At 40.9% G+C, this 60,948-nt stretch overlaps 1 protein-coding gene across 1 annotated transcript; it reads left to right on the top strand.

Annotated features, from left to right (window-relative positions):
- Positions 1 to 25,456: 25,456 nt before the first annotated feature.
- On the top strand, positions 25,457 to 56,771 carry nat8l.L (N-acetyltransferase 8 like L homeolog). The gene is made up of 3 exons (XM_018228056.2): positions 25,457 to 26,007; positions 32,541 to 32,705; positions 53,501 to 56,771. Exons 1-3 carry the CDS (start codon positions 25,527 to 25,529, stop codon positions 53,866 to 53,868), a joined length of 1,014 nt encoding a protein of 337 aa, XP_018083545.1. The 5' UTR covers positions 25,457 to 25,526; the 3' UTR covers positions 53,869 to 56,771.
- Positions 56,772 to 60,948: the final 4,177 nt, after the last annotated feature.

Here is a 60,948-nt window from a genome sequence, read left to right on the forward strand (position 1 = left end):
AAGGGTAAATTTATAAAGAAATAGAAGTGGCCCTGTAACTGGGACAGGTGATGTGAGTATCAGTTTTGTGACATGAACTCAGCAATGACATTAGACAGTTGGCATGGATGGTGGAAGTTTATTTATACTCTCAGCAGTCTATTCATTATAAAGAGACAATTAACATGCGGGTCACGCATCGCTCTCCATGCTCACAAATAAGCAGAGGGGGGTTGTTTGGATTCGAGCCAGTGAAATATAAGGTGGCAGCACAGCCACTCATTTTTTAAAACCCTACACTAATTATAAGTGAAACCATGAACCGTTCTGTGTTAGGATGTATTACTTAATCTAGTATCAGATGTGAAGTTTTCACTTATTTGTCATACAATGATGGACTGATAACTTAATGTAGACAGTTATTATTATTATTATTATTAACATGTATTTATAGAGCGCCAACATATTGCGCAGTTAGCACTCTCAGTTTTATACCCCTGTCTTCTCTTAAACTGACTAAATGCTCATTCTCCAGAGCATTCTCCAGATGCTACAGGACAACTTAAAGGGATACGGTCATGGGAAAACGTGTTTTTTTCAAAACGCCTCAGTTAAAGGTGTGCTCCAGCAGAATTCTGCACTGAAATCCATTTCTCAAAAGAGCAAACAGATTTTTTTATATTCAATTTTGAAATCTGACATGGGACTAGGCATATTGTCAGTTTCCCGGCTGCCTCCAGTCATGTGACTAGTGCTCTGATAAACTTCAATCACTCTTTACTGCTATACTGCAAGTTGGAGTGATATCACCCCTTCCCTTTCCCCCCCTCCAACAGAACAATGGGAAGGTAATGAGATAGCAGCTCCCTAACACAAGATAACGGCTGCCTGGTAGATCTAAGAACAGCACTCAATAGTAAAAGCCAAGTCCGACTGAGACTGATTCAGTTACATTAAGTGTAAGGCCAGACGAGGAGATTCGGGGAGATTTTGTCGCCTGGCGACTTATCGCCACGTCTTTTGCGCGACTATCTCCCCGAACTGCCTCAGCGTTTTTTCCCCATAGGCTAGAATGAAAAGTCGCCTGCGCTAATGCACACGCGGCGATGCGTTTTCAATAGTCCCCCAAAGTTGCCTCAGTGAGGCAATTTCAGGCAACTATTGAAAACGCATCGCCGTGTGTGCATTAGCGCAGGCGACTTTTCATTGTAGCCTATGGGGAAAAACGCTGAGGCAGTTCAGGGAGATAGTTGCTCAAAAGACGAGGCAATTAGTAGCCAGGCGACAAAATCTCCCTGAATCTCCTCGTGTGGCCTTACCCTAAGTAGGAGAAACAACAGCCTGCCAGAAAGTAATTCCATCCTAAAGTGCAGGCACAAGTCAGATGACTGAGGCAGTTGGGAAACTGACAAAATGTCTAGCCCCATGTCAGTTTTCAAAATTGAATATAAAAAAATCAGTTTGCTCTTTTGAGAAATGGATTTCAGTGCATAATTCTGTTGGAGCAGCACTATTAACTGATGTGTTTTGGAAAAAAACATGTTTTTCCATGACAGTATCCCTTTAAATAATGGGGATCTATATTAGTTGCTGATTAGCCCTGTATCATAACTTGTAACTTGTATACGGTAATAAATATACACTGTCTACTTTCAGCCGCCAAAACTCAGGTAAGTGGCAACTGCCAGAAGCATGTGCTGGGAATTAGTAGAAAAGAATACAAGGAGCTAATAGGGGTTTTTATAGGCGCAGATCTTTCCTGCTTGGCCTGGAACAGTATTTTTGTATTGTAGACCTGTAATTAATATAAAGATACAGTATATTTTGCTTTTCATATCTATGCCAGTTTGACTTTGAGTATAGGCCTGACAATATGACAGTTGTGTTGTGCTCCAGCATATCTCAGGTGCTGCATACATACTATTTATATCTATATATGTATATAATGGTTGTGCGCTTATTGTTTGGCATTAGAAATAGACAATGCGGTCATGTGGCTACTGACAATATATACACCATGACTTCACTGCATGTTGGCAGCTCCCTGGCATTCCGTTTCATGTCTGAAAATATTCCAATTATATTAACAGCGCTCACATCATTTGGCTGCTTGGAGAAAAGTGCAGCGGATGGAAGGGAATGAGAGGAAAAAAATCACAGCTCTTCTTATTGGTAGGAATTCTGAGAAACAAAATGCCCCTCCCCTGTTTCAGACACTAAATTGTCCTATGAGACCGGGGTTCGATTCTTGGCATCTGCTCTTTGTGGCGCTTACTCTCCCTGCTCCTTATTCAGGTTGTATTCACTACAATATTATATTGTAAATATATGTAAATATACACCTTGTATTTGTGTATATACACATTATTACTGTAAAGCTGACATGAGCCAGAGATGCCCCGGAATAAACTGGTTGGGACCAAACTGTGTACAATGTACAACTTGGCAAAGAAACACTTCTGTGTATAAAACACAAACAAACAGCTAACTGTGTCACAGGGGAAATAGCTCAGGGATACAATGTTGCCAGGAATCACAATTGTGGAGATTATAGGAAATCTTCAACATTACCTCTGTACTCAGGTCACACTTTCCCTTTTGTATACACAATAACATAGTAGCCTAGGCAATGTAGTGTCAATGACAGTGAAACTTCTGAGACTATTATCCCACTGTTACTATAGGCACCATCTCTCCCTACTATACCTGCTATCCCACAGTCACACTCCCTTCCCAGAGACTATTATCCACTGTTACTATAGGTACCATCTCTCCCTACTATAACCTGCTATCCCACAGTCACACTCCCTTCCCAGAGACTATTATCCACTGTTACTATAGGCACCATCTCTCCCTACTATACCTGCTATCCCACAGTCACACTCCCTTCCCAGAGACTATTATCCACTGTTACTATAGACACCATCTCTCCCTACTATACCTGCTATCCCACAGTCACACTCCCTTCCCAGAGACTATTATCCACTGTTACTATAGGCACCATCTCTCCCTACTATACCTGCTATCCCACAGTCACACTCCCTTCCCAGAGACTATTATCCCACTGTTACTATAGGCACCATCTCTCCCTACTATACCTGCTATCCCACAGTCACACTCCCTTCCCAGAGACTATTATCCACTGTTACTATAGGCACCATCTCTCCCTACTATATCTGCTATCCACAGTCACACTCCCTTCCCAGAGACTATTATCCACTGTTACTATAGGCACCATCTCTCCCTACTATACCTGCTATCCCACAGTCAGACTCCCTTCCCAGAGACTATTATCCCACTGTTTACTATAGGCACCATCTCTCCCTACTATACCTGCTATCCCACAGTCACACTCCCTTCCCAGAGACTATTATCCCACTGTTACTATAGGCACCATCTCTCCCTACTATACCTGCTATCCCACAGTCACACTCCCTTCCCAGAGACTATTATCCCACTGTTACTATAGGCACCATCTCTCCCTACTATACCTGCTATCCCACAGCCACAGTCCCTTCCTAGAGACAATTATCCCACTGTTACTATAGGCACCATCTCTACCTACTATACCTGCTATCCCACAGTCACACTCCCTTCCCAGAGACTATTATCCCACTGTTACTATAGGCACCATCTCTCCCTACTATACCTGCTATCCCACAGTCACACTCCCTTCCCAGAGACTATTATCCACTGTTACTATAGGCACCATCTCTCTCTACTATACCTGCTATCCCACAGTCACACCCCCTTCCCAGAAACTATTATCCACTGTTACTATAGACACCATCTCTCCCTACTATACCTGCTATCCCACAGTCACACTCCCTTCCCAGAGACTATTATCCACTGTTACTATAGGCACCATCTCTCCCTACTATACCTGCTATCCTACAGTCACACTCCCTTCCCAGAGACTATTATCCACTGTTACTATAAGCACCATCTCTCCCTACTATACCTGCTATCCCACAGTCACACTCCCTTCCCAGAGACTATTATCCACTGTTACTATAGACACCATCTCTCCCTACTATACCTGCTATCCCACAGTCACACTCCCTTCCCAGAGACTATTATCCACTGTTACTATAGACACCATCTCTCCCTACTATACCTGCTATCCCACAGTCACACTCCCTTCCCAGAGACTATTATCCACTGTTACTATAGGCACCATCTCTCTCTACTATACCTGCTATCCCACAGTCACACTCCCTTCCCAGAGACTATTATCCACTGTTACTATAGACACCATCTCTCCCTACTATACCTGCTATCCCACAGTCACACTCCCTTCCCAGAGACTATTATCCACTGTTACTATAGGCACCATCTCTCTCTACTATACCTGCTATCCCACAGTCACACTCCCTTCCCAGAGACTATTATCCACTGTTACTATAGACACCATCTCTCCCTACTATACCTGCTATCCCACAGTCACACTCCCTTCCCAGAGATTATTATCCACTGTTACTATAGGCACCATCTCTCCCTACTATATCTGCTATCCCACAGTCACACTCCCTTCCCAGAGACTATTATCCACTGTTACTATAGGCACCATCTCTCCCTACTATGCCTGCTATCCCACAGTCACACTCCCTTCCCAGAGACTATTATCCACTGTTACTATAGACACCATCTCTCCCTACTATACCTGCTATCCCACAGTCACACTCCCTTCCCAGAGACTATTATCCACTGTTACTATAGGCACCATCTCTCCCTACTATACCTGCTATCCCACAGTCACACTCCCTTCCCAGAGACTATTATCTATTGTTACTATAGGCACCATCTCTCCCTACTATACCTGCTATCCTACAGTCACACTCCCTTCCCAGAGACTATTATCCACTGTTACTATAGGCACCATCTCTCCCTACTATACCTGCTATCCCACAGTCACACTCCCTTCCCAGAGACTATTATCCACTGTTACTATAGACACCATCTCTCCCTACTATACCTGCTATCCCACAGTCACACTCCCTTCCCAGAGACTATTATCCACTGTTACTATAGACACCATCTCTCCCTACTATACCTGCTATCTCACAGCCACACTCCCTTCCCAGAGACTATTATCCACTGTTACTATAGGCACCATCTCTCCCTACTATACCTGCTATCCCACAGTCACACTCCCTTCCCAGAGACTAATATCCTACTGTTACTATAGGCACCATCTCTCCCTACTATACCTGCTATCCCACAGTCACACTCCCTTCCCAGAGACTATTATCCACTGTTACTATAGACACCATCTCTCCCTACTATACCTGCTATCCCACAGTCACACTCCCTTCCCAGAGACTATTATCCACTGTTACTATAGACACCATCTCTCCCTACCATACCTGCTATCCCACAGTCACACTCCCTTCCCAGAGACTATTATCCACTGTTACTATAGACACCATCTCTCCCTACTATACCTGCTATCCCACAGTCACACTCCCTTCCCAGAGACTATTATCCACTGTTACTATAGACACCATCTCTCCCTACTATACCTGCTATCCCACAGCCACAGAACAGACAAACAAAGGTGCATTTATTTGGTTACAAGGCATGAGGGTAATACCAAATGCCACACTTCCACCTTTCTTTATTTCATATTAACGATTTATTGTTATCAATAACAGCAACTTGTGTATGGCTCACTTGCATAAAAGATAGACAGCACACTGGACCAATAACGAAGCAGGAAAAAAATGTCAGACATTTTTACATTTTACATGAAATGAAGGCTAAATATTTATTCCTGTTTTGTTTTGATCCAGTGCGCAAATCAAGCTTGGGAATACAGGTATGGGACCTGTTATCCAGAATTATTATTATTATTAACATGTATTTTTAGAGCTCCAACATATTGCACAGCGCTGTGCTTGGGACCTGGATTTTTTTAGATATCAGTTCATTCCATAATTTGGATCTTCATACCTTCAGTCTTGTAGAAAATCATGTAAACATTAAATAAACCCAATAGTCTGGTTTTGCTTCCAATAAGGATTAATTATATCTTAGTTGGGATCAAGTACAAGCTACTGTTTTATTATTACAGAGAAAAAGGAAATTATTTGTAAAAATTTGGATTTTTTTGGATAAAATGGGAGACAGCCTTTTATAATTCACAGCTTTCTGGATAAAGGTTTCCAGATAATAGATCCCATGCCTGTACCTTAAATTATAATCTTCAAATATTACTGCACTGTCTTTTGAGCTGAGCACCTTTTTATTGTGTAACCTATGTTTGGCTGCCTCTGCCCATAAAGTGACCCTATATTTTAAATTGGCCCCTATGACCAGAGACCCATAGGCTAAGCAGAAGCTCCCTAGATCTTGCCTTTATTTAAAACATAGTTGAGTAACAACTTTTGGAACTTTTGGGCAGGGACCCCTTTACCACTTGTATAATTTATCAGTTGTGTATGTAAGATGTATGTCTTTTGCTTACTTTACAGTGCTGTGGCATACGTTGGCACTTAATATATATCTGCTAATGATCATATAATCACTTGTACATGAGATACACCTTGTATCAGTCCATTTGTTTTGCCAATAACACCGCCTATGTAATGTAAGTTAAAGTCGTTCATAATACGGAAGCCCTGAGGGCTCTGTATCATTGTGGTTTAACAGGTTTGCTGGGATGGATTAACTCCCTGTCTTTTACTATGATGTTATACCCACAACACACACACACACACACACACACATATATATATATATCTATATATATATATATATATATACACACTGACAAGTGAAGAAATTTGAGTCACGAGTAGTGTATTTCCTAATTCTCTGTTGTGCTTTAGTACATGCCCCAAATTTCATCAGGAGTGAAACATATTACAGGTATGGAATCTGTTATCCGGAAACCTGTTATCCAGCAAACTACGGGAAGGCCACCTCCCATAAATACATTTTTAAAAATCTCTGTAATGATAAAACAGTAGCTTGTACTTGATCCCAACTAAGATATAATTAATCCTTATTGGAGGCCAGACAATCATGTTGTGTTTATTTTATACATAAATAATTTTTTAGTTAAGTATAGGGATCTAAATTACAGAAATAACAGGTGCCATACTTGTATATAAGTCTCTGCCCCATTGGAGCTTACAATCTAAGGTCTCTATCCCATTCACACACACTATGGGCAATTTTATCAGGAACCAATTAAACCTGCCTGTATGTTTGTGGAATGTGGGGGAAAAAACTGTAAAAATCCACATTTAAACTTAATAAAATATAGTGCCCTTTAACCTTTATCCCCGTGTTCCATATGTTTTAAAATCATTGGTATTTCTGAATTTTATCCCATTAAAATGTAATTTTTTTGCCTTTAGGAAAATGTTAAAACTTTGCAGCGGTGTCGGCCATCTTTCTAAGCTCAGAGCATGCTGGGGGACTTAAAGGGAGAGATTTTTTCTAATCAGCACGCCACGCTCAATGTCATGCAGGGAGCAATTAAATAAGAAACATTACTGAGCATTTTGGCATGTTATATAAATAAAGATCGTGGGGGGGAAATGACAAGTGCACATACATTTGTAAAATATATATATATATACTGTATATATATATATATATATATTTTTTTTTTTTTTTTAAATAACCGTTAATTTTAGCAGCTCTAATCATATCTGTCATATTCTTTCAATTACCGAGAATGAAGGATTCCATCTGTCACAGACCTGCCACATTCTTAACAATGATGTTAATCAACGTTTATCTCTGGCTTTTCTCTTGTTTGAAATATATTTGCAGAGAAAATGAGAAATGTGTCCAACCAGCCCCCAGATATGGTTAAACAATAACTTCCTAGTAGCCTTCTGGCAGTTGCAGCGCAAATACAGCAGGTTAGATTGTGATCACCACTTCCCCTTGAAATAATAGAAGCCACAGAAATACCCTGTGTATATGAATTTATTAAATAAAGGGATGGCTGGCACCATGCAGCAGGCACATGATGGGTTATAATAATACCAGAGGATGAATATAACAGAAGCCAGCTTGCAAGAACCCCGGCCTGGATCCGACAGACGGAAAATGCTTCCAGAATCTGCTGGGCTGGAACCACTGACTTTATAGGAGACAAGGCAGTAAGTTCCTGGGCTTTTGGCCTCCTGAATCAAAGGATCCCCATTAGGAGACAGATAAAAATACAAAGGATATATTATACGTATGTGTAATAATTACTGGATATATTATTATCCTTTAATTACAGTATATAGCACTGATATATTTGTCAGTAGTGATGAGCGAAATTTTTTGCAGCAAAAATGACTCCCATAGACTCCAATGAGTGAAAGAAATGGTCAAGAGTCAAAAAAAAAATCAAAATTTGATGCGACGTATTGCGTTCAAAGCGAATTTTCGGCATTTCACAAATATTTGGAAAGGAGAATTGGGTCAGATTCACCCACCACTATTCTGCAGCACTTTAGAGAGATTATAAATGATAAATTGTCCACCCATTAACATCATAGCCCCACCCCTACTTCATTGTCCCACCTATTAATTTTATAGCCCCACCCACTACATCATTGTCCTACCTTTTAACATGATAGCCCCACTCCTCTGTTATTGTCCAACCTATTAACATCATAGCCCCACCCACTACATCAGTGCCCCACCCATTAAAATTATAGCCCCACCCCTCCATTATTGTCCCACCTATTAACATCATAGCCCCACCCACTACTTCATTGTCCTACCTTTTAACATGATAGCCCCACTCCTCCATTATTGTCCAACCTATTAACATCATAGCCCCACTCACTACATCAGTGTTCCACCCATTAAAATCATAGCCCCACCCCTCCATTATTATCCCACCTATTAACATCATAGCTCCACCCTCTTAGTCATTGTCCCCCACTCCTATATCAGCAGTACGCACATCCAGCTCTCCCTGACCAGTAAGTTAATTATTAAACGGACTCTATCAAGGGGGTAACTACAGAGGAAGCAAACCATGAGGCTGCAGAGGGGGCCCTTGAGGTATAAGGGGCCCCATGAAGCCCAAATAAAGAGCAATTTTGAAATATATTGGTAAAACAGGACAAGCTCTGGATATGGTGGTAGGGTTGCCACCTTTCGAACTGGTGGAGACCGGGCTTCAAAATACCAGGCTGTCTGGGTCAAAACCGGCAACCCTGTGTGTTTGGGACCCTAAAATGAATTTGATGTGGGCCCAGTAACATCTCATTACTCCACTGGACCCAATCACAGTCGCACACTATGGTCAATGTTATCAGTAGCGAGTTACCTGATTGGGTAATCTTTCCATCCCAACCACCAACCCTGTCCAGCGAGGCAGCTTTGATCCTGAATGGACCCATCACATACACTCATGAGGGTCAGCTACAGTAGGTCTCACTCTGTTGTAGGCAGGTCTCCACTAGCCCTTTAACAAGTGTGGGACTATTATAGAGGCAGTTTCTATCTATATTAGCATATCCCTATACAGGCAAGACTGAGAACTGTGTCTGTAACCATTATTGTATCCCTTTAAGCTTACCTTTGTTTTGTTATAGAATGGCGGATTCTTAGCAACTTTTCAACGGGTCTTCATTTATTACTTCTTAAAGTTTTTGAATTATTTGCCTGCTTCTTCTGACTCTTTCCAGCTTTCAAAATGGGGTCACTGACCCCAGCAGCCAAAAACGATTGCTCTTTAGCCCACCGTTTTATTGTTATTGTTACTTTTCATTCTAATCAGCCCCTCTCCTATTCATGTTTCAGTTTCTAATTCGAACCACTGCCTGGTTGCTAAGGCAATTTGGACCCTAGCAACCAGATGGATGACATTTCAAACTGGAGAGCTGCTGAATAAAAAGCTAAATAACTCAAAAGCCACAAATAATAAAAAAATGAAAACCAATTGCAAGTTGTCTCGGGATACCATTCTCTACATCATAGTAGAAGTTAATATTAAGGTGAACAACTGTAGATATTATACAACTACACACACTTGGCTGTCGCCTCCAGCTGCATTTCAGAGAGTAGTGGAAAATTTTGAATTCTCCAGGCTGTCAGGCTGGTACGTATCACTATCTGACTGTTTAACCAGCATTTGCCCCGGGGCTAGCCTTGTGCATGAATGGGAAATAACTAATCATTGAATAATCCACAGCCTATTTGAAGGGCACGGCTCCAGCATTTGACCGAAGTATCCGTTGCTTTGCCTTCAACCTTTTACTGTTGTGGTTTTTTCGTCTTTTCTATGTTTCGCTAAATTACAATTTACTATAACAGAGAAAAAGGCAATTAAAATGAGGCACGTGCTAGTGTAGCCGTTAGATAATCTGCAGTTTTATTCTATAATGGTTTTAAGTAACTATTACAAGAACTGAAACTTCTGTCTGGATGATGCCCTGCCTGACCCAAGTCTGAATATAAGAGTGAACGATGGAGTCTTGGAAGGAAGAAAGGCAGAATAGACCAATTGCAAGGTTGCTTAGATTGCCTGCAGCTGCACCATAAAACTTTAAAGGGGTGAATCACCTTTAAGTTAAGTTTTAGTATGTTATAGAATGGCCAATTCTAAGCAAAGTTTCAATTGGTCTTTATTTTTTTATAGGTTTTGAATTATTTGCCTTCTTTTTCTGTCTTTTTCCAGTGTTGAAATGGGGGTCACGGACCCCATCTAAAAACAAATACTCTGTAAGGCCTCAAATTAATTGTTATTGCTACTTTTTATTACTCATCTTTCTATTCAGGCTTCTCCTACTCATATACCAGTCTCTTATTCAAATCAATCCATGGTTACTAGGGGAATTTGGACCCTAGCAACCAGAGTGCTGAAACGGCAAACTGGATTGCTGTTGAATAAAAATCTAAATAACTCAAAAGCCACAAATAATAAAAAATTAAAACCAATTGCAAATTGTCATAGAATATCCCTCAATACATCATACTAAAAGCTAATTTAAAGGTGAACAACCTCTTTAAAGGTCAACTTCCCCTTTAGGACACAGATTTGATTTAACATACAGATGTCCTGATGCTGCTGCTAAAGTGACATTTTTAGCCTCCTTTTTTTGCCACTGTCAGGTGCAAATCTTAAAGGGGTGGTTTCCCTTTTCAGTTAACTTTTTGTATGTTATAGAATGACGAATTCTCAGTTCAAATTATTAGGGATGCACCGAATCCACTATTTTGGATTCGGCCGAACCCCCGAATCCATTGCGAAAGATTCGGCTGAATACCGAACTGAATCCGAATTTGCATATGCAAATTAGTGGTGGGAAGGGGAAAACATTTTTTACTTCCTTGTTTTGTGACAAAATGCGATTTCCCTCCCCGCCCCTAATTTGCCTATGCAATTTAGGTGCAATTCGGTTCGGCCGGGTAGAAGGATTCGGCCGAATCCGAATCCTGCTGAAAAAGCCCGAATCCCGATCCGAATCCTGGATTCGGTGGATCCCTACAAATGATCTTTATTGAATTTTGAACAATCCAGCATACAAAGAAATTAATTTAACATTAACTGGTATTAACTACTGGTAAGTGACCACAGTTCTACTTCATCTTTTTGCATTTTTTGAAACTCAAAAACAAAAATTTCAGAATGGCTAAGTCTAAGCAACTTTTCAATTGGCCTTCATTATAGTTTTATAATTATTTGCCTTTTACCTGACGCTTTCCAGCTTTCAAATGGGGGGGTCACTGACCCCATCTAATAACAAAACTTCTGTAAGGCTACAAAGTTATTGTTATACTTTTTATTATTCCTTTTCTATTTGCGCCCTCTCCTATTCATATTCCAGTCTCTTATTCAAATCAGTGCATGGTTGCTAGGGGAATTTGGACTCTAGCAACCAGATTGCTGAAAATTCATATTGGAGAGCTGCTGAATAAAAAGCTAAATAGCTCAAAAATTGCAAATAATAAAAAATGAAACCCAATTGCAAATTGTCTCAGAATATCACTCTCTTCATCATACTAAAAGTTAATTGAAATTTGAACAGCCCCTTTTATGCCTCTGGTATTGGCGTATGTACCTTGCACCCACCATCAAAAGGGCAATACTTGCGCAGCCCATGGCTTCCACATACATGGCCATTACTTTTATAACATTATTGATAGGCAAGAATGAACATGTGGGGGCACACAGTGCATTTGGGAGTGTTATACTAACAGCCTGTCAAGGAAGCTCTTAAAGGAGAACTAAAGCTTAACTAAAGAAGTAGCTAGAAATGTTGTACATTATGTTTTGTGCTTCTGTACCAACCCAAGGCAACCACAGCCCTTTAGCAGTAAAGATCTGTGTCTCCAAAGATGCCCCAGTAGCTCCCCATCTTCTTTTCTGCTGATTCACTGCACATGCTCTGTGCTGCTGTCACTTACTGAGCTTAGGGACCCACTCACAATATACAGTACACATAGAATAGAAATGTCACAATATAAGGCTGATTAGTAATTAATACAGATAATTACTACATGGCAGCACAGAAACCAGTGCAATTAGCATCAGAATTTAATAATCAGCAAACCCGTAGCATCAGCTTATATTACAGGGGAAGCTCATTTTCTGCTGGATAATTAGTGACGAGCCCTAAGCTTAGCTTCTCAACAGCCAATCAGAGCCCACTGAGCATGTGAGTGTCACAGACACTTTCCAAGATGGTGACCCCCTGTGACAAGTTTGAAGTCCTGGATCATTTCTGCTATTGACAAGCTGAAACTTTAGGTTGGTAAAAAAGTTCCCTATATAAAATATGGTGTTTTAGCCATATTCATTTGTAGGGTTTAGTTTTCCTTTAAATAAAGGTCTCCTGTGCTTCATGTGCTGCCAAATATTCCAATAAAGACCCATTAAACGTACATGTACAGGGCAACCACACATATTTAAACTCCCCCTGTAAATCTGCACTATATATATATATATATATATATATAAAGCCTGGGTGCCAGGTCAGCGTGATACACAGGAGGGTCACATCCAAAGAATTTCCAGACAGGGCCTAGTGAGTGGGGCGGTGGCAGAGGGAATGACGTATAGAGACAAGAAGAGTATAAGCCACAGGTTTGATCCTTTTTGCTATAAACATAACAATGGGGCTATTAACCCGTGCAAGGCACAAAGTGACCAGCTTTAGAATCCTTACAGTGTGAATGGGGCTTGTGAATGTGGTTTTGTCATTGTGTTGTGTAATGTAACCCTACACTAGGGGAAGGTGCCCCCCAAAACACCACAAGCTCATAGGATAAGAGTGAAAGCCCCCAGTACATGTGCCATGGCCTTTCCTCGGATCAGTAGGAAACCCACAGTGAGATTTTGTATAAAGAGGGCTCGACCTGGGGCCTGTAACCTGTGATTTACTGGGAGATCTTTCACCATTCCAGGAATAATTCTTGTAGGTGGAAGTCTTGGGACCCTCTACAACCAAATGATCCCAAGATCTATAGCCTAACTGTCAGCTGGTGGAATGACAGAATGATTCCTATTTGGGAACTTTTACTAAAGGAAAAAGCACCATAAGCAAGATTTTTTAGGTTGGTTTAATCTTGGCCGAATCCGTGCCATCATTTAATGATATGCCATATAATAGGTCACCTTCTCTAAATTTTAACCTGTGTACTGTTTATTGTCCATTGTCCCTAGAAGGATTCTCAAATGTGTTTATTGTATGAGCTTCTCTGTAAATCTGGGGGTGGTGTTGTTGCCTTCAAATCTTGTTGCCCAGTTTCCTGGTCTCCTGATGTCCCCTGGAGTCCCAAGCCATACCATTTAAGGTTGACACTTGTCCATTTTTTCATCTGACTGCCTGGTTTATTAGATCCCCACCTCCAGACTCGCACAAAACAAATCGCCTGCCTGACACAGGTGCGTTCAGCCCAACTGCACCCCCAGTTGTGATTTACAACCAACCATAAATACTTTACCTGCTATGCCACAGCCTCCCTTCCCAGAGACTATTATCCCACTGTTACTATAGGCACCATCTCTCCCTACTATACCTGCTATCCCACAGTCACACTCCCTTCCCAGAGACGATTATCCACTGTTACTATAGGCACCATCTCTCCCTACTATACCTGCTATCCCACAGTCACACTCCCTTCCCAGAGACTATTATCCACTGTTACTATAGGCACCATCTCTCCCTACTATACCTGCTATCCCACAGTCACACTCCCTTCCCAGAGACTATTACCCACTGTTACTATAGACACCATCTCTCCCTACTATACCTGCTATCCCACAGTCACACTCCCTTCCCAGAGACTATTATCCACTGTTACTATAGGCACCATCTCTCCCTACTATACCTGCTATCCCACAGTCACACTCCCTTCCCAGAGACTATTATCCCCACTGTTACTATAGGCACCATCTCTCCCTACTATACCTGCTATCCCACAGTCACACTCCCTTCCCAGAGACTATTATCCACTGTTACTATAGGCACCATCTCTCCCTACTATACCTGCTATCCCACAGTCACACTCCCTTCTCAGAGACTATTATCCCACTGTTACTATAGGCACCATCTCTCCCTACTATACCTGCTATCCCGCAGTCACACTCCCTTCCCAGAGACTATTATCCCACTGTTACTATAGGCACCATCTCTCCCTACTATACCTGCTATCCCACAGTCACACTCCCTTCCCAGAGACTAATATCCCACTGTTACTATAGGCACCATCTCTCCCTACTATACCTGTTATACCACAGTCACACTCCCTTTCCAGAGACTATTATCCCACTGTTACTATAGGCACCATCTCTCCCTACTATACCTGCTATCCCACAGTCACACTCCCTTCCCAGAGACTATTATCCCACTGTTACTATAGGCACCATCTCTCCCTACTATACCTGCTATCCCGCAGTCACACTCCCTTCCCAGAGACTATTATCCCACTGTTACTATAGGCACCATCTCTCCCTACTATACCTGCTATCCCGCAGTCACACTCCCTTCCCAGAGACTATTATCCCACTGTTACTATAGGCACCATCTCTCCCTATTATACCTGCTATCCCAAAGTCACACTCCCTTCCCAGAGACTATTATCCCACTGTTACTATAGGCACCATCTCTCCCTACTATACCTGCTATCCCACAGTCACACTCCCTTCCCAGAGACTATTATCCCCACTGTTACTATAGGCACCATCTCTCCCTACTATACCTGCTATCCCACAGTCACACTCCCTTCCCAGAGACTATTATCCACTGTTACTATAGGCACCATCTCTCCCTACTATACCTGTTATCCCACAGTCACACTCCCTTCCAGAGACTATTATCCCACTGTTACTATAGGGCAGCCATCTCTCCCTACTTTACCTGCCTCTATGCCCACAGCCCACTCCCTTCCCAGGACTATTATCCCACTGTTACTATAGGCACCATCTCTCCCTACTATACCTGCTATCCACACAGTCACCACGTCCCTTATCCCAGCAGGACATATTATCCCCACTGTTACTATTAGGCCACCATCTCTTCCTACTATACCTGCTAATCCCACAGTCACACTTCCCTTACCCAGAGACTATTATCCCACTGTACTATAGACCAGTATCTCTCCCTACTATACCTGCTATCCCACAGTCACACTCCCTTCCCAGAGACTATTATCCACTGTTTACTATAGGCAACATCTCTCCTACTATACCTGCTATCCAACAGTCACACTCCCTTCCCAGAGACTATTATCCACTGTTACTATAGGCACCCATCTCTCCCTACTATACCTGCTATCCCACAGTCACACTCCCTTCCCAGAGACTATTATCCACTGTTACTATAGGCACCATCTCTCCTACTATACCTGCTATCCCACAGTCACACTCCCTTCCCAGAGACTATTATCCACTGTTACTATAGACACCATCTCTCCCTACTATACCTGCTATCCCACAGTCACACTCCCTTCCAAGAGATGATTGTTCATTGTATTAAGTGCTACCATGCCTTTGTAACACTGATGATGTGAAACTGGAATAAAGTACTACATTTTTCTAAACCCTTCTTGCAATTGTTCCTCTGGGGAGCTATAAACTATGTGGAGCCAAGGACTATCACCCCTGCTAATGATGACTTTGCTTCCACAGAGACTACAATTGGTACAATAATCTCCACACTTGTATGAGAGGTGTTACTGTTTTCACATGTTGGAAATAACTGCAGCACTGGAGGGTGTGAGTTGTCAAATGCCTACATAGTTTTCTCAATGAGCTGGCTCCATACTTGGCTCTGGGCAAGTCCAAGTCCACAGCACAGAGTCCAACCATTCACCTGCTCCATGAGCAATGCTTTGTGTCAGGCTGCCTGGAAGGAGGACAATGTTCCCCATTCATCTGCTGTCAGGAATAAGGCTGAGAAGGGGGAGCTCTGGGGAATCCTCAGGCAGGGATCAGTGTGGGCCCAGAGCTTCCACATTAGAAAACAAATTGCTGCATTTTTCTAGAAAAAAGCTCTTGGGAGATGTGATGACTGAGAGGAAAAAAGAAGAAATCAATAGGTGCTTGGTACACTGAGTGAGGAAGCAAGATCTGGGAGCAAAGCATAAATATATCTAAGGATCACACATCCCATCTATTCTTTATCCTTACTGACGGCTGAGGAGTCAGCAGAATAGAAATCTGCACTGCTTTGGCGACAAAACCAGAGAAAACGGCATCTCCTGGCTCCAAGTCTCAGGAGCTTTCCCTATGGGAATTAATGTAAACTCAAAGCACTGTAATGGGTTTGTTAGTTCAAAGAGTTTCTTCTTGGACTGGCAGCAGAAAATAGGATCAGCGACGAATAATGTGGAGCAGGTCATTCTTGTAGAGAAAAGGTGAAGACGTTTGTTGTCAAAAATGGAAGTTATATAGTGAAACTGGTCCCAGCTTTACATTGAGAGCCAATAGTCCAAGCACAAGACATGTAGAAATTCTTTAGTTAGTTTCACAGAGAACCAAAATAAAGGAAGAGATAAAGCCTTTTGCATAGCTCCCCAAACTGTATGGCCAGGGATGCTTCACCAATGAGGCGAGTTGAGGCTATCGCCTCAGGCGGCAGCGCCCCACTGTGTACCAGGGGCAGCAAAAATGCTGCTCCTGGTACTTTAAGAGCAAATTTCTGGGGGAGGGGGGGCAGCAACAACTGCTGCTGCATCAGGCGGCGGAGGAGCCAGGATAGCCCCTGTGTATGGCCGGTCCCTGCTGAAGAGCCCAGCCATTCTATACTATTTACTAAGTGAGGTTGAACCCAAGAAGTCTGCAAACTAATGGCCTATAATGATTGTATTAAGAAACCACTGACTTAGCACTACTAGATATTGTATCCTACCAGTTAATCTAGACTAGAGGAAGGTAATCCAAAACCCTGGGAAGGTAAACTAAAGACACCGAATGCCATGTAGTCAATGCAAAATTACAGAGGAAAATATTCATATTGACTCGAATATATCAATCTGGTTGCATTATACTTGGATCAACTGCTACTAATGGATCAAGTGCTACTGACTGATTCAGCAGATCCACAGAAGAATTGACTAAGAAGAGATTAGACAACAGTACTTTCAGGGTCTCAGACAATTCAGAAGCAGAGACTCCAACAAATGGTCTACTACTGTTCTCAGAAGGATCTCAGTGGCTCATTTTGGGCTTGACTGATACCTACATATCAAAAGCTGAATCCCTACTTGCTATGGAGTCTTGGCTGAAGGTAAAACTTTTTCTAGAAACCTCCCCTTACAATTAATGAATCACAATGAAACACATTGTATTCCCATGAGGCAATATGCCAGTTGCAGTGGAATTGGGGAGGAACAAGACATTGGAAGTCCTTGTACAAGACAACATTTTGAGTTGTTCATCCAGCCAGTAGGCCAACTAAAGCTTTTCAGCTCCAATGTCACTGCCTTAATAAAATATATGGTATGTATATGGTTCTCGTATACATTTGCTGCCTTGTTTTGGATTGTGTGGGTTGGTATACATTACTTGATTGGGTGTACTGTATCAATGGGGAGCCAAAGAGGAGTCAGGAAGGATTTTTTTCCCGTCTAAGGGCAGAGACAATTTACATCCTAGCCGGCGGGAGGCAGTCGCCCGAAGAAGAGGAGATTTGTCGATGGGCGACTAATCTTTCCAAATCTGAGCATGTGTCTTTGCCCTAAAGCAAGTTAATGATTATCGGCTAGAAATGCTGTGCTTACTGTACTAGGCAAGAGGTTCAGCGGAACTATAACAGTAATGACCCATCACTTCAAAGTTGTCTCCAGCAGCTCCTCATCTTCTGATTTTGTGTGTCGCATGTGAACTCTGGACTGTAGCTGAAAAGATGAGCTTTGGGCTCATTGTAATTGATAAAACGATGAGCAGAACTTAGGGGTTACGTCTGTTATAGTAGCTGATGCCACAGGGTTGATTACTACAATGAATTAAATCAGACTTAGATTAGGAATTCTATAATGTAGAAGACTGAGAGCAGCCCAGATCATGTGAAGCCCTGCAGCTGACAACATCCACCCAAATTATAGGTAGTAGCAACATTGGGATTAAAGGGGAACTATCGTGAAAATAAGCATTTAATATAAGCTTTAGCACACTAAAATGAGAAGTTTTCTAAATACAATCAATTAAAAATTCTGCACCGTTTCTGAAATAATCAAGTTTATCTTCACTATTCCTTTCTCATCATCTGTTTCTCTTCATTCTGGAGTTGGGTGTCAGATAGTCATTGACAGTTAGATCCAATATATCTTATAGGGGGCTTCCTTTCCTAGCAGATGAATTAGAGCTCACTCAAATAACTGATTCCAGTACAAACAAAATCTAACAAAATAACTGCCTTTTGCACAAATCCTGCATGTAGAGAGACATGATGTCTGGTGAGTTTAATAGAGTGAGCTCTAATACATCTTCTAGGCAAAAGGAGCCCCCTATAAGATATATTGGATCTAACTGTCAATGACTATCTGACACCCAACTGCTGCATGAAGACAGAATGAAGAGAAACAGATGCTGAGAGAGGGATGGTGAAGATAAACTTGATTGTTTTAGAAACAATGCAGAATATTTATTTTATTGTATTTAGAAAGTTTCTTTTTTTCAGTATGCATACATTTTCGTGATAATTCCCCTCTAAGAACAAATACTGTGCTCAGGAACCAAACAGGAAGCAGTATCAGAACTTTATATCCATGGGCTCAAGGGCCAACTACCTGTCATTCTGTACCATATCTCAGCCAACTCACCACCACTCGAGTGCCTCAATATGAAATATGAAAACAAACATCAGTGCAAGAAGCAGCTACAGTGAGGCACAAACAGTAGACATGATTGCTTAGAAGAGAAATCACTAAAATGTGCAATGTTGACCTTTTCTGAATCATAAAAGGCAGGAAACATACAGGGGGTTATTTATTAAACCTCCATTTCTTTCTGGTTAGGCTTTTCCGGGCAAAACACATTTTTTGAGGTTTATTATATCCTGATGCTGCAAAAAGCCCAAATCTGAAAATTCACCATCTCAGACCTGTGGAGGAGAGAGGATTTTATCTCAATTTGAAGTTATTGTGGTCTTTGGTGGATTTTGCCCATAAATCTGACTTTTTTTAGGGTTTTTGGGGGTGAAAACTCAAAAAAATGGAGTGATTCAGGAAAAAAGGTCAATTTAATTTTTTCCTTGATCCGATTTAATCAGGTTTTTCTATTAATAAATAAGCTAAAATCGAGCATTGTAGTTTGGTCTAGCTTTTTTTTTTTATGAGATAAATTCAGATTTTAATAAATAACCCCCACAATGAGGGCAGACATAGAACATACAGAACCTCTGTAACTTAGTTGAAACTGTAAATAGCAAAAATAGAGATAGAAGGCGCACACCCAACAAAACAGAATGAGGTGCAATAATTACGGGGCTCCCCAGGAGAGTCAATGATATGTTCAGTTGTAGGCTGGCTCAAAACCGGACTTCGGTCCAGAAACTTGATGCAATAAAAGATTGTTTTAATTAACAAAAAGGAAACATCTCAAGCAGTAGCCTTATGTGTTTCGTGCCTTGTGGGCTTTCCTTTTGATTATTTTCTATGATTTTCCCCTGATGAAGACCTTAATGGGCGAAACGCGCAGGGCCTATGCTTTGGGCCACTTTTGTAATTATTTTTCTTTTGATGGAATAAAATTAATTTGTTTTCATTTTGAGTGTCCAGACTTCGCTGTGTGTTTGAAACTGTATATAGATCCACATGGCTCACAGTGTAAAGTCAAGAGAAGACTTTTTGGCAGCCATATTGGCCTGAATCAGCAGCTCATTGGTCCTTCTGTGTCTAAGGGCAGCAGAAAGCCACAGTTTATATATTTACTCCATTTCACCTCTTAAGTTGTGGTACCACTCTAGTTTCATCGAGTGGGACCTTTCTAACTCCAAGTGCCAGTAACTGGAATTTTACAAGTCTCTATGCAGTGGCGTAAGTAAATATTCTGGCCCCAAAGTAAATTAGTTTTCAGGCCACAAATTGTCCAGAGGTTGACTTGTTTTACCAATATTTATTGAAATTGTATATGAATTAGGGCCTCATGGGACCCCTATAGCTCCTGGGCCCCCTGCAGCCTCAGGGTCTGCGTCCTCTATAGTTACACCCCCAATGTTGGACTGGGATGCCAGGGGCCCACCGGAAAACCTTAGACAGTGGGCCCACTTTCCAAACTATTATTCCTCCTCTCCTCTTTAAAGCTCTTTATTCTGCTAGTCTTTTATATCTACTTGCTATATTTTTCCATTATTAAGCATTTTTCCCCATAAAGGAATAGGTAAGGACCATGAAATATGCTAAATGGCTAAAAGCAAGAGGCCCACTGACACCTGGGCCCACGGGGAGTTTTCCCTGGAATCCCGGTGGGCCAGTCCGACATTGTACACCTCTGTCTCAATGGACATTATTTGTATCATGTATTCCTCAAGTTGGAAACCACGGCATTAACTTATTTTCTCCGGCCAGCTCTTTCCCAACTATAAAATAATTAGGTATGCACTGAATCCAGGATTTCGGGATTCGGCCTTTTTCAGCAGGATTCAGCCGAATTCTTCTGCCTGGCCGAACCGAATCCGAATCCTAATTTGCACATGCAAAAATGTTTTCCCCTTCCCACCCCTAATTTGCATATGCAAATATGGTTTGGTATTGGGTATTCGGTCCATCCCTAAAAATAATAAATAAATTCCTTCTTCTTTATTATATTTAAAACTATTACAAAAGGAGAGTTACAGTTTAACACCATCCATCTTTTACTCATACACTGTTCTAGTAAGCACAGGACTGATTTATAGTATTCAGTGGGTGTATAATTGGTTAGTGTAGCCTTTGTCTGTCCCTAATTCAAATATGAATAGATTATAAAAGGAATTATTGTCATTTAACTGCATTGAGTGCTGCTCTCATCTGCCAGTGCTTTGTGCGTGGCGCTATGTGGGGAAGCTGTAGAGGATCAGTGATATAATGAGAGATCGTATGAATGGGAGAGCTGTGAGGATGATTCAGCTTGGCTCTGCAAATCTCTACTACATGGTTACTACCCAGTAAGCCTTGCGGCATCAGTTCCCTTCCCTCTGCTCCCGTCACGGTGTTGGAGCAACACATTATCCAGCTCCGCTGATCAGCCAGAGACATTTCCAGCAAGGAGCCTCCCCAGCTATAGCTAATGCCAATACATTTCAGCCTCTCTCCCATATGAAGAATAAAAATAGATTTAGATCTGAGCTGAATGGGATCTGGCCGGGCTGCACTTTCTCAGTAAGAGCAAAGAAATGAAGGTATTTCTGGGTAGAAAAGAATGCTGGATCCTCTCACTAGAGGGGGATCTCACTATGTGCCAGCAGACCTCCCAACATTTTGAAAATAGAAAAAAAAAATTGACCACACCCATGTATGACCACACCCCCTAATTACCATGTCCATTTTACAAAATCTGTGGTTTTTAATGCGTTATTACAGTTTTGCTAATGAAGGTGCATTGCCCTTTAAAGGGGTGGTTCACCTTTCAGTTAACGTTTAGTATGTTATAGAATGGTCAAGTCTAACCAGCTTGGTCTTCATTATTTATTTTTTTATAGTTTTTTAATTATTTGCCTTTTTCTTCTGACTCTTTCCAGCTTTCAAACAGGGGTCACTGACCCCATCCAAAAAACAAATGCTCTGTAAGGCTACAAACATATTATTATTATTATACCTTTTATTACTTATCTTTCTATTCAGGCCTCTACTATTCATTTGTCCAGTCTCTTATTCAAATCAGTGCCTGGTTGCTAGGGGAATATGGACCCTAGCCACCAGATTGCTGAAATTACAATAAAAAAACCAAATAACTCAAAAACCACAAATAATAAAAAATGAAAACAAATTGCAAATTGTCTCAGAATATCACTCTTTAAATAAAACTAAAAGTGAATTTAATAGTGAACAACCCCTTTAAGCTGCAAGTCAAAGATTCCCTAAGAGACCTGCTTATCTTAAATAGTTACAATTGTTTCTTTGTTTATCTTAAATTGTTACAAATGTATCTAAGTGAACCTGCCACATCTTCTGGGCTCTCTGCCAAAAGCCAATTAAGTTTTAGAAACGTTGTATCTTTTTCTGGCTGTTCAGTGCAGGAGATCAAAGAGAAAGTCGGGACATTTCAGTAGCAATCAGTGGCGGAACTACTGAGGGTGTAGGGGCTGTGACTGCACCAGGGTCCGCACCCTCTCAGGGTCCTCTCGCAGTAAACATTGCTGCGAAAAATGGCTCAGGAGGGAGGTGGGGGGCCAAGCTGCATGGCCTACACCCGGCCAGCCTGCACCCGGGGCTCACAGGGTATTGTTCCATTACTGGTAACAACCCAGGACTGTGGGTTGAGCTGTCAAAATCGGGACTGTCCTGCGAAAAACAGGACAGTCGGAGGTAAGTGTAAAAAAGAAGTGCAGTTCTCCATGTTTTTGCCCTTTGCACCTGCCCTGCATGCTATGAATTGCCGAAGGTCTGTCCTCTGAAACAGAGCTGAAGTCTGAATCCGCAGTGTATCCTCAGACTGGAGCAGTATGGTGTGCAGAGTATTAAAGGAGAACTAAAGCCTAACTAAAAAAGTAGATAGAAATGTTGTACATTATGTTTTGTGCCTCTGTACCAGCCCAAGGCAACCACAGCCCTTTAGCAGTAAAGATTTGTGTCTCCAAAGATGCCCCAGTAGCTCCCCATCTTCTTTTCTGCTGATTCACTGCACATGCTCTATGCTGCTGTCACTTACTGAGCTTAGGGACCCACTCACAATATACAGTACACATAGAATAGAAATGTCACAATATAAGGCTGATTAGTAATTAATACAGATAATTACTACATGGCAGCACAGAAACCAGTGCAATTAGCATCAGAATTTAATAATCAGCCCTGTAGCATCAGCTTATATTACAGACCAACCTCATATTCTGCTGGATAATTAGTGACGAGCCCTAAGCTTAGCTTCTCAACAGCCAATCAGAGCCCACTGAGCATGTGAGTGTCACAGACACTTTCCAAGATGGTGACCCCCTGTGACAAGTTTGAAGTCCTGGATCATTGCTGCTATTGACAAGCTGAAACTTTAGGCTGATGCAATAAGTTCTGTATATAAAATATGGCATTTTTAGCCTTATTAATGTTTAGGGTTTAATCCTCCTTTAATACCCAATACTGAGTTGATACTGCAATGGGTCCTTACTAAGACTACTACTACCATGGCCAGAAAAACAAATTTTTTAATACAAAAAATTACAGAAGTGCACCAATCGTTTGTGTTGAAATCATATCCTTTGTCCTGAGAAGCAGAATGAGAGCTCAGAGGGGGAGGCAGACCCCACCTTGGGTGAATAGGCTGTGCCAGTATCTCATTCCTATGGTGGAGAGAAATTCATAGGGGACTGACAGCTGCTGCACCAGGAACTTTGGTTATTTCTAAGTCTGGTACATGCAGTATATATTACAGTATATATATATGTTACCCTGAGGCCAAATAATCAAAGGAAAATACACCTTCAAGGGAAATCAGAATTAAACAACAATTTTACTGAAATGCATTGGAGTCAATGGGAAGGTGAAAGTACAGTGTGGTTGAGGCATTATGTAGCTCTGAAACAGCATATATATTGCTCTACCTTGTTATAGAAGCTCTTTTCCACTATCAAACATCTGTTCTTCATAGAAAGGCTCTCGTGTTGCCTATTTTTTCCAAATGTGCACCATACTGCTCCTTAGATAGACAGGGGCTGGGCATCCTATTGGATGATGTGGAAGGTAAGGAGCACTTACTGCTGACCAGGCTGGAGATAAAACTGGCGGCACAGAGTAGCACCAAAATCGCCAGTTTTACTTATTAACATGCCATGCAGAGATGTCTACTAGTGATGTGTGTGCTGACATGAAATCCATGGTGACAACCAGTTGCGCAGGTTCGGGTTGAAATTAGGGCGACCATTGGAGGTTAGGGTTGGGTACGGGTCAGACTGGGGAAGTCCACTCCTCCTTTGCTCCAAAAGATTCCCTGTTTCGGAATAAAAGTAGATTGGATCTGGGCTGAATGGGATCTTGAATGGGGCCAAGCTACACAGAAGTAGTGCACAGAGTGAGATGTGGGTACAGGTTGGGTGCGGGCAGGTCGGGACTGGCAATCTGTGGGTTCTCCTGTCATATACCATAGATAATCCCTATTTGGAGGGCTGTTCAGGCCTCAATGTACTTGGAATGCCAGGGCCTGTTTTGACTCCAAGTCCAGACCTGGGTGTGGGTCCTACTATGGCAACATTTTGCAGGTTTAGCGTTGGGTGCAGTTTAAAGGCGTTTTTTTTAAAGGGTTTTTTTCCCCACAGGTTGATTTCTCCTTTAAGGTCAGACACACACGCTGCTATTTCAGGTGGTTAGTCGCCCAGCGACAAATCACTGCTTCTGGCGACTAATCTCCCGAACTGCCTTCGCGCCTTCTAGAATGTAAATCCCCGGCGGGATGGCACTCGGATCACTTTGGCTTTCTGAAGTCTCCTGAAGTTTCCTTGTGAGGCAACTTCGGGTGACTTTGGAAAACAAAAGTGAAATTACATTCTAGAAGGCAGTCATTCACTCCTTAAACTTGAAGTGATTATTTTATGCAGACAACTGCTCCTCTATGGGGCCCTACAAAGTGGCCACTGACCAGCTGTGACAGTTGTTCTGCAAGAGGAGAATACCCATGATGCTCTGGTTTAGTGGTCACTAGAACTGGACACACAAAAACAAAAAACTAATGGGTAACTATAACAGGTCATTGTATTGCATTTATCTACTGCCCTTGGGGCCCTCTGGTGCTGGGGGTTAAGATTTAAGCAGTCCCTGCACTGAGTAACCCTAATACTGATCCTTATGATACATTTGACTTTGCACCTCCCCTGAGCCTCATCATCACCCCAAGGACAGGGCGGGGCCTCAGTGTAAAGGCGAGAGCAGCAGTAGAAGAAGTGTCAGTGGAGAGGAGGGCGCTAGGACCCAGAAGGGACGTTGCCACTTGCACGGTCTTTGCTGCAATATAAATGCTGGTGGAACAGACTGAGCACATTCTCTCTCATCACTTCTACAGCTTCGCTCACCTGCCGCCCCAGCGCCCCAACTGCGCCTCCCGCAGCGACCCCAGCGGATCCCCCGACCCCAGCAGAACCCCCTGCAGCTCTTGTATCTCTCCTCCCGGGTGTATGAGTTATCTGCCCCCCAAAATGGTCTGCGAGACGAAAATCGTTGCGGATGATCTCCCGGGGCAGCAGAAAGAGCCGATACTAGTGACCCCCTCCTCCCACATGTGCCCCCCTCCTCTCACCAGCGGCCCCCCGGCCTCCTCTCTGGCGCCCCCCAGCCCCGGGGCTCAGGAACACCTTTATATCCGACAATTCCAAGCCGAGGAGCAGGAGTCTGCCCAGAGGATATTCTATGAAGGAATCAAGGAAAGGATCCTGAGCTCGGCATTCAGAGGGTTAAAATACCAGCCCCTCCTACAGAGTGTCTATGCGGTGATTATAAGTAAGTACCCCCCCTGCCCTCTGCCCATCCAGCCTGGGATTATAGCGGAGCAGTGCCACGAATATTCCCAGCCTATAACTTACATTTAATACTGGCACTTACTATTAGCACTTACTACGGGCACTTACTTACTACTAGCACTTACTAGCACTTACTAACTATTAGCACTTACTAGCACTTACTACTGGCCCTTACTTACTACTGGCACTTACTACTGGCCCTTACTACTAGCACTTACTACTGGCCCTTACTTACTACTGGCACTTACTACTAGCACTCTCTTTAATACTCATCCCTTCACTGTATGGACTGCACTTACTGCCACTGCCCAGTCTCGTGTAATTATTTTGTGCACTTTATGCATTGGCTATGGGCATCATATATGTAACATATGGGTGGGGAATGGGGTAGTGTGAAGTGTGACGAAGAGCTGCTGAATAAGACTGGCAGCATCACTTTTATACCAAAGGCAGAAGGTTAGAATAGGAAGACTGGGCACAGGTAGGAGGGTATAATAGGAGGACTGGGTGCTGGGCACAGGTAGGGAAGCTTTAGAGGACACCTGGCAGTATTTATGTGATGTCCCATTTGATGGCTGGATAGGTGATAAATTCTTAGCACTGGCAGGAAGGTTTGGGGTAGAAGATGTTCGGGTGCAGTGGTCTCATTTGTGATTTCTGATGGGCTCTAAGCACTGGCAAGAAGGTTAGAGATGAGGAGAGCTGGGAGCATGAAGCAAGTGTCCCATGTGATGGACTCAAGGCACTGGTAGGAAGAGATGGAGAAGACGCAGGTCATTTTACAATTGAATTAAATGTTATGGGATATAAAGTACTGGCAGGATGGATTGGAGAGGAATTCCAGAATCTTTGAGTAAAAAGGAAAATGCATTTAACTATCCAGCATCTGAGGCCATTATCTTAATCAGTGTATTATTACTGCAGAATGAAAGACATGGCTAAAAAAACCTATTGGTGCACTTGGTCTTAACACCTATAGTAAAGCTGAAGCTTCTGCAGTTTCCGTCTGTACATAGAGCTCTCACTCTTCTGAATTCCTTCTCTATTGTGGTTCTGCAGAAGCTCCAGCCCCATAGCCCACATGCCCAGATAATAAAATGAACATCCCTTAATTCTGTTCCGTCTGTTCCAAGTGGAGGAATTACTAGATTACTCGTGAGTCCACATTGTGGTACCTCCTTGTTATGTGATGCATCCCATGAGGACCCCTGATGTGGGCTACCTCTTACCCTACATCTTGGCCCAAAGCCACACCTCCTAGAAAGATTCTGGATTCTCTGCTCTCCCTGAAGCACAGTGGTACAACGATCATGTGCCACCTCCCTAAAAATTCCCAAACGTTAGGCTATAAAATGGATTGGGATACTATGAACCCCACAACTGACACTCAGTGTGGCCCAAAACACTAAAAAATACTTGCCAGGAAATGTAACCACTGCCTCGTTGCCCAAGGCCACCCTTTTGCTCCATGGGCTCCTTCTGACATGCTGTAGGGTGCTACAATTTGTTTGGACCCAGTACCAAGGCGTGATATAGTCTCAAGGTACTGGTGAGCCCCCAGGGTGTAACACATGGTTATTTGTGGATATGGCAGCCTCCCAGCTTTCACCCTCCCAACGACAAGTCATTTATACAATAGATTGCAGTGTTCTATCTTCTCTGCTGGGATTCCTCCCTCCTCTTGGTGCAGGGCCATACATCACGTTTATTAGCAAAGATAACCTCACTCAGCACCCGCACACCAGTATGAGGACTAAAAAGAAATTGGGGGAGGAATACTATATGATAGATGGGAGTATATATACATATTAGGGATGCACCGAATCCACTATTTTGGATTCGGCCGATCCCCTGAATCCTTAGCGAAAGATTTAGCCGAATACCGAACCCGAATTTGCATATGCAAATTAGGGGTGGGAAGGGGAAAACTTTTTTTTTCTTCCTTGTTTTGTGACAAAAAGTCACGCGATTTCCCTCCCCGCCCCTAATTTGCATATGCAAATTAGGATTTGATTCGGCCGGGCAGAAGGATTCGGCCGAATCCGAATCCTGCTGAAAAAGGCCAAATCCTGGCCGAATCCCGAACCGAATCCTGGATTCGGTGCATCCCTAATACATATATATAAAAGTCCATATGGGAGAAAACCCTGATGAAAGTTCCAAGATGGAACTGAAACATCGGAATCAATAAAACCAACCTTTTTTTGACACTTAAACCTTGTTACAAATTCCTTGGATGTACTGTGGCTTTGCATCTGTATGTCTGTGTATATATATATATATATATATATATATATATATATATATATATATATATATATTCATATTCAATATGTATAAAGAAACACATTCCATAGTAATGAGTAGGGTTATGGAGTCACCTGTCACCCCAGGTTCCCTATTCGGTGCATGTGATTGGTTGCTGTAACGCACCCCTATTAAATGCTTTCCCCTGAAGGAGGTGGAATTGCAGATTGGGAATTGGTGCAGGAGGTGTGCCCTGGAACTTTCTGCCTGTGACATAGATACGGAAAGGGATTGTCACGCCAGCTGCTTGCTGTGTTACGCTGCATTTTATCCATTGGCTCATCGTTACAGGGCTGCTAAATACTTCATTATAGGGGGATTTTACTTCTTGTCTGGCACCTTAAGGGCTGCCATTTTTGCTGCTGGCGGCGGTTGGGGGTGGCAGTGGGAAGTATTAGCATCCCATTGATGTGATCTTGCAGTCGGACAATGCAGCAACATTATGGATATATCCATCTCCCGGTGCAGCACATGAATTCAGCAGGCTCTTACTTACAGGAGACACATTTAAAAAAGGGGGGTCACAAGGCTTTCGGCTACAATTCTCAGCAGTTACCTAGAAACAGAATAGAATGTAGGCCAATGAGACAGTGAGCAAGATTGGCCTCCCCCCCCCTATTCCCCACCCCAGTGCTCTAATAGAATGCAGATGTACAATAAGTGCTGGATCCTTCGCTCTTATGCAGCAAATGTCATCCCAGCCCAGGAATTTGCCATGAAAAGTGACATTTTTGAGACTGACCTGCAAGAATGAAATGTATCCCCTACTCCACTCATACTGGGATGTGCCATGTTCTCTTTATTTCTGCTTGGGGTGGGATAGAGATCAGAGTAGGATTGATTTGTGTTGCTGGGGTACGTGTCCCTGCTACTCGAGGAATTCTATTCAAGGCTTGAATAACTTTTCATCTCTTGGTTATTTTTCAAGCTCCCGGAAGCTGACACGGGTAGGGGGTCCCATGGGCTGAGTGCTGGGAGTTTCATGCCTGTTAGATAGAGGGTTTCCTTCAGTTCTAGGTTTTTATATTGGGATGCTGCATTGATGTTGCTGAACTGGGGACTATGCTGGGAGCTACAGTGCAACAACGCTGGCAGTTTCTAATTGCCCATTGCTGCTCTTATGTCTGCGTCTTGTCACTGCCTGCAGTATTAACATTGTACTTACCTCTATCACTTAATCAATAGCTGTTGGGAGGTTTCTCTGAAGGGTTAATGGAGGGTCTGCAGATGTTCTCATTCTCCAACGGGATTTAATTCTGTCTGACACAACAGTTCTGTAAAGATGCTGACACCGTGATTTTAGGTACTCACCCTTAGCTGACACAATGAGTTGACCATTTATATCATCACTGAAGCATAAACTAGTATTGTAATTCAGAGAAGAACCAGAGCCATCTAAGCAGGAAGATGCCATACACCCCAGTGTTTAAATCTCAACAATCACAATAGAATCTATGTATATTAACAGTGGGATAATAGTCTCTGGGAAGGGAGTGTGACTGTGGGATAGCAGGTATAGTAGGGAGAGATGGTGCCTATAGTAACAGTGGATAATAGTCTCTGGGAAGGGAGTGTGACTGTGGGATAGCAGGTATAGTAGGGAGAGATGGTGCCTATAGTAACAGTGGATAATAGTCTCTGGGAAGGGAGTGTGACTGTGGGATAGCAGGTATAGTAGGGAGAGATGGTGCCTATAGTAACAGTGGATAATAGTCTCTGGGAAGGGAGTGTGACTGTGGGATAGCAGGTATAGTAGGGAGAGATGGTGCCTATAGTAACAGAGGATAATAGTCTCTGGGAAGGGAGTGTGACTGTGGGATAGCAGGTATAGTAGGGAGAGATGGTGTCTATAGTAACAGTGGGATAATAGTCTCTGGGAAGGGAGTGTGACTGTGGGATTACAGGTATAGTAGGGAGAGATGGTGTCTATAGTAACAGTGGGATAATAGTCTCTGGGAAGGGAGTGTGACTGTGGGATAGCAGGTATAGTAGGGAGAGATGGTGCCTATAGTAACAGAGGATAATAGTCTCTGGGAAGGGAGTGTGACTGTGGGATAGCAGGTATAGTAGGGAGAGATGGTGCCTATAGTAACAGTGGGATAATAGTCTCTGGGAAGGGAGTGTGACTGTGGGATAGCAGGTATAGTAGGGAGAGATGGTGCCTATAGTAAAAGTGGGATAATAGTCTCTGGGAAGGGAGTGTGACTGTGGGATAGCAGGTATAGTAGGGAGAGATGGTGCCTATAGTAACAGTGGATAATAGTCTCTGGGAAGGGAGTGTGACTGTGGGATAGCAGGTATAGTAGGGAGAGATGGTGAGTATAGTAACAGTGGATAATAGTCTCTGGGAAGGGAGTGTGACTGTGGGATAGCAGGTATAGTAGGGAGAGATGGTGTCTATAGTAACAGTGGATAATAGTCTCTGGGAAGGGAGTGTGACTGTGGGATAGCAGGTATAGTAGGGAGAAATGGTGCCTATAGTAACAGTGGGATAATAGTCTCTGGGAAGGGAGTGTGACTGTGGGATAGCAGGTATAGTAGGGAGAGATGGTGTCTATAGTAACAGTGGATAATAGTCTCTGGGAAGGGAGTGTGACTGTGGGATAGCAGGTATAGTAGGGAGAGATGGTGCCTATAGTAACAGTGGATAATAGTCTCTGGGAAGGGAGTGTGACTGTGGGATAGCAGGTATAGTAGGGAGAGATGGTGCCTATAGTAGCAGTAGGATAATAGTCTCTGGGAAGGGAGTGTGACTGTGGGATAGCAGGTATAGTAGGGAGAGATGGTGTCTATAGTAACAGTGGGATAATAGTCTCTGGGAAGGGAGTGTGACTGTGGGATAGCAGGTATAGTAGGGAGAGATGGTGCCTATAGTAACAGTGGATAATAGTCTCTGGGAAGGGAGTGTGACTGTGGGATAGCAGGTATAGTAGGGAGAGATGGTGAGTATAGTAACAGTGGATAATAGTCTCTGGGAAGGGAGTGTGACTGTGGGATAGCAGGTATAGTAGGGAGAGATGGTGTCTATAGTAACAGTGGATAATAGTCTCTGGGAAGGGAGTGTGACTGTGGGATAGCAGGTATAGTAGGGAGAAATGGTGCCTATAGTAACAGTGGGATAATAGTCTCTGGGAAGGGAGTGTGACTGTGGGATAGCAGGTATAGTAGGGAGAGATGGTGTCTATAGTAACAGTGGATAATAGTCTCTGGGAAGGGAGTGTGACTGTGGGATAGCAGGTATAGTAGGGAGAGATGGTGCCTATAGTAACAGTGGATAATAGTCTCTGGGAAGGGAGTGTGACTGTGGGATAGCAGGTATAGTAGGGAGAGATGGTGCCTATAGTAGCAGTAGGATAATAGTCTCTGGGAAGGGAGTGTGACTGTGGGATAGCAGGTATAGTAGGGAGAGATGGTGTCTATAGTAACAGTGGGATAATAGTCTCTGGGAAGGGAGTGTGACTGTGGGATAGCAGGTATAGTAGGGAGAGATGGTGCCTATAGTAACAGTGGATAATAATCTCTGGGAAGGGAGTGTGACTGTGGGATAGCAGGTATAGTAGGGAGAGATGGTGCCTATAGTAACAGTGGATAATAGTCTCTGGGAAGGGACTGTGACTGTGGGATAGCAGGTATAGTAGGGAGAGATGGTGTCTATAGTAACAGTGGATAATAGTCTCTGGGAAGGAGTGTGACTGTGGTATAGCAGGTATAGTAGGGAGAGATGGTGCCTATAGTAACAGTGGATAATAGTCTCTGGGAAGGGAGTGTGACTGTGGGATAGCAGGTATAGTAGGGAGAGATGGTGTCTATAGTAACAGTGGATAATAGTCTCTGGGAAGGGAGTGTGACTGTGGGATAGCAGGTATAGTAGGGAGAGATGGTGCCTATAGTAACAGTGGATAATAGTCTCTGGGAAGGGAGTGTGACTGTGGGATAGCAGGTATAGTAGGGAGAGATGGTGCCTATAGTAACAGTGGGATAATAGTTAAAGGCACATAAGGGGATAATGAGTTATTGACATGGTTTCTTTTGCCACTACAACAAAATAATTACCATGTAAATGAATAAGATATGTGTATAACATGTAATAATGTGTATTCTGTGACTCTATTCTGCTGCTTGATGATTGGGTTTTTCTATTCCGAAATCAACACTACATTCTCTTTTCTGACAGGTATCGTTTATTTCTCTTCCTTATCTCCATAGTAATGTGCTTTGTTGTGACCAAGTCCTTGCTGGTGACGTGCTGTATGCCCCTCTTTCTATTGGGCATGAGGTATTACTACAGTAGGAAAATTATCCTCAATCATCTCGAGTGCGCTCTACGCACGGACATGTCTGATATTGAGCAATATTACATGAAACAGCCAGGTGAGTATAACCCCATGGAGGACAATCAGCCAGCGGGTCCCTTTCTGTCCCAAAAGCAGAAATATATCTACCTTCGGGTCAGCACCAAGAAACTGTATGGACAGGGAATGTTTATCATTTAGTTCAAGGACAGATGTGGCCCTCAAAGGTATTTTTTAGCCTATGAGTTCCATAGACTGCTGATTGTGATGTCATAGTGATGATGTAATCCGGCCCATGAGCATGTAGTGTGTGAGCTGGTGCGCCTCCTACATGTGAAGAGTTGAAGGGCGCCGGTTTTCTTGTTGTTGATCAGAAGCCCAAGAGGTGCCGCGACTCTGACTCTGTAGGGCTGGGTGCCAGACTGGGTTTTTGCTCTGTTCTCTCTAATTTTAAATTGTAGCTGCTGCGTGATTGTATAGTTTCAGAAGACTAATGCAGAGAAAAGGTACGTATATATATATATTTATTTTACTAGTTCTTTAGCTGTTCAGTGGCATAACTACCTCCCTACAGGCCCAGAGTAAAACCTTGTGCCTAATGTTTGGAGACCTACACTGATATCTTTGTGCCATTGTCCCCAGCACAACCCCCTCCCCAAGTTATGCCACTGAATATAATTCATTTATTTCCTTACAGCAAGCAAGAAGTAACTCAGTGTTAAAACACTCTTTGTCAACAGCTTTGTTTTTATGCAGGAATTTAGGAGCTGCCATGATACCTGCCTTAAAGGAATTGTTCAGTGTAAAAATAAAAACTGGGTAAATAGATAGGCTGTGCAAAATAAACAATGTTTCTTATATAGTTATTTAGCCAAAAATGTTATGTATAAAAGCTGGAGTGACTGGATGTGTAATATAATAACCAGAACACTACTTCCTGCTTTTCAGTTCTCTAACTCTGAGTTAGTCAGCGACTTTAAGGGGGGCCACATGGGACATAACTGTTCAGTGAGTTTGCAATTGATCCTCAGAATTCAGCTCAGATTCAAAAGTAACAGTCACAACCCATGTGCCCCCCTCAAGTCACTGATTGGTTACTGCCTGGTAACCAATCAGTGGAAGTTATCCAAAGGCACACAGAACTGCTGCAAGCAAGGAACACCTTGCACCGTTTAATGCGGAAGTTCTGTCTGCCTTTGGATATTTTTTTCTAGGCATTGGAGTTTTAGTAGTGTTCTAGTTATTATGTTACACATCCAGTCACTCCAGCCTTTATACATTACATTTTTGGCTAACTAACTATATTAGAGACATTTTTCATGTTGCACAGTCTATTTACCTAGTTTTTAGTTTTACACGGAACAGTTCCTTTAACTGCGTCATTCTGCGCAGACAGACAAAATAATGACCCGTACTAGCCATACATTTATGCTGCTTCTTTTCTTGTGTCACAACTGAGAAAATATAGAGCTGATTTACTAACATAAGTGCTAATCTGCATTCGTTTTGTGACCCCAAGCAACCAGTTGTCAGTTTGTTCAGATCAGACTTCTACAAGTTAGAAAATCATTGCAAATAACTTGTTGGCTGCAGGGGGTTACTCAACCGGTGCATTGGGGGGCTGACAACTGTGTTAGTAAATGAGTCCTTATACTGTATCCACTGTCTCATGCAGAGATGTTGACCTTTTTTGTAACCAAATCCTGGTGATTTTTGGGCACCTCGGGCCGTGCAACACCCTGGCCGGCCCTGTTCTGCTTTGCTCTGGGTCTTCTTGTGTACAAATGAGAATATACCCAAATGTACATTCAGAATAAACTGTGCCAGTGATTGCCAGTATAGCCTTATATGTTACTGGAACATAAATGTGAGATCTGTGTTCCTTTTTGTATGTGCAGTAGGGATGCACCGAATCCACTATTTGGGATTCAGCCGAATCCTTCATGAATGATTCGGCCGAATAAAGATCCAAATCCGAATCCTTGGGATGGGAAGGTAAAAAGTGTAAAAACATTTTTTACTTCCTTGTTTTGTGCCAAAAAGTTACGTGATTTCCCTTTCCGACCCTTATTTGCATAACGAGGATTCGGTCGAATCTGAATCCTGCTGAAAAAGGCAGAATCCTGGATTCGGTGTATCCTTAATGTGCAGTAAGTTTCATATACTTATAATATATGAGTGCATTCCATTCTATAATATTAGATATTATTATAATATATGAGTGCATTCCATTCTATAATATTAGATATTATTATAATATATGAGTGCATTCCATTCTATAATATTAGATATTATTATAATATATGAGTGCATTCCATTCTATAATATTAGATATTATTATAATATATGAGTGCATTCCATTCTATAATATTAGTTATTATTATAATATATGCGTGCATTCCATTCTATAATATTAGATATTATTATAATATATCAGTACATTCCATTCTATAATATTAGATATTATAATATAAGCGTGCATTCCATTCTATAATATTAGATATTATTATAATATATGAGTACATTCCATTCTATAATATTAGATATTATAATATATGAGTGCATTCCATTCTATAATATTAGATATTATTATAATATATGAGTGCATTCCATTCTATAATATTAGATATTATTATAATATATGAGTGCATTCCATTCTATAATATTAGATATTATTATAATATATGAGTGCATTCCATTCTATAATATTAGTTATTATTATAATATATGCGTGCATTCCATTCTATAATATTAGATATTATAATATAAGCGTGCATTCCATTCTATAATATTAGATATTAGTATAATATATGAGTGCATTCCATTCTATAATATTAGATATTATTATAATATATGAGTACATTCCATTCTATAATATTAGATATTATTATAATATATGAGTGCATTCCATTCTATAATATTAGATATTATTATAATATATGAGTGCATTCCATTCTATATTAGATATTATTATAATATATGAGTGCATTCCATTCTATAATATTAGATATTATTATAATATATGAGTGCATTCCATTCTATAATATTAGATATTATTATAATATATGAGTGCATTCCATTCTATAATATTAGATATTATTAAAATATAAGCGTGCATTTCATTCTATAATATTAGATATTATTATAATACACAAAAGCCATGAATATCTTGTAAATTATATCCTTATAAACGGTGAGTAGTGATGTCATCAGTTATAAACGGTGAGTAGTGATGTAATTTCTGTCACATGACTCACTAAAATTTGTGTATTATAATAAATAAAGTACCCCCAGTTGTAAAATATGAGGATATTATAAGTTACCTCGGAGTTCCATGACCTGTATAAAAACACTCGGCCTTCGGCCTCGTGTTTTTATAGGGTCATGAAACTCCTCGGTAACTTATAATATCCTCATATTTTACAAGAGGGGGTACTTTATTCACTATATTAGGGATGCACTGATTCCACTATTTTGGATCCGGTTGAATACCTAATCCAAATCCTAATTTGCATATGCAAATTAGGGGTGGGAAGGGGAAAACATTTTGTATTTCCTTGTTTTGTGACAAAAAGTCACCAGATTTTCCTCCCGCTCCTAATTTGCATATGCAAATTTGGATTCGGTTTGGCCAGGCACAAGGATTCAGCTGAATCCTGCGGAAAAACCGAATCCTGGATTCGGTGCATCCCTAATTATTATAATATATGAGTGCATTCCATTCTATAATATTAGATATTATTATAATATATGAGTGCATTCCATTCTATAATATTAGATATTATTATAATATATGAGTGCATTCCATTCTATAATATTAGATATTATTATAATATATGAGTGCATTCCATTCTATAATATTAGATGTTATTATAATATATGAGTGCATTCCATTCTATAATATTAGATGTTATTATAATATATGAGTGCATTCCATTCTATAATATTGGATATTATTATAATGTATGGCTGCATCCGGACATACTTTTGTTGAAATACAAGCACTGATTCTAGACATTTCTGACTAAGGTTTTTTTTTCCTGAAAATATCACAGGAAATAGCCAAACAGAAAAACGTTAATTATTCTTGTACTGAATTTTTATTAACTGTTGGACCCCTTGTCTGTCTGTAGAGCAAATCAGGTTTTGAAAAAATTGGGCAAAGTGTGACAAAACAGAAGTTGTGAATCATTTTGTGTAAAATACAGAGTATGATTCCCTGATATATTGTCTTGTTCAGTCCCATGAGCCAGCAGGTATTTTTTTGGCACCATTGGTTTGTCAATAAGCAGCATTTACACAACAAAATCAAATCACCCACGGCTGTGCTTAAAGGGCATGTAAAGTCTAAAATAGAATAAGGCTAGAAATGCTGTATTTTGTATACTAAATATAAACATGAACTTACTGCACCACAAGCCTAATCAAACAAATAATTTATGCTTTCAAAGTTGGCTACGGGGGGCAGGGCTGCCATCAGAAATCACGGTGCCCCACACAACAAAATTTTCTGGGACCCCCTCAGTCACCACGCCTCCCATCTCCTTGTCACGTCTATCTTGCCACGCCCCCCCAACAGTACAAATGTCACATGAATACAAGCACTAAAACAGTGAAGAAAATCATTTGGCCAAGGGTTATTAAGCCTGCCACCACGTCAAGGTAGGCTCTTTAAGCAGTTACCTGCTCTAACCTAAAATACACTTTGTTTTACAATTATTCTGCATTTAAATTGTACAAATAAGAGCCATTTGGTTTAACCCCTCGGTCAAAAAATAACCAGTCCTAATAAGGGCCATGGAAGATTGAATTGTGTCTCCTGCTGAAAAAAATCCTAAAAATAACTTCCCCATCTAACTTGCATGTCTAATGTATACACATATTTATTGTACAGTGCATTTTTTGTATACGTTAAAAAAAAGTGCAAAGGTTACCAAGTTATTACACTAGGGACCAAAATCCTACCAAAAGTACTCAAATCCACAGTAAAATGAAAATAAAGTGCAAATTTGCAAAAATAAAGTTCCACGGCCAAGTGGCCAGGGCCCCCTACAAGTTTAAGAAAAAAAACCCAAGTGGCCAGGGCTCGCTACAAGTAAAAAAAAAAAAAAAAACCCAAGTGGCCAGGGCCCCCTACAAGTTTAAGAAAAAAAAACGAAGTGGCCAGGGCTTGCTATAAGTTAAAGAAAAAAAAACCCAAGTGGCCAGGGCCCCCTACAAGTTTAAGAAAAAAAACCCAGAGCGGCCAGGGCCCCCTACAAGTTGATGAAAAATAAACATGAGCGGCCAGGGACCCCCTTAAAAATTTTCCAAAAAAATATGTTACCATAGTTATAAAAAATAATTGGTGGCCAGGGAACTCCTACTTAAATTATAAAAATACATTGATTGGTGACCAGGGGTTAGAAAAAAAAACAAGTCACCAGGGCCCGCTACAAGTTCTTCAAACCAGGGCCCCCTTTAGAGAGTTACAAAAAAAACCCTTGCCCAAGTAAAAAATAATTGATGGCCAGTGGACTCCTACTCAAATTATGAAAACACATTGGTGGCCAGGGGCTACATTGCCTTCATTAGAACTTACCTGCAACGGGGATCTCTCTTGTGCCTCCTTAACGATGTCTTCTTCCACGGCAGTCTCCTTCTCAGATGGCTTCTTCTCCTGTGGCGTCTTCGTCTCCAGGAAGAAGCACCGCCGTCTCCAAGGAAGAAGCACCGCCTCCGGTTGTGTCTTTAATCCAGCAGGCTACACACTTCTCTATTACAACTGCGCCCCCGTGCGTACTCACGTCAAGTGTACGCACGGGTTGCAGCCAACTGGAACTGCCTCTGACCACCAATGAAATATAGGGAGGGCGGGCGGGCCCATTAGATTAGGGCCCCCTTAGATCTAAAAACCCACCGGGCCCGGGAGGACTGTCCCCCCTGTGACCCCCTGATGGCGGCCCTGACAGGGGGTCACCATCTTGTAACTTTGTTAAACATCTTTGCAAGACTAAGACTGTGCACATGCTCAGTGTGGTCTGGGCTGCTTAGGGATTGTCATAAACAAAGCTGCTTGAGTTCTGCATGGCTGGGAAGTAAGGCGGGGGCTCCCCCTGCTGTTCATAAGTATGATTGTTTCCTTGCACAGCAGTTAGGGACCGTCTGACAATTCCTATCCACAGCAGTAAATGAAGGGAGAATTTCACTGCATACAGTCAGGTTTCTTATAAAAACAGTACACATTTTTTAATTAAAGTATATTGGAGATAGGTTTCTTTTTCATTAAAGAAAGTAAAAATGGGATTTTATTTGTTTGCCTTTACATGCCCTTTAAGTTCCAATGTTTACATTTTATACTGTGTAGCCATGGGGGCAGACATTCAAGCACAGGATACACAGTAGATAACAGATAAGTACTACTATAGTTTATATAAACAAGCTGCTGTGTAGCCATGGGGGCAGCCATTTAAGCACAGGATACACAGTAGATAACAGATAAGTACTACTATAGTTTATATAAACAAGCTGCTGTGTAGCCATGGGGGCAGCCATTCAAGCACAGGATACACAGTAGATAACAGATGAAGTTTTGATGAATCCCATTGTACACTACAGAGCTTATCTGTTATCTACTGTGTATTCTTTGCTTGAATGGCTGCTTGTTTATATAAACTATAGTAGTACTTATCCCATATTCTGAACTGAGCGTGTATATGAAATAAATCCTACCCCCTCTGTCCTTATTTTGGATGGATGGGGGTAATGGGGGGGCTCAGGTGTGGCTGAATATGACTTTTTAAATCAGGGATTTTGTTATAGATATTTGATACTTTACAATCCTCCCAACATTTTAGAAATAGAAAGAGGGACAAAATGATTTGCTGTGTGGAGCGCGGCAACATTTTTGACCACGCCCATTTTGTGGCTACTCCCCCTAATTACTATGTAACTTTTACAAAATTTGGCAGGTTGTGAAAGTTTGAACGCATTTTACAGTTTTGCTAATGAAGGAGAATCAAACCCTTGCCCCCCCCTACCCTACATAGACCCCCTCCCTGCTCCCCCCAGCCTAGGTGGTACCTTTGGTAAATGCCCCTAACTCTTACCTTTCGGTGCAGATTCAGGGCATCGGAGTTCACGGGCGCCATCTTTGTTAATCTTTGGATCTTCCAGGGCTCCAGCAATTTTTCGTGACTTTCGGCGCATGTGCAGTTGTTGCGAAACAGAAGATCGCTCCAACTGCGCATGCGCCATTACACCGCTCTCTTCCCGAAGATTACCGAAAAGAAGAAGATGACGCCCCTAAACTCAGATGCCCTGAATCTGCAACGAGGGGGGTGTATGTAGGCAGGGTCGGACTGGGGGCCGGGACTGCTGTCCAGGGCCGCTCTCCAGCACCCTGCTCCCCTACTGTGATGTGCCGATGGTGCTGCACGGCGCCGGATAAAAATGAGTTTACATTTAATTCTAAGGCTGAGATGCCAACTACTTCCCTTTGGCCGGGGAGTTACTACAGAGGAAGCAGACCCTGCAGCTGCAGGAGCACCCAGGAGGTATAGGGGCCCCATGAGGCCCTAATTCATATACAATTTCAATACATATTGGTAAAACATGTCAACCTTTTTGGGGGGGCATGAAAAATAATTTGCTGTGGGGCCCTCTGTGCTTGCAGGACCTGTTCCTCCTTAGTATAAAATGGTTTACTACCGGATCATTATCTCGCTGGTAAAACAGATTCAATTAGTGGCTTCAACATCGGTAAAAATAGAAATCAATGCAGAGAAATAGCTGGAAATTAGTCAGGCTCCATTTCTTTACAGCAGGGATTCTTAACCTAATGGGACACAAATTCAGTTGGTGAATTTTTAACTCAGGACCCAAGACTGCGCAGTGCAAGTCTTTCCAAGCTAGGAATTGATATCTCTTGCCCTGTGAATACTATCAGTTGTTTGCATGTAAATCCTCGCTGGCTCCATCATAATTGTGTTAGTGGTGGGTTTCCTAAGTGATCTGTCGCTTTCCTGTTGTCGGATTGAGGGAAATTGGTGCCAAGTGAATTTTGTTCCCTGCAATATGTCCATATAATGCAACTGGGATTATTCATATTGGAGCCAATTCAGTTTGCAACGTCTAGAGCTAGAGACTCATTTATTAAAGGGCCCTTTGCTGTAAATCTCATTAGACGGCAGGTCGGTGTAGTTAAGTCGATTGAACTCGATTTATAATCTGATACAAGGAAAAGTATGGGCGCTCAGCATGGTTTATGCTTTTATCCCCAACTACATGTATGGGATCCGTTATCCAGAAAGCTCCAAATTACAGGAAGGCCATCTCCCATAGACTCAACTTTAATCAAATAATTTAAAAAATGTAAATTTCCTTTTTCTCTGTATATAATAAAACGGTACTTTGTACTTGATCTCAACTAAAGCCATAGACGCAAAGATCTCATCGTACGAATCGAGGATTCGTACGATTTTCGGAACGTGTGTGGAGAGTCCCGACATTTTTCGTCCAGCGGACATCGGTCGTTTGCTCGATCGGACAGGTTAGATAATCGGCTGCTGATAATATCTCTGCGTGTATTGCCAATCGTAAGATCTTCAGTGGCAGTCACCAGCTTTGTCTATCGTACGATTGGTGTCAGGGGCAGAACATCGGCTGATCTGTTCTTTTATTACTTTATTTGATCGGATTGGTAAGACTTTGATCTGAATGGTTAGTGGCAGGTCGGGAGATGGGAAAAGTCCGATTATTCATTGATTCGTACGATCGGATCTTTGCGTCTGTGGCCAGCTTTAGATATAATTAATCTCTATTGGAGGCAAAACTATTCATCTGGTTTTAATTAATTCATTTAATTAGGGCTCTCCGCCGGTTATTATTAGAAGGAGAAATCTTGATTGGTGGGTTATTATTAGATGGGGAACTATCATGAAAACAAACAAAAAAAAAATAGAAATACATAAACATGGGAAATACATCTAAAACTATCTAAGTAAAATCAGATGATAGATTTGGCACCATTATCTGAAATCTACATTATCTCCATATGCAGCTTTTTGTCTGAGTCATTTTTTCTGACAGACAACTCTTCTAATCACTGGTGTGTTGCCCCCTTTGCCTGGATGATGGATTTGAGTGAACTGTCTAATAATGTGTTGATAAGCCAATAGCTACACAAAGTGAACCTTAGAATTGTATTTGGGGGCCTATCTAACCAAATATTCTAGGGATGCACCGAATTCAGGATTCTGCCTTTTTCAGCAGGATTCAGATCTGGCCGAATCCTTGTGCCTGGCCCAACTGAATCCTAATTTGCATATGTAAATTAGGGGTGGGTAGGGAAATCACGTGACTTTTCATCACAAAAGAAGAATTTTTTCCACTTTTTCCTTTCCTGACCCAAATTTGCATATGTAAATTAGGATCTGGTTTTGCATATGTGAATTAGGATTCGGTTCGGCATTCGGCCGAATCTCTCACCAAGGAGTTGGGGATTCGGCCGAATCCCAAATAGTGGATTCGGGGCATCCGTAATTTATTCTGACATTCAGATTAAACGGGATCCATTCTTCAGAAACCCATTATCCAGAAAGATTAGAATTAAAGGGCATGTAAAGTCTAAAATAAAATAAGGCTAGAAATGCTGTATTTTGTATACTAAATATAAACATGAATTTACTGCACCACAAGCCTAATCAAACAAACAAATAAGTTGGCTACAGGGGGTCACCATCTTGTAACATCTTTGCAAGACGAAGACTGTGCACATGCTCAGTGTGGTCTGGGCTGCTCAGGGATCGTCATAAACAAAGCTGCTTGAGTTGTGCATGGCTGGGAAGTAAGGCGGGGGCTCCCCCTGCTGTTCATAAGTATGATTGTTTCCCTGCTCAGCAGTTAGGGACTTTTTTTTGCCTTTACATGCCCTTTAAGGAAAGGCTGTCTCCAACAGATTTTGTTTTATCCAAATAATCCAAATTCTTAAAATGACTTCCTTTTTCTCTGTAATAATAAAACAGTAGATTGTACTTGATCCCAACTAAGATATAATTAATCCTTATTGGAGACAAAACCAGTCTATTGGTATTAATTAACATTACATCATTTTCTAGTAGACCGTTTTAAGTAGATCCTTTATCCAAAAAAAAAAAAACCCACGTTCAAGCATTTTGGATAAGAGGTCCCATACCTGCATATGTTTTAATCATGGAAGAATAAGACAAGTGACTGTGAGTTAAAGCGACTGTAGATGATTGCAGTCACAGTAACAAAATAGAAATATATAGATGAAGGGCACCCTGTAAACATTTAGGGTGTCACTTTACTACATTAGTTATAAATATATTCCAGCACATGCAGGAGACGGCTGTTTGTGTTTTGTTTTAGGATTGGTCAGAATGTGGAGAATGCAGCAGATAAGGTTCTGATAATAGTATGGGCCCTGCTGGTAAAGTGCCAGTTCCAAACAAACCACATGACAAAACAACATGGCAGTTAGACTGTGATAAACAACTGGCTGGTAAACACGCAGGTCTGTAGTTCATGAAAAGGGCACTGTACCCTCCTGCGGAAATTGTATTTCTTTCAGTTCAAAAAGAGGGTAGTTGGGATATGATTGTACAGGTATGGGATCCAGTAGCTGGAAACCTGTTATCCGGAAAGCTCTGAATTACAGGAAAGCCATCTCCTATAGACTCCACTATAATGAAATAATGTACATTTTTTTAAAAAATGATTTGCTTTTTCTCTGTAATAATAGAACAGTAGCTTGTACTTAAACCAAACTAAGGTGTCGGAGGCAAAACAATCCTATTGGGTTTAATGAATCCTATTGGGTTTAATGAATGTTTAAATTATATTTTAGTACAATTAAAGGGGACCTGTCACCCTAAGAAATAATTCCAAATTCTTTTCTATCATGTTAGTTGAGAAAAATAAAGTTTACTCACAATATATTTATTGTTTAAATTCTGTGTCTTGGAATCCATAATCATAGTAAGCGGGCAGATGCCATTTTGTGACAAAGCAAAAGTTGTTTATCCCCCCACAATCTTGTGTATGTGCCAGAATTGGGGACCTAATGCCCATGCGTGGGACTCTACACTATTATTGAGTGTGAGGAGGGAGGGGGAATGTAAGGAGTGCAGTGACATATAGGAAGTGCTGAATGGAAAAAGAAAGGAAGTGACCGCCCCGCCTCTATGCCTGAGCTTTCAAGGGGATCTAGAGTCACTTGGGGTCATTTATAAACACTAGGCAAATTTGCACCATTAACCAACCAACCAAGGGGCAAATTCACCCAAGTGCGAAGTGGATATCGCTGGCGATATTCGACAGCCTGACGTTGTTTTGCCACTTCGCCGATTTACTAAGGGTCCCTGGTGTAAATTCGCTAGCGAAGTAGATAGCCTCTAGCGGTAGTTTGCTCACTAACGCCAGGCGAAGTTGCATTCTGGCGAAGGGACGTAACTACGCAAATTCACTAAGATGCAGATTTTTTATGAATGTTTCCTCTTGCACCAGAGTTTATTTCACCATTTCAGACCAGGCAAAGTGCAATAGAGTTTGTTGAAAATTTTTCTAAGTCCCAAAAAATGCTGGCGTCTTTTACTTTTTTCATGGTGATAGGCTGAAAAATAGCTTAATTTATTTTTTCGGGGTACCAGGCTTCCCCCCTACATTTCCTAACATATGGCACATAAACTATACAATGGGCTCATGTGTAGGGCAATATAACAACTCTATTTTATTAAGGTTTCCCAGGCTTGTGTAGTGTAATGTATTTGCTGCAACATATACGTCCATTGTACTTTAACTTCCCGCCGTATGCAAATTAGGCATCGCTAGCATAACTTCGAAATGCTTATTGTGCTTAATTACTAGGGTAATTTGGACCCTAGCAACCAGATTGCTGAAATTGCAAACAGGAGAGCTGCTGAATAAAAAGATGTGTTTCTTGATAGAGTGAAAGTGTAAGTGAAGCAGTAAATGGCTTATTCCAGCCAAGTCATTCATCTTCTTGCTGTTCAGGAATTTTCCGCATTAGGCAATTCAGTGGCTCTGCTTTAAATGCAGCCGTTAATGACTAATGAGAAGGACAGAATCAGTCGTCTGCATCCAGAGGGAACACGTGCCCTGTACTTACATACCAGTGGCAGTCACATTATAGCAGTTTTTATTTTAAATGCTACAGGTCTGCACACATGGGTTATAACAGGCAAATCATTTGCTCCAGGTCTAGTAACCCTTAGCAACCTATCAGTAATTGCTGGCTGCTAAATGGCTGCTGTGACTTACTAGACCTGGAGCAAACTTGCCACTTGTTAAATCTTTCCCCAAACAGCCTTATTTATCTGAATAAATCCCTTCATTCATATGCGTAGGAGATGCCATAGTAGTTAAAGGGGAAACACCACCCTGATTTTTTGATAATGCTATAAGCTATTTTACATGATAATGTAGTACAGGCATGGGATCTGTTATCCAGAAACTCTTTATCCAGAAAGCTCCAAACTACCATAGACTTCATTTTATTCAAATAATTGAAATTTTTAAAAATGATTTCGTTTTTTCTCTGTAATAATAAAGCAGTAGATTGTACTTCATCTAAACTAAGATATAATTAATCCTTATTAGAAGCAAAACCAGACTATTGGGTTTATTTACCTGTAGATGCCAGGCAAGACTCCAGTTCTCACAGGACCATGCTTCTCCACAAGTCTGTTAATCAACTGGCTTCTTCTAAATTGTTTCAGCAGTCACATCTAATGGGATATGTTAGCATGATCAATGGAGTGTTTTAAGCACACGAAGCCTCTTGGGATGTGAATTCTGTTTCCCTGCTTGGAATGAACCATTTGTGAGAGTCCTAATAATAATGCAGTTAATCACATCCCTGACTTTGCCCATTTGATACTCAAATAAATGATTAGATATGGATCTATATGTTGTGCTATCACCCATGGAGAGTATGGGGGTAATTTACTCCAAATGCAAAAATCACAAAAAATTCGTGATTTTTTTTAATAAAATCGGACTTTTAAAATATCACAAATTTGGAAACTTTAGAATCATAAAATCCGGCATCGAGTTTGCATATAAGTTAATGGGAGAAGTCCCAATGATTTTTTGATGGGTTCAATGTAATACCCCGAAGTTTTTGGGCTAAAATCTGAGTTTTCAGGTGAAAGATCTGAAAAAATTGTGAAAATCTGATGAAAAATCCCAAAAAAAACATGAAAATCAGATGAAAAATCCAAGAAATCGTTACAATCTATTTTTTTCCCCGCAAAGCAAATTTTCTGGGAAAATGTAATAATAAATAAGTGAAAAAATCTAGCAAATTTGATCGTGCAATACGTTTTAGGGCAAAAATCTGAATATGCGGGTAAACAAATCCCAAAAAATCTTGAAAATCGGATAAAAAATAAAAAAAAAACGTGAAAATTGGATAAAAAAAACGAAAAAATTTCAAAATCTGATGAAAAATCCATTTTGAAAATTGGGTAAAAAATAAAAAAAAAATCATGAAAATTGGATGAAAAATCTGATTTTTTTGGGGAAAATTTAATAAAAAAGCGCAAAAAACCCGAGCAGATTTGATTGGAGTTTGTAGCAGAAAATATTGAGATAAATTCCGACTTTGATAAATAACCCCCAAGGTGTGTTTGTTGGGGGTGCAACTGTACAACATTGTGTCCTTAATTATATATTGGAACTGTTTTCTGTATCAATTGGATCTTGATTGACTTCTGCCTTCATCAACCAGAATTATGTGACTATGTTTTTATGTATATATATATATATATATATACACAGCACTAAATAATTCTGTCATACTTAAAGGGGTTGTTCACCTTTTAATTAACTAGTATGATGCAGACAGTGATATTCTGAGACAATTTGCAATTGGTTTTCATTTTTTACTATTTGTGGTTTTTGAGTTATTTAGCTTTTTATTCAGCAGCTCTTCAGTTTACAGTTTCAGCAATCTGGTTTCTAGGGTCCAAATTCCCCTAGCAACCATGCACTGATTTGTATAAGAGTCTGGAATATGAATAGGAAAGGCCTGACTAGAAAGACGAGTAATAAAAAGTAGCAATAACAATACATTTGTAGCCTTACAGAGCATTTGTTTTTTAGATGGGGTCAGTGACCCCTTTTTGAAAGCTGGTAAGGGTCAGAAGAAGAAGGCAAATAATTAGAAAAAACTATTAAAATTAAGGCAGAAAAGTTGGCCACACTATAACATACAGTATAAGTTAACTTAAAGATAAACATGCCTTGTTTTGGCCTATTGCTGGCCGTAAAAAAAAGCCACAGTGCACCAACGGCAGTTTCCGTTAGCATTTTAGCCCTTCATTTATGTTACATTTCGGTCTAGCTGCATATTTAATAATAGCCGCAGTAATAACATGTATTTATTAACATTTACATGAAAGCCCTGAGAATGGAGCCATTGGCTTCTCAGCTGTAATGTGACTCAGATGAGCAATTACCGTCCTTATATTGGCCATTCGTTTACTAAAAATGAAATAATTACGATTGCGTAGCCGTAACCTTGGCTCGCCGGTCTCTCTCTCTCTGCACTTCTGTAAATGGTTTTATTTATAAAACGCCAATTCGGATGCAGACAGCGGCACACAGCGTGCGGGTTCAACAGGCCAAAGCCATTCTAATCACTTCCATTGCCTTCTCTTTTCTCCTGATCTCCTGACAGAATGTCGTGTGTCCCTGCAGTAGCTCTGATTATTATTGGCTTATACATTCCTGGGCTTAAATTTATTAATTATTGAGCTAATTTTGTACTTCGAATTTCAAGTTTTTTGCATCGCAGATAAAAATGGGCAGGAGGAGATGTATTTTTTTTACACTGTTATCTATTTTGTTTTTTCTTAAAAAAAATAAAAAAAAATATTTACAACACTTTTTTATTCACCAGGGCACACGTCTAGAGAATACCTCCCAACATTTTCGAAATAAAAAGAGGGAAAAAAAAGACGAAAATCTTTTAACCACACCCATAGTTGTGGCCACACCCGCTAATTACCATGTCCATTTTACAAAATTTGGCAGGTTATTAAAGTCTGAACGCATTTCTATGTTTTTTATGTGTTATTACAGTTTTGCTAATGAAGGTGAATTGTGAGTCTAACTTCTCCCAAGAGGAATTGTAACAAAGGTATCTTATCTGCAGCTGTGGCTGTTCTGGGCTCTCTGCCAAAAGCCAATTAATTTATTTTTCTGGCTGTTCAGTGCAGAAAAAAACGTGACTTTCCACTACAAATGAGGGACTGCGGGTTGAGCTGTTAAAAGAGGGACTGTCCCTCTAAAAATGGGACAGTTGGGAGGTATGGCCTCCCCTGATCACACCCACAAAGGAAACGTTCTCCCAAGAGACTTTCTCATCTTAAACTGTTACAAAAGTATCTAAGTATTTTTTCTGGGCTCTCTGCCAAAAGCCAATTAAGTTAGAAACTTTGTATCTTTTTCTGGCCGTTCAGTGCAGGAGATCAAAGAGAAAGTTGGTACATTTCAGTAATTAACGCGGGACTGTCCCGCAAAGAACGGGACATTTGGGAGGTATGGTCTATCTAGAGCATTAAGAGGCACAAGCTTAAAGCCTATGATGCATATAGTAATGTAGTCTATGGGAGATGGCCTCGGCGTTAGCCATAAAGCCCCCTCTGGCCCCCCTGCCCGAGCCACAACCCTCCTCCTCCGACCCCTCACGCATACCTTTTTCTTCATGTGCCCAGTAGGGAGATCAGAAACTGTGGCAAAGGGAGCGGGACTGGGTATTATCCCGGTGTCCCGCCAACCCAGTCCTACCTTGGATGGCCTGCCCATAATTAGGAGCTTTCTGTATAATGAGTTTCTGGATAAGGGATGCCATACCTGTATCAGTAGGGCAAGTCCATAGCTTTGTGGGTAAATGGATGGGACACTGAAGCTCTGCCCCTTTGGAAAACTCTGGGTACCAGTTTTGTCCATTGCCACAATAATAGTTCTTCAACACCAGGAGGGATATTTATCAGGGGTCGAATTTCGAATTCATGGGAGTTTTTTTAAACTCCCATGAATTTGAAATTGGACTAGTCGAAATGTATTAATAACATCGAATTTTTTAAACTTGAACACATTTAAACGTCCGGAAAACTCTAATTCGAATTATTATAAAAACTCCATTTGAATTTAAAAAACTAAATTCGAGTTTTTTTCTCCAAAAAAAACCTTGAATGTCAGGAAGGCTACAAACATCACCAAATTGATCCATGGACCTCTCCTGCTGACTTATACGGTAATTCGGCAGGTTTTAGGTGGTGAGCATTTGCAGATTAATAACATGTGGGGCCCTAGGCTACATTTACATAGGGCCCCCTTCTAAGCTACTTCTGGGTCTGGATAAGTGCACTGAGCTCTATGCTGGGTCAGTTTTGGGATGTGCCAGTGATGTCACTGGATCTGAATGCATCTGGGCACATGTATTCACCTTGCCTGCCTCTTTCTCTCAGTAGCTACCCCCAACCAGAACCAGCAATGCAAATAAAAATATTAAGCAAATTGAAATGGGCCCCTGATCACACTGGGCCCCTAGGCTCAGAGTTGGACTGGGGGGCCCTGGCCCACCAGGGCTGCAGTTTTAGGGCCCCCCTCCGGACCTCCCCACCTCCGCTGTCGTGTGCGTGCCAGTATGAGCACGCAATGTGGTTTTGCCGCGACCGGCCCGTATAAGGGAGGTCACGGCAGGAGTAAAAGAACCAGCGCAGGGTGCGGATCTGGCCCGGCCCTACCTAGGCTATAGCCTAGGGGGTAACCTGTGCATTAATCTGCCACTGGTGGTGAATAGTCGAATTCGAGTGGTTAAAGGGATACTCTCATGGGAAAAAATGTTTTTTTCAAAACACATCAGTTAATTGTGCTGCTCCAGCAGAATTCTGCACGGAAATCCATTTCTCAAAAGAGCAAACAGATCTACTGCGCATGTGCCGAAAGTCACGAAGTTTCCGAAAAAAGAAACTTCGTGACTTCCGGGCGCATGCACAGTAGATCCTTACCGATAAATCCCTCTACTGCGCATGCGCCACCAAATGCCGGCGAATACAGGAAGAAGAGCGCACGGGCGAGCATGGCTGCCATGAACTCAACAGGAGAGGGAGGGGTCAGGAACAAGTTAGGGGCATTTGCCTGGGGTGGAGTTAGGTCGGAGGGGAGGAGGGAAACACGGGAGGAATTTTAGCGCTGAAGGGGTTGAATTCTCCTTTAAGGCGAATGTTTTGTAACGTTTCAATCCTCTGCAAATTTACTGCAAAATCCCAAACCTGCCAATCTGACTAATGAGACTGAGGGGCAGATTATAAAGTGAAATTTTTTTTTTTTTTTTTTTTCAATTCTCTCAAATTCGAATTGTGAAATATCCAAACTCAATTTGAGTTTTAATTTGAATTTCGAGATTTATCATACTCTGGCCCTTTACAGGGATTCTGTCATGATGTTTTTGATGTCGTTTTTATTTCTAAATGACACTGTTTACACTGCAAATAATTCACTCTACAATATAAAATGTCATTCCTGAACCAACAAGTGTATTTTTTAGTTGTAATATTGGTGTGTAGGTGCATCTCGGGTCGTTTGCTGGTCATGTGCTTTCAGAAAGAGCCAGCACTTTAGGATGGAACTGCTTTCTGGCAGGCTGTTGTTTCTCCTACTCATTGTAACTGAATGTGTCTCAGTGGGACCTGGATTTTACCATTGAGTGCTGTTCTTAGATCTACCAGGGAGCTGTTATCTTGTGTTAGGGAGCTGTTATCTGGTTACCTTCCCATTGTTCTGTTGTTAGGCTGCTGGGGGGGAAAGGGAGGGGGTGATATCACTCCAACTTGCAGTACAGCAGTAAAGTGTGACTAAAGTTTATCAGAGCACAAGTCACATGACTGGGGGCAGCTGGGAAACTGACAATATGTCTAGCCTCATGTCAGATTTCAAAATTAAACAACTCTGTTTGCTCTTTTGAGAAATGGATTTCAGTGCAGAATTCTGCTGGAGCAGCACTATTAACTGATGCGTTTTGGAATGACACTATTTAAATCTCTATATGCTGTAAGCTAAAAAGCTAAGGTAAGAATGGTGATTCTTCTTAGGAGAATCCCCTCTGTTCATGCATATTTAATGCTATTTCTCATGTTGCACAGCCACAAGCTGTTCCATTCCAGTGCCCTTGGCGTCTGTCACAGAGTTTCGTTGTCTCTACCCACTGAGATACTAAAATCCTTCATTCTACAATCCCCCCCTCTCTCTAATGTTTCTCATGTACAACACTGGTCAAAGGAAAAGCTCACTGTCACCACCAGCAAGTCATTATAAATGAATAATAACCCATTGGATCAGCGAACCCTGCCATTGCTCTGTACAGAAGGTGAAAATGAGGCTGGTTTGCACTTTTTGTGGTTTTCGGCTGTAAAGATGACACTAATTTGTGTTAAAGGAGAAGGAAAGCTACAGAGGCATTTTATTGCCAATAGATTAGCGCAATAGTGCAAACTAGAATGCTATATTTATTCTGTAGAATGTTTTACCATACCTGAGTAAAAAGCTCTCTGTTTGTTTAGAATAGGAGCTGCAGCAATAACGTGGTGTGACATCACTTCCTGCCTGTGTCTCTCCCTGCTCTGGGCTCAGATTACAGTAGAAATGGGAGGGGGGCAGGGGAAGAGGAACAAACTGAGCATGCTCTTGCCCAGGGCAATGAGGTTTAAACTGAAGGCAGGAAGTCTGATACAGAAGCCCATGTGTACACAATAGAAGGAAAGAAATGCAGTGTTTCTTTTGACAGGGGACTCAGAGCAACACTACTTTGTGGGTTTACTGGTATATTTAGATGGACCTTTCTGATAAGGCTAACTTAGTTTTAACCTTTCCTTCTCCTTTAAGCGATCCTCAAGAAAATCACTGAAAACCATAATCATATACATGTTTTATCTCTTAAAGGAGAAGGAAAGGTTTCGTACATTTGGGGGTGCCACATGTTAGGCACCCCCAAGTGATTTTATTGACTTACCTTAAACCCCAGGTCAGTGCTCCTATCAGCAGAAAACTGCACTGGCCTGGGGTTATATCAGTGAGCAACACGGAGCGATCCACTTCCATCTGGATGGTTCCGTGGAACTAAAAATTTTTTCGAGATTTATTAAACCCCAAAACTGCTAAAAGCCCTAATCCAAAAATACTCCAGCTAAAATCTGTTGAGGTCATTTACAAATCAATGACAGAGGTTCCTTAAACCATTTGAAGAAGGTTTTTTTCCTTTATGATTTTTGGGTTTTACAGTGGTTTGCGATCGAAAACGCAATAAATTCGAGGGATTTGAGTTTTTTTAGCCTGTAAACGTGATAAAGTTGTTTCCCCAATTGCATTCAATCAAGTTTTTTACATTCAGGTTTTTTCAATAAATGAGCAGACATTTGAGTTGTGAGTTTATTCAAGATAGAAAAAAAACCTCACAAACTTGACCTTTCCTAAATAACCCCCTTAATAAATCTTGAATTGTAAAAGCTTTAGAGAAATAAAAAATACATCTAGTGAAAAAAATATAATTTGTGAAAAAAATGTAAATCTGAATGCTAGTAAATCAGACCCTAAGGGGGTTATTTATCAAGGTCCAAATTTATCTCAATATCGGCTGCTACAAACTCCGATCTAACCCGCTCAGGTTTTCCACGCTTATTTATTATTATATTTTCCCGAAAATTACCTTTGCTGGAAACCTAAGAATTTCTCGATTTTTTCGTGAATTTTCCACAAAAATGAGTTTTCCTTCAAAAGCTCCAAAAACATAGTGAAATTGCCCGAAACCCCCGACACAACCAAAAAAAACAAAAATCAATGGGACTGTTCCAATTGACTTTTATGCAACCTCGACAGGTTTGAGATGCCGTGTTTTTATATTCTGGCTTTTAAGCCCTCAGGGTTCAATAAATTTCGAAAAATTCATGATTTTTTTTAAGCCTATTATAACACAAAGGAAATAATTTTTTTTTCGAATTTCGGGCATTTGGAGCTTAGTAAATAACCCCCTTAGACTTTACCCAGTTTGAATAAGAACAACTATGAAACCGCCTACTTACTCTACCGCCTACTTACTCTACCCTTTCTGTATGTTTTTAGTATTTATCCTTAGCTTGTGTTTGCCAGGCTCTTGGTGAAATAATTTTGTTTATCAAACACTAACCAAAAATTTTTTTTTTCATTGGTTTGCACAGTGCACTTGAAAACATGCTTTCTATCAAATTCTCTCCTACTACAAGTATGGGATCCATTATTTAGAAAGCTCTGAATTACAGGACAGCCATCTCCCATTTTCTCCAAATTATTCAAATTTATAATAATGAAACATAACCTTATATTAATAATATATCTTATATTTATTTTATAATAATAAGACTTCCTTATTGGAGACAAAACAATCCTTAATTGTTTAATTAACAATTAATTCATGATTAAATGATCTTTTAGTAGACTTAAGATATGGATACCCATATTATGGGGTATCTGGTTATCTGGAAAACTCTAGGTCCCAAGCATTCTGGATAAAAGGTCCCATACCTGTATACAGATACCCAAGTTGTGGCTGTTTAGTAGTTAAGAAACTGCAAACTGTTGAATGCTATGAGTTAGGGTTTAGTAAGTGCCAAGATCATGGGTGGAATTTAACATTTTGATTTTATTGAAGTGATCCTTTATGATACAAAGCTGATGGCTCCTGTAATAGGTTTTTCTGGACATCAGAAAATGTGCATTAAACATTTTAGTTGTTATTTTTGCAAAAACAGCTCTATTTACTTGAAACACAAAGCTGAAACCAATTGATTGTACTGATTTTTGGTTTTGTAGGTTCTTGCTTCTGGGTGGCGGTCCTAGATGGGAAAGTTGTTGGAATAGTGGCTGCCCGAGGCAATGAAGAAGACAACGTGGTCGAGTTACGGCGGATGTCTGTAGACTCCAACTATCGCGGTAAAGGTATTGCCAAGGCTCTAGGTCGCAAGGTTCTTGAGTTTTCCATGCTCAACCACTACTCTTCCATTGTGCTCGGCACAACAGCCGTCAAGATCGCAGCCCACAAGCTCTACGAGTCCTTGGGATTCAAGCATGTCGGAGTCGTAGAGCACCACGTCGTTCCTGGAATGAACCACTCCTTACTGGAGAGGCTTTTCTTCCAGCTCCGCTACCATCACTATTGTCTACAGCTTCGAGAGGAGTAGAAAGCAATTCAGCCTTACTCTTGCAACTCCATATGTTTTATTTTCTTCCACCTTAGTTATATAATGCTTGCAGCTTGTTATGCGGGTAAATATCACACTTAACCAGGGTTTTCTTTAGTAGATAACAACTATTGCAACACAAGTCCTTTGCATTCGATGGCACGGTTGTTACTTTCCATACATGGATCGTATTATCCGACTGGTTAGAAGAGGACCATTAACCTGATCCATTAACTAACTTACAAACCTAGATGCTGTTCTGTTGTAAAAAAAATGTATTTTTCCACTGTAAAATAAGATGGTGAATTTCCCGGTTGGGATGAATTCCAACTTGAATGCGCCAACTTTTTTTTTTTTTTTAAATCGTGCTATAACTTTATCAATTCATTTGACCTCTTTTGAGGGACAAAGTGAAAAACGAGTGCTTGGAACAATGCATGAAGAGGAAGTGTTTGCACGTACACGTTGCACCGCCAACGAGGCACCGATCTTGCACTTTCTTGGATGGCATGTGCTCAACAACAACTCTGCCAAAACTGGACCTTGGGGCATCCAGTCACAGGACGCCATGCCTTTGTTAAGCCAGCAAGCTGTTTTAAACTCTGAGCCTTTGTGTATATAGTGTATAGAAAACGAATCCCAGTTTGTCCGGACATGTAGCTTGGGACATAGACATCAAAAGTGTTTCTTGTTTCCATTTTGGTCTGCTAATGACGTCATAACGGTGTCATCGAAGCACAAAAGAAAAATTTTGCAGTGAATTCTTCACAAAATATAATTCGGGGAGCGGGATGAAATATGTTTGATATCAACATTTATTTTTTAATGAAGAATGTACAGTCCCCACTGATCCGCTGTATATAATGTCCAAGCACTTTTCCCGTAAATCGACCTGCTTCAATAATCTCAAAACTCCGACGTGTACATGGCAAATAGCAATGCAATGCGGGTGAGGAATGTGTCTGTACTCAGTATGTATGTACAGTGCATGCCCAAATACTATAGCCAATGATTTATTTTCTCCTGAAATATGTACACTTTGTAAATGATGTAGAATTAGAATTTTGCATGACATATAGATATATATATATATTTAGATTACAAGGTACTGGATCTCTATCATGTAAAAGTATTTCTGCTTCACTGAGGCACAATTGAAATTGCATGGTCAGGTCTTGTGGCCCTGCCCGAAAGATGCAAAGTATTTAGGTCCATACCTTTAGCTTTTTGCTTAGACCCCAGAAGACTTCCCTGTACCCATTGCTATGAACTACAGTTGTTGGGGCCCATGTTGATCTGGCTGATTATGGAGTTCTTGGTTCACTTATTAACCTTCAAGCTCCTCGAAACCTTGAGAATATTTGATGTGACTATATATTAAAATCTGTGACTGCATTATTTCAATGATTCAAAAAAAAACACCATTGAATTTGATCTTGAACTTTCAAGATTTAGGAATCTAAAAAAATCTTGAAAAATCAAAATTGATTAATTGGTCTTCCCATTTAACAGGGATAAAAACGATTTATCGAAAGCTTTCAATTGTCATGACATCACCGCTTGGTGACATCACCAGTGTCCTCTAGGGTTCAATAATGAGGCAAAGGGGGCAGAGCATGATTTCATTGTGCTGGGGACAGTAAATTCTCATGGGGTGTAGCTACTTTTTTGAAGAGCCCCCCTTGTGCCTACTGCTATTGTAAGAGCGGATTAACTTTAACATCATAGATTTGTGTAGTTTAGAGGGGATAAAAAAAATGTAAAAAATGGGGCAATAGAGAATTTTATTTTGTATTACTAGAATGAGAGGTTTTAGAGGTAATGAGATATTCTTCTAAATAATATAGTAGATATAATTTCTTTCTCTATTTTTTCACATAGAATAAGATTATCCCACTTTACGCATTTGTACAGGTGTAGGGGATGCAGGGACAGTTCATAGTCAATTCATTCTAAGTAAAAATACTTGCAGGTTAAATTGGAGAGTGATTACCCCAGTTAGATTGTAAGCCCCACTGAGGCAGGGACGGATGAGAATGATCAATTATCTCTGTAACACACAGTGAAAGATGACAGCTAGATCATCAAGGCAAAATAGTAACAAGAATTTAGAAAAATGATCCAAAACATGCTTGTAAATACAGTAAGATCACTGCTGGCTGGGGTAGGGGGTAACAAGAGTGATGTAGTTAGATTGTAAGCCCCACTGGGGCAGGGACTGATGTGAGTGATAAATTATTTCTGTAACACACAGTGAAAGATGACAGCTAGATCATCAAGGCAAAATAGTAAAAAAAATATAGGAAAATGATCCAAAACATGCTTGGATATAAGACTCCTGTCAAAATGGCTGATGTAGGGGGTAACAAACCGTCTGCCATGCACTTGATGTTCATTGATAGTGATGGGTGAATTTATTCGGCACATTTGTGCGATTCACGGCTGGCGAATAAATTTGCAAAACGGTGGCGAAAATTTGCGTGCATCAAAAAAAATTGGACGCCGTCATCCGTTTTTTGGACGCTGGTGCATTTTCGCCAAAAAAAAAACGGACGTCCATTTTTGACGTTTTTCACTATTCATTGACACATAAGGGGGTTATTTGCTAAAACTCTATTTTTTCTGGTCTGCTTTTTGGGGCAAAAACTCAAATTTTTCCAGATTTATTATACCCCAATGCTGCAAAAAGCCTGAATCTGAAAACCCAGCATCTCAACCTGTCGAGGTCATGTATAATTCAATGTCAGATATCCCAAATTGAAGATATCGTGTTCTGTGCTGAGTTCAGGCCAATAATCTGAATAATTCTATTTACAAGCGATTCGGGAGTAAAGTCTGAAAAATTTGTACGATTTGAGTTTTCACACGATTTTATTTTTTTCCAGACCTAACTTTTTAGAGCTATTTTATTGATAAATAAGATAAAATCATGGATGGGAGCTTGATTGAGCTTGGTTTAAAAAAAAAATATGAGATAAATTAGTTTACCCCGAATTTATAGGATTATCGGGCTAAACCCAGCGCAAACCACAATATCTTCACTTAGGGATCGGGACATCTCCCATTGATTTATACATGACCTCAACAAGTCAGAGATGGCAGATTTTCAGATTTGGGCATTTTATTTTTCAAATTTTTTTTTTAGGTTTTTGCATCAAAAAGCCAGACCAGAAAAATTCAAGGCCCTATACACATATATATATATATATATATATATATATATATATATATATATATATATATATATATATATATATATATATAAAAATATATTTGTATCTTATCATAAAAGACTGTTGGTCTGCCAAGCTTTCTTTATGCAGATGAGAATCAAGGACAATCCCAAGCTAGAATGAGAACCTGCCATTAACCATGCGATTGACCATAGTGTAGTGTTGCCACCTTTTCGCCCAGTAAAGACTGGGCAGGGGTGGGGCCAAATTCCATCCAATGGACAGCCCTCCTTTTTCCATAAAACCGTCTTTATTTTTCTTAGGACAGCAACATGCAGGGTGGGGCCATGATGTGGAGGGGCGGGCCATGATGCAGAGGGGTGGGGCTATGACTCGGTGATTGCCCGATCGCTGTGTCAATTATGGGGAATATATATAATAAGTTTTGACCCGGCAGCGCTTCAAAATACTGGGCTGTCCGGTTCAAAAACTGACAGGTGGCAACCCTACCTTAGTGTCATTTAAAAGTGGATTTCCTTTTTGCCTTAGAGTAAATAGGCAGTAGGGAGCAAAACTGTTTTATATGGTCCTGCAGAGTGCATACAGATCCTTGACATAAATTAACAATACAATAAATAAGGGAAATACAGCTAGGCTTTCTGTACAGCCCATATGAGATCCGTCTTTTTCTGCTGAATTGAATTAATTCACGTTTACACTGTTGTTTGTCACTTTAATGACGCAGCCCCCCCCCCCCCCACAGGGAACCAGACATTACTGTAAAAATGATTCACCCTCCTACTGAGTCTAAATGAATAAATTGCTGCAGTGTAATATAGCTTAGGACATTAGGGTCTCACTTTGACATGTCAATGCCCAATAAATGTACAGATAGTTTTATAGCAGAGCTACAATTAGAAAAAACAATTGGTTAAAGGAGAACTAAACGCACTTACAGAGGTCAAATATCTGCAGAACTGTCAGTAATGGGTACAAACTGTAATGACTCCCCAAGGTCCCAAGAGCAGCTGTTTATAGGAACACTAGTGACAGTACAAAGTCTGTTTTGCTCAACCACATATACAGTAGCTCCAATGCAGAGCAGTCATAGAGAAGATTTCTATTCTACTAAAAATGCCATGGTATTTCCCAACCCTTGGGTTGCCTATATTTCAGTGAGTGGTGTAATTAGAATTTAGTGGTCCTGATAGCGAAAAAATGCAACAAAACCACCCATATCTAGGGATGGGCACATTTTTTAGCCAGAAAAATGACGCCCATAGACTTGTATAGCATCAAAATAAAAAGACGCGCTTCAAAAAAATTTCGCAGCGCGACAATTTTTTTTTTTGACACCCATAGACTATAATGGGCGTCAGCGACATTTCGCCAGTGGTGAATTTTTTGGCGAAACGAAACGGGTCAAATTCACCCATCCCTACCCATATCCCCTAAATATTAGTTACGGTTTAACATTATGCACTGATATATTAACATTGCCCATTAGTCACTGTAATCCCTTTAATCAATGTAATTGAGGTTTGGGTCTTCTTTGATACCCTTTTAACAGGAAAAAAACTAAATGACAAACATGTAATTTTGTAATAATTATTTTTAAAAGCAAACCATGCGCTGGCAATTTTTCTCTTTGTGTGCAAATATTGGCTTTTTATCATTTATATTAGAGATCCATCCAGGATTCGGTTTGGGATTCCGACAGGATTCGGCCTTTTTCAGCAAGATTCGAATTCGGCCAAATCTTTCTGCACGGCCAAAACGAATCCGGATCCTAATTTGCATATGCAAATTAGGGGTGGGGAGGGAAATCACATGCCTTTTTTTGTCAAAAAACAAGGAAGTAAAAAATGTTTTCCTCTTCCCACCTCTAATTTGCATTTGCAAATTCGGATTTGGTTCAGTATTCCGCCAAATCTTTTACGAAGGATTCAGGGGTTCGGCCGAATCCGAGATAGTGGATTTGGTGCATCCCTAATTTATAGCTGCTGCTCAACTCCAGATTGCGGTTAAGACATTTCTCTCTGTGTTTCATGTACAAATTGTAGCCAAATTTTGCCAATAGCTGCCATTCAGCCTTTAAAACAGGGAATGATTTACAGGTGTATGTAAATGGGCCAGGGCTTAAAAGCTCCCTGCTTTCTCACTAGAGCTTCTGAGTTAAAGGAACAGTAACACCAAAAAAAAACAGAAATTGTTTTAAAGTAATGACAATATAATGTAGTGTTGCACTGAACTGGTAAAACTGGTGTGTTTGCTTCAGAAACACTACTATAGAATATATAAAGAAGCTGCTGTGTAGCCATGGGGGAAGCCATTCAAGCTGGAGAAACGGCACAGGATACACAGCAGATAACAAAGATGCTCTGTAGTATACAATGGGATTCTTAAGAACTGTTATCTACAGTCTGTTCTGTGCTTGAATGGCAACACAGCAGCTTGTTGTTATAAACTATAGTTGCATATCTAAAGCAAATATACCAGCTGTACCAGAGTGGGGCAACAGTACATTATATTGTCATTCCTTTAAAACACTTTTCATTTTTGGTGTTACTGTTCCTTTAAGGCTAAGTGCACTGTTGGTCTTACTACTCAGTCACACTGTTTGCTGGGGGACTTGATTTTAAATGCACTACATACAATACTAATGGATAGTGTAGGACTCACATACAATGAGGGGCACGTGAGCTTACATATTTTGGCCAAAGTGTGGTACCAACAGCTAATTTTTTGTAATAATTATTCTTAAAGGCAAACCACGCGCTGGCAATTTTTCTCTTTCCCAAACGTGTGTGTCTGTTTGTGTGTATATTTTTGTAGATGCATGCATGCATGTACTGGTGCACACGCTTGTTCTACCATGACACGAGCACTGCGCTACCAGACGTAGCATTTTAACAGGGTGTTGGGTGGTTCACACATATATATATAATTATATGGGAGGCAACTGGATTTTCTTGCATGCAGAGATAACAATTGTTATATATATATATATATATATATATATATATATATATATATATATATTAAAAAATATCTGTCTGTTGCTGTAAATTGCATATAAAAATATCCAACTATACAGATAGTAACTATGTACATAGGGTCCTGTAACATAAGGAAGATGTACAGTATATTTTCTTGCTACACTGAGTTGATAGTTGGGTTAATGTTAGAAGGATAAAACAGATTGTGCCTTTCTCGCCTATTTTGTGTTGTTACATTGTGTTGGCTGCTTGCTCACAGCACTCGATCGCTGCCAAGAAGGGGTAATCTATGGTGACAACATTGGCACTTAAATACGTCCTGCCCTTCCGTTCATTTGGCATATGTGGAGTTTGTTAGACGGTCGTTGTTTTGCTCATTAATGCAGTATGTAGCAGAACTTGTTATGACAATAAACCAGGGGCCCTAACGCAACAGTTAAGGGGAATTATTGTTGGTAGAAGAAAGTAATGCCTAAGGTAGGGGTCCCCAAACGTTTATATCGGTGAGCCACATTAAAACGTAAAAGTGTTGAAAAGAAAAGAGCATGAAAAAGGTTCATAGGGATGCCAAATAAGGGCTGTGATTGGCTATATGGTAGCCCCTATGTGGACTGTCAGCCTACAGAAGGCTCTCTTTGGCAGTACATCTGGTTTTTATACAACTAAAACTTGCCTTCAAGCCAAGAATTTAAAAACAAGCACCTGCTTTGAGGCCACTGAGAGCAACAGCCAAGGGGTTGGTGAGTAATATGTTTCTCCCAAGCCACTGGTTGTGGATCACTGGACTAAGGGGTATATCCCATTTATACCCAGAGCAAAAAATGATATAATTCAGCCTACAGGATAAAAGTCCTATCTAAATGTGGTGTTTCAATGTACAGAAGATCCAGTAGAGGCTCCTGTTGAGT

Source organism: Xenopus laevis, chromosome 1L (genome assembly GCF_017654675.1).
Source record: "Xenopus laevis strain J_2021 chromosome 1L, Xenopus_laevis_v10.1, whole genome shotgun sequence".
Lineage (NCBI taxonomy): Eukaryota > Metazoa > Chordata > Amphibia > Anura > Pipidae > Xenopus > Xenopus laevis.

Excerpts from the sequence above, each read along its gene's own strand:
- nat8l.L (XM_018228056.2), top strand. The coding sequence starts at position 25,527 with ATGCTGGTGGAACAGACTGAGCACATTCTCTCTCATCACTTCTACAGC. Across the intron at positions 26,008-32,540 it reads TGTCTATGCGGTGATTATAA|TAATGTGCTTTGTTGTGACC; the intron begins GTAAGTACCCCC and ends TTATCTCCATAG. Across the intron at positions 32,706-53,500 it reads ATATTACATGAAACAGCCAG|GTTCTTGCTTCTGGGTGGCG; the intron begins GTGAGTATAACC and ends TTGGTTTTGTAG.